The 72089-nt window shown below is 35.4% G+C and overlaps 2 protein-coding genes across 11 annotated transcripts; one reads left to right on the top strand and one right to left on the bottom strand.

Annotated features, from left to right (window-relative positions):
• The first annotated feature begins 8541 nt into the window (after positions 1 to 8541).
• Positions 8542 to 9566, top strand: LOC141591220 (uncharacterized). The gene is made up of 2 exons (XM_074411585.1): positions 8542 to 9193; positions 9307 to 9566. The coding sequence occupies exons 1-2, from the start codon at positions 8563 to 8565 to the stop codon at positions 9339 to 9341; spliced, it is 666 nt and encodes a 221-aa protein (XP_074267686.1). The 5' UTR covers positions 8542 to 8562; the 3' UTR covers positions 9342 to 9566.
• Positions 9567 to 37899: 28333 nt separating this feature from the next.
• Positions 37900 to 49440, bottom strand: LOC141592479 (putative mediator of RNA polymerase II transcription subunit 19b). 10 transcript variants are annotated; one of them, XM_074413177.1, is made up of 6 exons: positions 49234 to 49439; positions 43778 to 43982; positions 42868 to 42930; positions 41089 to 41378; positions 39859 to 40095; positions 37900 to 38235 (listed from the first exon to the last, which is right to left on the bottom strand). In XM_074413177.1, exons 3-6 carry the CDS (start codon positions 42896 to 42898, stop codon positions 38173 to 38175), a joined length of 621 nt encoding a protein of 206 aa, XP_074269278.1. In that variant the 5' UTR covers positions 42899 to 42930; positions 43778 to 43982; positions 49234 to 49439; the 3' UTR covers positions 37900 to 38172. The 10 variants fall into 10 exon arrangements, with proteins under 10 accessions (XP_074269278.1, XP_074269282.1, XP_074269280.1 ...); XM_074413181.1 differs by having other exon boundaries at positions 41089 to 41405; XM_074413179.1 differs by lacking the exon at positions 43778 to 43982 and adding an exon at positions 49089 to 49127.
• Positions 49441 to 72089: the final 22649 nt, after the last annotated feature.

Genomic DNA, 72089 nt, shown 5'->3' on the forward strand with positions numbered 1-72089 from the left:
TGCACGGATCTTCTCCAGGTACCCCCTGAAGAGATTTCTCTCGACCAGCTGTATGTAAGATGGGTGGATTCCAAAGGTTCCCGAGTCAATAGTGGGTAGTAGGAAACCTTTTGGAAGGGAATCCACCGTCGGCTATGAATGACTGGCTATATTCAGCATCCTAGCAGATAGAATTTTACAGAGAAGCAGGTACGACAATGTTCTCTTCTAGAACAGATATCCTGTAAAACTAATCAAGAACTCGCAAAAATATGAGATCAATCTCAAGGAATAAATTCCTTTAGACGAGATACAAACTTAAATAAAGCAACAAAATCACGCCATCTCCTCGGCAACGGCGCCTAAATTTGATAGGGTCGTTTTTGTACCAAAAATAAACCTAGATACACTAACAGAAGCTAGCAGTAAGTAGGGCCGATCTCTACAGGGAGATGGGAAAATGTCAGCCTTAACTAAGTCTGTCACGGTAACCAATTTTTGGGGGTTTAAATTTGTTTGTTCTAAACTAATGAGATTAAGGAAGAGGGGAAAGATAAGAGAATAAGGATTAAGCAAATAAGGAGAAAATAGCTAAGACAGTCGGTTCACCATGATCATTCAGTTAAGCAATCTAGGTCTCAGGTCAATGCAAGTATGGTCTATGGGGCAGTGAATATCTCCTTCTGGTCTCAATTCGCCCTAAAGCACAAATAGCTTAGCTTTCGCCCTTACTACGGTGCCCTAATGTTCGCTACGAGTCTCACCCTTTCCAACCTTTCGGTCCAGGTCAAGGTTTACTGCGATTAAATGACTAATTGCGCCGACTCAATTAGACAGAAACAATTAAATGTAGCGATTAACAACATAAACTGCACAAGCATTAAACCTAATATATCGATTTACAATTCCTTCATAATCATGCATTCCCTAAGTCTTAGCAAAGGAAATTAGCTACGCATTATCATCGAATTAACAACAATCATACATAGATAATAGAAATTAAACATCATAACAATGTAATAAGAGAGATTGAACAAGAGCAATTGTAAAATAAAGGAAGAGAAGGAATAAGGAGCAATAAAAGGTACTATTAAGAAATAAAAGAGAGTAATGTACCGATTACAAGTTTTCAGATCCGAGTAGTAGTCTAGAGTAAGGGTGGAAGAGAGAAGAGAGGAGAGGAGAGTAACGTAGTCTGCTGAGTGATTAAGTAGTCGAAAATCCTACTACTTAACCTAATAACCAAGCCTAATTACAAAGCCCATACGGAATAAGGCAAAAACACAATTACAGGATGAAAACCTCTCGATCGAGTAGAATTAAACCACTCGATCGAGGAACTAAGCAGCAACTCCTCTCGATCGAGTGGAAAACCCGTTCGATCGAGGACTTCTTATATTGGCCTTCTCGATCGAGTATGAAAACAACTCGATCGAGTGAAACTTCAAGAGATAAAGCATTCGATCGACTGAAAAGTGGTCGATCGAGCTATATTAGCACGTAAGGCACTTTGACACCTTCCGAAATCAGCTCACACGTCTTCAAAGTGATAGATTCCAAGCTCCGATTCCTTGTTCTCCATAAATGTATTCAAATGGGACGAGTTTAGGCTCGATTTATCTTCTTTTCAGTCTGTACCTGCAATTCACACAAGACAAACCAAAGTAGACTATTCGGGGGTATTTGTAGCTAGATGCTACATAAATAGTACAGAAATGGGTGTAAAAATGAGGTAAAAACCTTATATAAAATACACGCATCAGTATTCGTCTTTGTCACCGTCGGTCCGCGTCACTGGGTAAGTCATTGTTTTGTTGTCCTTTTTAGTAGAATGTTTGGGGTAGTCTTATAATAGGATGTGGTTACCATTGTAGGATGTGTCTCGGAGTCTTGCTTGGCTGTTTGTGGATGCATTTTCATGGTTGACGATAAGGTAGGGTTTCCCTACTCAGTTTCTGTTAAATTGATTTGAGATTTCTTGTTGTGCATACGTGTTGTTTGCTGATCATCATTGGAGTGTTGGTGTGGTGATGGTGTTGGCGTTGTGATGATTGTGGTGGAGTCACTTGCGGGAGTGGCTTCACACCCTAGTTCGCCCTCTGTGGAACCCGTCGCGGGAGGGGATGTGCACATTAAGTGACAGGGATATCGCCCATTGATGAGCGGGACTTTGGTGAGGATTAACTGCGGTCCCCGACTGGCGGCGTGGATTGCCTGTTGTGATGGGTAATCTGGTAGGGCTACACATTTCGGTGTGTAGTCGGTTACTGTGTGAAATCGGGAGACCGGAGGAGGAGGATGATCAGCTTGTTGGTTATTGTATTTGTCTTACTTTAATTGTTTAGTAACTGGCCCCGTGTTGTGTTTTCAAAACTGTGGTGATCCATTCGTGGATGGTAAGCAGTTGGTTTAGCAGGTATAGTTGGTTTGCTTACTGAAGGGCTTGGAGGAGATCGAGTCACCACGCTACCGGAACATATGTCCTGACGCATGAGCTCTTTAGTAGTCGTAGTTATCATATTGTATCACGTTTTGTAGTTTGGTTGTAAAGACTTAAAGTAATATAATATAAGTGTTCTTTCATTGTCTATTTTATCTACTACCTCGGGTGACCGAGATGGTAACACCTTCATATACTAGGTTGATCCTTGGTAAGGCATCCCGGTGTGCGGGGGTGTAATAGCCTCACTCCTCCCACCTCACACATGCTATGTTTCACCCACTCATTGATAGAAGCCGTGCAAAAATTATGAATTGGGCTAACCATATACTCAACTACGCTAAGAAATCCCAGCTCATAAACTCCGTCATCTTCGGACTCAACAATTTTGGGGGGGATTGTATCATTTTACCCAAAGGATTGTCAAGTAAATTAACAAAATACGTAGGGAATTTCTTTGGGGCATCGAGGAAGGTAAAAAGAAGATGGTTTTTAGGAAATGGGCAAACTTTTCCTTTTCGCGAGAGGAAGGGGGGATCAATATAAAGGAAATATTAATTTGAAATAAAGCCCAATTGATGAAGTGGACATGGAATATCCATCACAAGCCGCATAGTATTTGGGTTTGCTGGGTTGAAACCTATGTTCTCAAGGGGAGAAATTTCTGGTCTGTTCAGTACTCTACCTCCCAATCATGGTACTGGCACAATGTCTTAAAATGCAAGGACGTCTTCATTTCTTTGGTTCCTAACCACCTAGAGCGAGAACATCAAATCGATAACTTCAATGCGAATGCTCTCTACAGCCTCTTCAGGCCACGTACAGGAAGATTGCTTCTTTGGATTCGTGCGGTATCAGAAGGCTAAGCCTTGCCAAAACACTGATTCATTGCTCTTTTGGCTGCACAAAACCAACTCCCAACGATCGACAACTACCAACTCAAAGATTTTATGTATGTAAATAGATGTGACTTGTGTGAGAGAAGCGCTGAATCAGCTGAACATTTATTCTTTTCCTATCCATAGTCTGCTCTGGTAAAAAAATTCTCTTCCTTTCCTTTCTTTTCCTTTCCCTTCAAAAATAAAAGAGCTAGCTCTCAGCCCGCTATCCCGTGCAAATTAAGAGATGTTCAAAAAATTGAGCATTACCCACATCGGAGGCAGGCTTTGAGGAAACGTATGACTAGAAGTGGTTTGATAGCTGCCATTTACCACACATGCATGGCAAGAACGCAACCTTAGGATTTTTGGTGGCAAAAGTATAACTCCTATTGATGTAGCCAAGCAAATTCAGTATATCCTCTTAGTTCGTAAAGCTCACCTTGATTACTTGTAATTTTTTGGTCCACTGTAGAAAGGGTTTTGTTTTTGTTTTCTAGGGGATTCTCTTTTTTCCGAGGTAGGATGTTTTAGGAGCTCTAGGATCTGTAACTATATTTTTTTGCCCATTTAATGAGAAGATCCAAATTCCCTTCAAAATAAATAAATAAATTATGGGAGTTGCTAAATCCCGCGCATAATTTTACTAAATCCCGCGCTTTTTTCCGTCTTATTCCGAATGTATTCTTCTCATTTCTCCCACCCATCAAGAGAGAGGCACATATAAAACCCCAAAAGACCCAAAAAAAAAACCAAAAGTGTTCTGGTGGACCACCAGGCGCCACCCCAAAAATTGACTAGCGACGAAGAGAGGAAGGGGGCGTTGGCGACAATGGTCGGCCGCCGTTCGTAGATGGTGAGGAAGGGAGAACAGAAGAGGATTCGGTGCTTGGGTGGCTGGGGAGAAGGGGATGTTGGCCGACGACGCAAGGTGGCCGGAGGAAAGGGATTGGCGGTCAGAGTCTGGTTGTCATGGATGTCGGATGGTGTTATTGCTGTTTGCCATTGATTTATGAACAAGTTTGGTTGAAAAAGCAAGTTATTCGCATTCCTTCTGTACATAAAACATGACATCCCTCTCCTCATCATCAATCTTACACATAAACAGCAATTGATGAACAGAGCAACATGTGCTCATTGATAAATTGGTCATTTCAATTTTTAGTAAATCTGGTCAATTGATGAAGAAATTAACCTTTTCATTGATAATCTGGTCGACAATTAATCTCTCCAATAACAAAAATCAAAATCCTAATTATGAAAACCCCTTTTTTCATATTCATTATTCAATTAATTTAAAAAACGTGTATTAACAAAATTATTGATAAAACTATAAAATTATTTATGATATGTGTGAATTACGATCCATAGTTGTTGAATGATTAATGAATTGGTTACGTTTTGAAAGGAAGAGAAGAGAAAAAAAATATTTGTTTTTATGATGAAGGGTAAATTTGGAATAGGGGCAAAGTGCGCGGGATATAGCAAAACTATGCACGGGATTTAGTAAATACGTAAATTATCATCATAATTCCCATTCAACATGACAAACAAACTAGCAAAGCAACATTATTGCAATTATATCTAACAAATTTAGAAGAATATAATAGATAATTTCTTTCAATTTATGTCTATATATACTAGGAAACAAATCATCATCATGATTCTAATCTAATTTTTGTAAATCAAAAATCTCTATTACATAAATCATTAATTTCATTCTATATATTAAAATCATTCCAAACCACCATAAAAAAAATATAAACTTCTCATAACTCACACAACCATTATTAAAGAAAACACAATGTTGAAGTTTTTGTTAGTCATATTAGTTACATTGTGTGTTACAAATCAACAATTTGTAACCGGATTCACGGTGTTCCCAGCACGTTACTATATCAGAATGGAAAATGGGTTAACCAAAGACCCCCTTGAAATTGAATGTAAACGTATTGTGAATACCGATATAAAAGTGTTGGGGTTGGTGTCCTTAACAGTTAGTGCAAGGACTTATAAATCTCTAAAAGGATCAAAGGGCATACTTTTGGTATTATTATCAGTTGATCCACGTTTATCAATAACGGTTGGCTTGCTAGATAAGTTTGACGTTATTGTCATACAGATGGCGGTGATCAACTGGTCCCTAAAAGTCACACCTATAGGATACGTTTGAGAGATGTGACGGTATGAAAATACAGTCATGTAGATGCCAATTTTGACTAACCAGTTAGTCTAAGTGATTTGACTAGTAATTAGTCAAAATGTGATGTTGAGATATTTTATTTAATACGGATTAAATAATAATGGCTAAGGCGAATTAAGCAGTTAATTCATAAATTGAATATAAGCGTTTTATATTTAATTAAATGTATATTGAATATAATTATACAATATTGTCTTTGTCGGACACGTATTAATAATTCAACTAACTAGTATTATTAGTTGATGCCTTAATTTCCGATAACCGATGACAGTTTATAATGAAACCGCGTCATATACACTTAGCGCATTATGGACCGAACCACGAGTTAAAGTTAAGAGGAAGTGGAAGCCCACTTCCCCTTGACCCACTCGGTTTTGCCGAATGAGAGGGCACAAAAGGGGAGTTTCTCCTCCCTTCTAACCTAATCATTTTCATTTGTATGAAAACTAGGGTTTTGGGAATTGTGCCTCTCGAAACTCGGATCTCTCATCCAACACAAACTCACAAAACAATCCCCTCAATATTGCAAGGCAATTAGGGGATTCTCTCTAGCACAAGGGCATTTCTCGGACCATCTTGGGTGCATCATTTAGGAGGAGGTCTACTTTGATCTCTCATTGCCTTTTGCACTAGGACCGAAGGTTATTTCTATATCTTAATCGTTTCATCATGTTTTTCGTTTTATGACTATAATCACATGTAAATTTTGCGTTATAATCCTATAATTAAAGGGTATTATACGGATATTACCCCACAAGTGGTATCAGAGCCAGGCCACGTAAATTTTTCTATGTGATTTTCATCAAATGAAATGGATCGATATTTTTTTTGATGCATAAAACCTCTCGGCATTTTTTTTTTCCTCACGGTTTTCAATTTTTTTTGCACGGCTGCATTTTTATTGAATTCCGTGCCATGTTTTTGTTTTTGTTGTCGATTTGATCTTTGCATATTATTTTGTAATCGATATTCAATATAATGTGTTAAAGATCTATCAATTGCTATTTCATTTCTATACGGATTAGGTGATATCGCAATTGGTTTTTATCAAATCGATAATTTTTGTATAAAATTTTGATAAAATCGTGTGGCATGTTGGTCTCGACATTTCTACATGTCACGGCCTGTTTTGTGCATTGGGAACCGTGTCCAGTTTACACGGTTGTTTTGTGACGATTTTCTGTTTTGTTTTCGTTTTGTTCTTTGCGAATTGTTGTTTTAAACGATAATTACAACAATATGTGAAGAACATGTCAATTGTAATTTTGTTTTAATCCGGATTAGAATAAATTGCAATTGTGTTTTATCAAACCGTTTTGTTTTGATCTTTAGTTGCTCACGATTTTGAGCCGTATATATTTTTTTTGGATTTTTGATGCTCTCGGTTCTATACAGCATTTAAAAAAAAAAAAAAAATTTGGATACTGGTACTGTTCACGTACAGCAGTACAGAGAAAAAAAAAAAAAAAAAAATCTGTTTTTTTTTCGGCCTTTATAGCATAAAACGTTTTTTTTACGCTCTCGCTTGATGGTGAAACGGTTCACCAACGTAAATTAAAGTTACTTTAAAACGATTTATTGTAACGGATTATCTCGGATTAAAATTAACTTGACTAAAGCGGTTTTGTCATGTAATTTTAATTATCTTTGGTGGTTTGGATAAAAATTTAACATAATTACGGAATTATGTCACGAATAAATTTAATTTTTAGTTGATGCATTTTAATTTATCGTTCTTGTTTATATTTTGAATGTTTTGAATGCCTTTTAATTACGTATTTAATTATTTTGCAAACGGTTGTAACTTAGTGTGGCCTTAGTAGAACGTGTTACCGTAATGATGGAACACGGTCTTGGTTGTATTTTGAGATCTCGTATCTCCATTTTATTTCTTTTAATTACAGTTTTTATTTAGAATGTAAATAGGTTTATATTTGTAAATTTTAAATTGTAATTCTTGAGAAGACTAAAGATGGAGACCGGATGCTCACTCCCGCTACATGGATCAAGATGGAACATCAAGACAAGCTTCTCGGGTCCAACGGTGGATTCCAAAGTTGTTTTATGTTTTATTTTTCTAGGATAGGCCACACTAGGAATTTTTTATTTACGTATTGCATTCATTTATTTATTTTTCGTAACGATAATATGCATCATATTCCGCCTAAAAATCCAAACCACCTAATTATTGCATGAAAACTGACACATATAGAGGTTGCGAGTTAGTTTTCATTGACATTCTCATGTCACACGATTTTTAAGCCATCACCCAAATTTAATTCATTCACGCAGACGCTAGTTATTCGTTCACTTAATATGAATTATAATTTAGTTGATGGGATCTTCCTCGTATAAACAAAAATTGAGAACGGTCTTTATAGGTCAAACTCCAATGAGTCCCTTCTTCGTCGGTAGGCATAATATGACCCCTTCTACGTCGGGTAAGTTGGAACCGATTGACCTATTTTATCTCAACACTATAGTCACTCGTACGATCCTGTGACTATGGTGGACTATAGATAGGATTTACGGAAATCTATCGACCAAGAGTTCTTCCGGAAGAATTAGCTAAACAGTTGGCTTATCAATTTACAGAAATTGAGTCTTGGGATCACTTGTATCATTCTTGAGGGAGATCAATTATGCAAGTGCATTGAGTCTACACGTTAAAATGAATTTTAAATAGACTTAAATCACCTCGATGAGTTGCTTATTTCGTTTTTGTTTTTCTTTCTTTTTCAGTGTAGATCACGAATTTTTAAGCGCAAATAACAAATGGTGGTTCTCTCGATAACCCAATGCCAAGTGCCACATTGGACCGTGAGTCCTGGCCTCGGATCTTCATGAATCGGATGAATCAGTCCACTCGATCGAAGAATGATGGATCAAACCGGAGACGGGAGGCGGCATTACGGAATCTGCCGCTGGCGCCGACGGGAAGCTCAAATATCTATTAGAGCCCCCCCGGCAAACCCAGTCCCACGGCTAGAGCTGCTGAAATCACCAAGTTTAATGATTTCTGTATGGAAGCGGGTGCGATTAAAAACGTACTCATTTTTGCAATGGAATCCAATTTGCAGAAACGCTTCATAGCCCATGGTGCGAACAAGATTTTCACCACGCTCACTAAGGAATTCTCGAAAGCACCGAGAATCGTGACCTATGAGCATACCACTCGCTTCTTTGATGCGAGACTCCAGAAGGGCCAACCGGTTAGCCCACACATTCTCAGCATGATTGAGAATGTCGAGAAGCTGGAGACCTTTGATTGTAACATCAGCGAGAACATTGTTATCGACCGCATGCTTCATTCACTCCACGATGGTTTTTCGCAATTTAGAGCGAATTACTATATGAATGATTTGAAGAAAACCCCACATGAACTGCACTCCCTTCTCGTACAGACCGAGAAGGACATGAAGTTCAGTGGGAGCTTGAAACAGGATGTTCTCGTTGTGTCCAACAAAGGGAAAGGTAAGGGCAAAGCTCCGGCAAACCTAGCAGTAGGTAAACCGAAGTTCAAGAAGTCGGGTTCAGGTAAGAGTGGGCCTGGTGAGTCGAGCACCTCATCAGGCACGACAAAGAGCAAGAATGAAAACATGGAATGCCATCATTGCCACAAGACTGGGCATTGGAGGCGTACATGTCCTGTTTATCATGAGGACTTAAAGGCAGGTCGTGTTAAACCTGTTGGTATGTCTTCTCTCTCTTCTACTTTTATTCATATGATTGAGATTAACCACGCAAGTTACGGAACTTGGGTACTTGATACTGGTTGTGGTTCTCATCTGTGTAATCATGTGCAGGGGCTCCGAAACATCGAACCCCTCGTAAAGGGTGAGGTGGACCTGCGTGTTGGGAATGGAGCAAGAGTGGCTGCCATCTCAAAGGGGACATATGTGATCCAGCTTCCTAGCGGATTTGAGTTGTCATTATATGACTGCTATTATGTTCCTAGTCTTTCGAAAAACATTATTTCAGTTTCTGCACTTGACAAACTTGGTTTTTCATTTGTAATAGAAAATAATGCTTGCATTTTCTCTTTACACGATATGATTTATGGCAAGGCAGTCTCCATGAACGGAATTTATGTTTTAGATCAGACGACCGAAATATTACACGTAATGAATAAAAAGTTAAAGGTTGGTGACAAAGATCAAACGTATCTATGGCACTGCCGTATGGGACACATTAATGAGAAACGCGTAAAAACTGACTCATTAAAAATGGAGCTATCTCGGCCTTTGATTTTCAATCATTTGGCACGTGTGAATCATGTCTCATCGGTAAGATGACTCGTATTTCCTTCAAAGGTGTTGGAATGCGCGCTGCTGACCTATTAGGGCTCATACACACGGATGTATGTGGTCCTATGTCAATCACCGCACGAGAAGGCTATAGGTATTTCATCACTTTCACGGATGATTTAAGTAGATATGGCTATGTCTACTTAATGAAGCACAAAAGTGAATCCTTTGAGAAATTCAAAGAATACCAAAATAGGGCACAGAACCTACTTGGTAGAAAGATAAAAACACTACGTTCGGATCGTGGTGGCGAGTATCTTTCTCACGAGTTTGATCAACACCTTAAAGGCGTGGGATCGCCCTACGATTAACTCCACCTGGAACACCTCATTGAATGGTGTGTCCGAACGGAGAAATCGAACACTACTTGATATGGTTCGATCCATGATGAGTCACACCGTGTTGCCGACTCGTTGTGGGGTTATGCTCTTTTTGTCGCTGCTCTAATACTTAACCGAAGTCCGTCTAAAGCTGTTGACAAGACTCCATATGAACTATGGAAGGGAACGGTCCCTAACTTGTCCTTTATACGGGTTTGGGGCTGCGAGGCTTATGTCAAGTGGAGACACGAGGATAAGCTCGGCCCGCGATCGGTCAAGAAAAACTTTATAGGTTATCCTAAAGGAACACTTGGTCATTACTTCTATTCGCCAACCGAACAACGTGTTTTTGTTGCGGCTAGTGCGACATTCTTAGAGAAGGAATTTCTCGAGAATGCAAAGAGTGATAGAACCTTCGACCATGTCGGAGATTCCAGAACCAAATACCGAGCAACTATTGGAGGAACCTATTCCTTCAATCCCGGCTGCGGTTAACATTCCTGAGGAACCTAGGAGGTCGGGAAGAGTCTTTATTCCTCCGGACAGATACATTGGTCTGGTCGAGGAACATGACATAGATGACATTCTACTCTTAACGAGTAGTGAACCCGCAACCTATAAAGGTGCCATGACCGATTCGACTCAAAGCTATGGCTTGAGGCCATGCAATCCGAGATGGACTCCATGTATGAGAACAACGTGTGGGATCTTGTTGACTTACCCGCTAAGGTTCGTCCCCTTCAATGCAAATGGCTTTACAAGATAAAGCATTCAGTGGAAGGTCAACAAGATATCTACAAAGCACGACTAGTTGCTAAAGGTTTCACCCAAGTGCCAGGTTTGCACTACGATGAGATTTTTGCACCCGTAGTCATGTTGCGTTCCATTCGGATTATCTTAGCGATTGCCGCTTTTCATGACTATGAAATTTGGCAAATGGACGTGAAAACCGCCTTCTTAAACGGCTTTTTGGAGGAAGAGTTGTACATGGTACAACCCGAAGGTTTCATCGATCCAGAACATCCTAAGAAAGTGTGCAAGCTTAAGCGTTCCATTTATGGACTTAAGCAAGCATCAAGGAGTTGGAATCATCGCTTTGACCAAGTGATAAAAGAAAATGGATTTACTCGATCGGTCGAGGAACCATGTCTATATATCAAGTCGAGTGGGAGCAAGATTGTCTTCCTAATATTGTATGTTGACGACATACTCTTGATTGGGAATGACATACCTCTCTTAACTTCGGTGAAAGTATGGTTGAAAAACCATTTCCAGATGAAAGATCTGGGAGAGGCACAAAGAATTCTAGGCATCCGTATCTATCGAGATAGATCACGACGGTTGCTATCTCTCGTCAGAGTCTTACATAGACAAAGTCCTAGAGAGATTCAAAGATGACTAACTCCAAGAAGGGGTTCCTTCCTATGTCTCCAGGGGTGCATTTGAGCAAGTCTCAGGCACCAGAGACACCGGAAGAGAAAGAGCGCATGGCACGGATTCCTTATGCTTCGGCTATAGGATCAATCATGTATGCCATGATATGCACACGTCCAGACGTGGCATATGCATTGAGTATGACAAGTCGATTCCAACAGCATCCAGGTGAATCACATTGGCTGGCTGTCAAGAACATTCTTAAGTACCTACGGAGGACTAAAGATTGGGCATTGACTTATGGAGGCTCTCAAAAGCTATGCGCAACCGGTTACGCAGATGCTAGCTTCCAAACGGATCGTGATGACTCGAAATCTCAGTCTGGATTCGTTTTTACTCTTAATGGTCTGCATCACTGGAAGAGTTCGAAACAAACTGTTACAAAGAGATTCTACGACCGAGTCCGAGTACTATGCCGCATCGAAGCTACAAAGGAAGCGATATGGATGCGTCAATTCTTACATGGGCTATCTGTAGTGCCTAGTTCGAATGACCCGATCACCATCTATTGCGACAATAGTGGTGCCATCTTCCAAGCTAAGGAGCCTAAGTCTAGCAACAAGTCTAGACATGTACAACGGAAAGCTCATCTAATCCGAGATTACGTGGAGCAAAAGGAAGTAGTGATAGACAAGATTGCTACCGATGATAACATAGCAGATCCTCTCACTAAAGCATTACGACAAGATAAGCATGAAGGGCATGTTAATTCCATGGGAATTAAACGTGTTCCTAAGTTGTAGTACTCTTTTATGGATTAGATTCATTCCCTTTTGTACTCTATACGACATCATCGTTTTGATATTTTATATATATCTTTTGTTTTTCATGTGGATTTGTACGACAAATTTTGAACACCACAAAGTGAACTGAACAAACATTATATTTTTCAGTCCTTAATTGCCCACATGAGTCGATAACTCGGCAATTATTTTGTGACGTTGGTTGATGGTGGGTTCAACGAGCCATAAGTCAACATTGATTGGTGACCAATCACAGAGGCGATTTATACGGATATTTCGTAGGACACAATTGTGACATCGACGTGGAGTCCTAAATGTTTTATAACATTCTGTGCCCGGTCGTGGATAGGACTTCCATGGTGATCCTAAGAGTCGATTCTTTTGACTATCGACTGTCTCTTGAGACTAAGGCAGATTTTGGGTGACTTTGGTTTCTTTCTCACGGTCATCCGTAACAGGGGGCCAAGTAGATTGTTTCGGGTCATTTCATCTTTGTGCTTAGATCGGAAGGAGTTCGAGTTGAAGGAAATATTCAGCCTTTATCAGGTACTCGATGTTTCTCAGGGCCACTCGAGGAGCTGTAACAGAAATGCATGGCCATGCTCGGATACGGATTCGTTTTATCAGTTAAGTTACTCTCTAGTCGGGGAAACCACTCTTGATCCAGATCGATTGTAAAATACGACCTTTGTGGATCCAGATCTGCAAATTGTTTTACATTGAGTGGGAGAAATTTTAAATGAATATGAGAATCGGTTATCGCACATACACTTGTACGGACAAGTGGGAGTTTGTTGGAGCTTGTGTCCTCCAGTTAGTGCGGATAACGTCATTGCACATACACTTGTACGGACAAGTGGGAGCTTGTTGGGGTTGGTGTCCTTGATTAGTGCAAGGACTTATAAATCTCTAAAAGGATCAAAGGGCATACTTTTGGTATTATTATCAGTTGATCCACGTTTATCAATAACGGTTGGCTTGCTAGATAAGTTTGACGTTATTGTCATACAGATGGCGGTGATCAACTGGTCCCTAAAAGTCACACCTATAGGATACGTTTGAGAGATGTGACGGTATGAAAATACAGTCATGTAGATGCCAATTTTGACTAACCAGTTAGTCTAAGTGATTTGACTAGTAATTAGTCAAAATGTGATGTTGAGATATTTTATTTAATACGGATTAAATAATAATGGCTAAGGCGAATTAAGCAGTTAATTCATAAATTGAATATAAGCGTTTTATATTTAATTAAATGTATATTGAATATAATTATACAATATTGTCTTTGTCGGACACGTATTAATAATTCAACTAACTAGTATTATTAGTTGATGCCTTAATTTCCGATAACCGATGACAGTTTATAATGAAACCGCGTCATATACACTTAGCGCATTATGGACCGAACCACGAGTTAAAGTTAAGAGGAAGTGGAAGCCCACTTCCCCTTGACCCACTCGGTTTTGCCGAATGAGAGGGCACAAAAGGGGAGTTTCTCCTCCCTTCTAACCTAATCATTTTCATTTGTATGAAAACTAGGGTTTTGGGAATTGTGCCTCTCGAAACTCGGATCTCTCATCCAACACAAACTCACAAAACAATCCCCTCAATATTGCAAGGCAATTAGGGGATTCTCTCTAGCACAAGGGCATTTCTCGGACCATCTTGGGTGCATCATTTAGGAGGAGGTCTACTTTGATCTCTCATTGCCTTTTGCACTAGGACCGAATGTTATTTCTATATCTTAATCGTTTCATCATGTTTTTCGTTTTATGACTATAATCACATGTAAATTTTGCGTTATAATCCTATAATTAAAGGGTATTATACGGATATTACCCCACAAAAAGAAGATCTCGGGGTTCAACATATACTTCCGGGAGGATTCTATGCCTACAATTTTAAGACCGCATTAATAAGAACAACCTATCCATGTAACGTTACTTGGTTTAATCATGGTCGTCTAACAAATATGACAGCATTTGAAGATACCGCACCCTTTGAGGATCATGGTTGCGGGGGCCGTCATTGCACTTGGAAATTTGCAGAGGATGGAATTTACTTGTTTAACCTCCAGAAACAAAGATACATTCGTCATGAAAACTGGGATAAATGGAGTATTTAAATTTAATGTATATAAGTATATCACTTTCTCTATGTTGTGGACAATAATCTTTGCTTACATTTACATTATTATATTAATAAGGTTATAATATTTTTAACATTACATCGCTCATTGATTTACTCTACATCAGACTAGAAGAATAAAATTTTATATTTCTGTTCTCATAAAGTTCTTTCTCTTAGATATCTGTCTTTATAAGGTTGAAGGTACTTTATTAACTTAACATTATTTGTCGAATTCTTATATTATGGTGCTGTTTAACCCGACTTTTAGAAGTGTTTTTTCACTAAATAAGCACAAGTTAGACCAAACAAACAATTTTAAAGAAGTTAAAACAGCTTCTTTTGAGCCCAAAAGTCAATTTTGAGATCCAGAAGTAGCAGCACCAATTTGGCGGTGCTTCTAGCATTTACTTTTATTTTAGAGATTTTTAATGCATAAATGTTAAATTGTATGTTGTAAACATGTCAAAAAAAATTAATACTTATTAATTCATATTTTTTTCATTCTCTACAAATCGAGATTTATCTTGATATACTTTTCAACAAAAAATTTATTTTGCATTCGCTTATGTAAAAAATCTTGTTGAGAAGTCGTTTTTTGTAAAATGTTAGGCCAAACACCAACAGTTTTATCAGGAAGTAGCTTATTAAAAAACTCATTTCTAAAAGCAAAAACAGTTTCTTAAAGCGCTGCCAAACATGCACTAAGTTTGTTTTAATGATAAAATCAAGATCTTAATGTTGGAGTGTCCCCGACAATAATGCGATCACATTGTTGATCATATTGATATCACATGTTTAAATCTCATATTAAGAACACATGTGGGAAAATAATACTTCTTAGTCAACGGGTCCACACATATCGGTAATGATTGGCTGACTAGAGTTTGACATTACTGTCGTACGACGGTGGTGACCAGTTGATCCCCTAAGGTCATACCTATAGGGTAATGCTCTTAATTGATTATTTAATTAATCGTATGTGGATACGGGTTAATTAAATTCCTTACAATTGACAAGTGATTTTGTGAGTAAAATTACGTCTCTTATTGTAACTTGATTAAATAAGATTCGGTCTAAGTAATCGAATTGTTCTATTACTTAGATTAATTTATTGTTTGTGAAACAATTAAAAATAGAATGAATGATTCATTATAACCACATGTAGATGTGATTTATAATCATATGACCCATTTTGATACAAGTAATTATTAATTACTAGTTTTTTTTTATGTGACATATTTTATTAATATGATGATTTTTAATATGTTAAAAATGTATTATAATGTAACATGTCACATATGTCACAATTGACAAATGACAAAAATAAAATAGACTACCATGTTATATGGTTGACCGAAATTGGAGGGGTTTTAGGGTTGTTTTTGTTTGAATTATTTTATTCTACAAACACAATGATAACCCTAGGGTGTAGGTGAAAGATCATATATCCATATTAGACTCTCTAATAAAAATTAAATTATCTCATAATTTATCATTTTAGTGATCTATGTAACATGCATGCAAATATAAAAGCATAAAAATGAAAGTTAAGGAAAAACAATTTCCTTACATAGATTTTTATGGTAATATGGGCACAATCAAGATCTCCTACCTTGATTGTTCTTGAGCTTATAACAAAAGGATGATCCTCCTAACAAATCTTCAAAGAGAAGATCTCCTAACAATATGCACCCAAGAACTCAACCCAATTATTCTAACAAGTATTTACTAGTAACTTATTAGAATTATTCCCTTGATAATATGTAAATAATACTAACACTCTTAGTAATTATTTATTTTAGTTTACTAACAACTTAGTAAAGGATGAATAATAATTTTAGAGAGATGATAGATTTTGTTCACATGCAAAACACATAAGTGAAGTAGTATGTACAAAATGAACGACAATTTTGGAGTGTATATGGAGGAAAAGTGGCGGATGGAAGAGGGTGGAGTGAGGGAGTGACTTTGCTTTATTTTTGTCCAATCATTATGACATGCATAATGATGTTATGACAACTTATGGAAAAATCAAGTAAAGTGAAATGATTATGTCTATAATCATCCACTACACTCCATTTACACGGTCCAATGTCCCATTTACGGGTCCATTTTGGTTCTAATATTTGTCGCACAAATACATGTAAATTTTATTTAAACATCGTTTCATGTTTAAATGCTTCCAATTAATTTCGTCCAAATCACTCCGTAAATATACGTGTACCGCTACACATATTATTTACGTACTAATATTAATCACATTAATCAATTAGTACAATTTTAGTGAATTAACAATTAATTAACTAAAACCCGTCTCCCAAAATTTATTATTCAATTATCGCATAATTGAATAATAATTGCCATGTGTCGAGTTCGCAACTCGAAATCTCTCTAAAAATAATCGACTAACCTTTTAGTCCATAAATCAAGGGACTAAATAAATTGTATCTCATACAATTAATTAGTTATCAATTGGGGTTCGTTCCTATAAGTGTGACCGAAAAGGGTCAGTTGATCACCGCCGTTTCACGACAATAACGTCAAACTCTAGTCAGCCAACTGTTATCGATTTACGTTAATCAACTAACGAGGATCAAATAGTTAAATATCTGATGATATTCCTTTAATGAGATTTATTATGTAAACGCACTATTGTGGAGGACACTAACTCTAACAATCTCCCACTTGTCCGACACAAGGTGTGCGCTACCAATTCTCTTGTCCGTTTTTAATCTCTCACTCAATGCAAGGTGTCTTTCAAGTCGTACTTGCACATGAACATATCGCGAGTGGTTTTCTCGATCGGGAGTGTGACTATCTGACCGGAAAAATCTCCCACAGATTACTTCCGAGCGTGGCCACGCATTTATAGTCATTAACTCCTCAAGTGGCCTTGAGATATATTAACCCAACGTAGGTGGACAATTCTTGTCTGCCCTATATATCCTATTGCACAATACAGATCACCATGACCCAGTAAATGCCCTTTGGCCTCCTTTCACGGCACGACCTAGGACAAAAACTAAAGTCACTCGGAAACTGCACTTGCTCAGATAATAGTCTCCAGTCAAAAGAATCGACTCATAGGAACATCTTAGAGATCCCTGCCACGACCAGGCGTCTATAATAGAACTAAAGGACTCTCTAAATGGTCATTGTCCGGCAAAGTGTCACACACTCTGCCTATGTAATCGACTAGTCATCACGTATGACCTTATGGGGTTGAACAACCATCAATCGACTTACAATCTAGTCACTCCGAGACGACACCTCATTAAGTGACTAGGGACAAAATACAATGTTCATCTTGTTCACTTGAATAGTGTTCAACATTATTTCCACAACTTATTCAGATAAACAAGGTATTCAATGTTTTTAGTCAAACTGAATAATTGAGATCTTAAAGAAACTCTAACAATGAATGTGATCATCACTTATGTAAATATCAATACTCTATCCAATATTTACATAACGATCTTTAGCAATTAAGGTATACTCCTCAATTCACATTGAGATGACATAACCATCATATCTACGACTTTGGTTAGAGGATAAGTAACAGTTGCATCACTCTAATTTCCATTGCTATTTTCCTTTGTTCTATGCAATCTTTTCATCACATAGAGAATTTCTAAGTACACGTCTAAACAAGTTTTTAGACTCTGGTTCTAAAGCCAGTCAAACACTCCCACTGTTTTCACAGTCTCTTGGGATACGATATTCGGCTAACAGAACTACTCTAGTCCCATTAAATTCCGGTTATCAACTATCTCTCTTACAACATCAGATGTTGTAATGTACTTAGCTTTCATTCATGATTTGTACGTATAACACTTATACATACACATCCTTCATATGACATCTTTTATGTATGACTCCTCATACATGTTTGCTTTATACATGTATAACTTCTTATACACATATGTATAACTTTTTATACATATTATTCTTTATGCACATAACACTCTTACATGCTAACCATTCCATAACGAGGCCCATAACATCTTATCAGCATAAGAATGTTTCCGTGTAATCCTTTTACACAAAATTCATAAATTCCTCCAAACTACAAGAGTAAATCCTCAGTGCTTATCAAGTACTCAAGGATGCTCTTGATAATCATCTAGTGACACTCACTAGAAAATGATTGGTAATGACTTCTCATATTCTCAACATGATAAGTCCCGACGAGAGAAGCTTTTAGCATATTTAATAGATCTTGCAGCGGAAGCACAAGAGATCATATTAATTGTTCAACAACTTGAACGAGTCAAAAATCTTATTACATAAGTCTCTTGACTATAATGCTAATATCCATAGAGATCTATCTCATTAGACCCGGATATTTAATATGCGCCATGCTACTCCCAAGTATTCACCCGAGAATATTTCTAGTCACTAATATGTCAAACACATATTTTAGACTAAGAAATATCACCTTAGCTACATTTCTAGTCAATAATATGTCAAGCACATATTTTAGACTAAGAAACTCACTTTAGCTCCCACTAAACTCCATGTATCATCATGTTATTTCGACTCTCGAGTAATACCGTTTTGATAGACTACATGATTGAACCCAAAGTTCCAACTCTTTGACGTATATAGATCACAAAATGGATCTTTCAAGCATGCTAGGCTTCTTAGCATTGACAACATCAACAAAACTTCTCCCTTCATAAGATACATTCAAGGAGAAAGTTTCGTTATCCTTTTGCCTAAACTCATCCTCATGAGAGGCTATATTGCTAAGACCATACGAATTGATAAAGGCATTTGGGTTGTCACAAACTCTCTATGACAAGCCCAAATTTTAAACATCTTATGTAACCTTTACGACAAGATCAAGGTAACCAACCAAAGTATTCACCTTAAATCAAGTCTCGAAAACATCTCGTGTTTCCTTCCTTATCGCATCGTGTGCAAGGAGATCAATTCGAATTGCATGGTGACACGCCATCACATAGAGTTCATACTATAGAAAAGCCTTTTATGAGGGTTTACGATTCGTCACTTTTGAAAAGTAACGCAATATTATCGCAAAATTATCTCCTTATAACCACTGAGCCACAATAAAGAACGCCTTCTTGCATTATACTCAGTTTGTGGGTCTTGGACTTCCGTAAGTTCAAAATTTCTCCCACTCTGTCTTCCAGAAAATGAAAATCTTTCTGGAAAGACAGTATTATGAGCCACAAACTCTTTGTTCTCGTTTTGGAGAAGTAAAAACCAAGTGGTTCAATTTTGGATAACCCACACAAATACACAAATTGGTTCTGAACATAAACATTTATGATCCCAAATGTATAAAAAGACAAGTTAGGGACTCTCCCTATCCATATCTCATATGGAGTCATTTAGGCTATTATAGTCGGGTTTTAAACTTTTAGTGAGAAAATAGCTTACAAAAATTGCGAAAAACCTCAAACTATATCTCATAAAGTTTGGTTTATATAGTTGACTACACCATACTCTATGGTGTCCCAAGGAGAATGTATTATGTGAACTGGTTTACAATCTTCTTAGTGATTATCAAGGTCATTACTTGATATTACCCATTTGATCTTCAAAGTCATTACTTTGAAACTTCCGATCAACATCTTGATCTTGACGTGCTTTTGGTTTACTACTTCATTTTCAAAATATAACACGTTTCAAAAATCACTTTTATGTCTTATTAAATAGATACGAGGTTTTCATATCTACTTAACATTACGGTAAAAGTAACGAAGTATATTTATAACCAACTATCGGCCTTACACATCCGTATGTATATGGTCAATCATCTCACTATTGTGTTTCTTTTCAAAAGAAAACATAATTTATGCACACACACCATAAGATTCTCAATCAAATGGTTGTTCGATGTGCTTATCGTTTATTCGTTTAAACGAATTTACTTGAGGTTTGATCAATTTGGGTTCACCGAATTAGAGACATTAAAATCTACAAGATAGTATAATATTTAGTTTTCGTGAAGAATGTAAAATTCCTCTAACTTGAGTGGTCTAAACCAACCACCAAGTTATCATATGAGTAGGTACAACCTTTTGTTTTAAATCACATGAGTGATGTCTTCTATGCATAAACATAGATGGTTACATTCTTTTAAAACCAAATTTAGGTACATTTGTCCCTATCGAAATCATTGCTACTCTAGCACCATTTCGATACAAAAATGTCCTATGCTAGACGTCTTACGTTTTGTCAATTCATGTAAACTTCTTTACAAAAATGACCCGTACTTGGTATCTCATACCAAGATAGTGGAACTAGCCTATCCATTGAGTAGATGTCTCTTTCAACTTTTGTTCTATCGCATACATCTAGGATTGATTCTTCTTAACTCCCACTCACTTTCACATTCGTCTTTGCTTCAATCAAGCAAAAATGAATCTCATGAAGACCTCTATTCATGTCATTCGTGATATTTTATACACTTAGTAAGAGTGAATTACTATAAAGTGAGTGCAACATGTGGCAAAATCTCAACTTCTTGCGAAATTGGACTACCTAACCGTTCAATTGTTATCATATGCCTAAACTCTTTAGCGCATAAACAATCGATTTGGCCTTTCTCGAAGTGAGCCATTTGATGATATCATATTGGAGTATTATAAATGTTTTTGAAAACTCTTTTCGCAAACTTTTGAATTACACTTGAGTAATTAAAACTAATATGTCATCAACATGACGGAGGTGTCACTTCCGAAATAAAGACTCTCTTGATAAAATGTGACTTCCTTTTAAACTCGTAATATGAGTTTGCAACATGAAACCCCTTTTTAATATGTATGGTCGTTAATTAAGTTGTATAATAACCGCAAAAATCGTTGTAAGCTTATGTAGGTGAATTGGTAAATCATGTTACCAATCATTAATTCCTTCAAAGAAACCGCTTTCTATGAAAGAATGAAACAAGTATAACAATAAATAGAGAAAGGAGGATGAAGTGCGCGATGTCATACATTAATGAAAAAGAACGAAAAATAGGAAAAATTAACATTCAATGTTTTAATTTTACTTGTGAAACATCTTTAACAAGTTTTAACATTTATATAATGATCTCCCACTAAATTATGTAAATGATTCCAAGATCCAAATATTAAACAAAAATGAGCATCGCTTGGGCGAAACATCCCATAATTGTGTAAATTCGGTAAGTCACGTTGACTAATTCTACCTCTATAACTCTTGGTCGACGAATTTCCTTAAATCCATCTACTAGCCCCGGAACACAAGACCGTCTTATATCCCGTTGAATCCAACCATTTTTGGCGTGTGATAACCGCTTACCACCCTACTTACTCAAGGTAAAAAGAGAACACCCCGCTTGGGCGAGCGTGGCTCTAATGAACAAGAGATTCATAGGTGTTACTAATTGGTAAGGCTAATCTCAATTTTAGTTATGTGAGAGATCTTGTCAATTTAGTCATAAATTCCCTATAAGTGAACTAAGTCGGTGAATGTAAATGACGTGAATTGACAATCGCGAAGATAAAATGCATGTGAATCGCGATTTTGGCATGCGCGAAAATAAAACAAGCAAACAAGTAAGCATATGAATAAATCCTAGTATGGCCACCTAGTTAATAAAAACTAGTCTATTACATTTCGGAAACCAACTCCTTGGTCCCTTGCCTCTTCATTCCATAAGTGGCTCCTTGTGGGATTTGGAACACCTTCCAAAAATAGACTTCGTCTCGATGTAATCCGTCTTTTGGAAACGCCGGTAAAAATAACTATTACAATTGAATTACATAGCTATTTCTATTATACATTAATTAATAAAATAAATAAAACTATTAATTAATTACAAACCGACGATACGAGATCGTATTTAATTACAAACAAATTGATATTCCCATTCATTTCGGGTAATAACGATTAAAATTAAACTAGGCCATACTAGGTACAACAAGATAAATACTTTAAATAAATGACAATCATTCATTCAACTTAAATAAATATGCTTAAAATGCTGTAAATTGATGCCAAAATCGCCCTATCTATCAATCGTTGGTATCCATCTCGGTTTTTGTGGATTTAATCGATTTTTAACATGTAAAAATCAATAATCAACTCTTAAATCTCATTTAAGTCCAAACTAATTGTCCAAAATTTTTTGAACCTCAAAATTATTCCTCACTAATTTTATGATGAATAATTAGTATGATTTGGTGATATTTTGCTAATTTAATCGGTAAAAATCATAATTTTTAAGTAAAAATCCAAAATAATAGAAAAATTACCCAAAATTTGAAACAAAAATTTTGAGTATTCTGGAACACTCCCAAGAACACCAAAATGTCAGAAAAATTGCCCCAAAAATCCGGATAAAATTTATGAAGAAAAAGATCGATATTTATCGGTTTTTAACCACTAAAACCAATAAACATCAAAACAAGGTGAAAACACATTTTAAAATTCACTTTTAACATTTAATTATATTTTTAAATGTACATAAATTTATCATGGGCATAATCAATTGTTTCGAAATTATGATTAATTTATTTCACTTTTATCTCATAAAATCAATAAACATGCAAAAAAATTCGAACCAACCTTCGACCTTTTTCATACAATCAGTAGAAAACATACATGAAATACCATAAAAATTCCATGGCCCGAATCATCGTTTAACTATTTTTAGTCAATTTATAACTAAAATTTGGCATTTTGACTCGGTTTTCTACCAAAAATCATTAAAAATAGCAAAATAACTTCATAAATCACCAAACTTTACCACAAATCTTTTGAGATCAGTAGGTGTGCATGCCCCAAAAATTTCGTGTTAAAACCTCTTCTAACACAATTTTTGAGTTTTTATAAATTATCTCATAATTTATTAAATGCTTAAAATCAACATGCAAATTACAAGCCTAAGCTAAGATACCACTTGAAAGATCATATATCCATATTAGACTCTCTAATAAAAATTAAATTATCTCATAATTTATCATTTTAGTGATCTATGTAACATGCATGCAAATATAAAAGCATAAAAATGAAAGTTAAGGAAAAACAATTTCCTTACATAGATTTTTATGGTAATATGGGCACAATCAAGATCTCCTACCTTGATTGTTCTTGAGCTTATAATAAAAGGATGATCCTCCTAACAAATCTTCAAAGAGAAGATCTCCTAACAATATGCACCCAAGAACTCAACTCAATTATTCTAACAAGTATTTACTAGTAACTTATTAGAATTATTCCCTTGATAATATGTAAATAATACTAACACTCTTAGTAATTATTTATTTTAGTTTACTAACAACTTAGTAAAGGATGAATAATAATTTTAGAGAGATGATAGATTTTGTTCACATGCAAAACACATAAGTGAAGTAGTATGTACAAAATGAACGACAATTTTGGAGTGTATATGGAGGAAAAGTGGCGGATGGAAGAGGGTGGAGTGAGGGAGTGACTTTGCTTTATTTTTGTCCAATCATTATGACATGCATAATGATGTTATGACAACTTATGGAAAAATCAAGTAAAGTGAAATGATTATGTCTATAATCATCCACTACACTCCATTTACACGGTCCAATGTCCCATTTACGGGTCCATTTTGGTTCTTATATTTGTCGCACAAATACGTGTAAATTTTATTTAAACATCGTTTCATGTTTAAATGTTTCCAATTAATTTCGTCCAAATCACTCCGTAAATATACGTGTACCGCTACATATGTTATTTACGTACTAATATTAATCACATTAATCAATTAGTACAATTTTAGTGAATTAACAATTAATTAACTAAAACCCGTCTCCCAAAATTTATTATTCAATTATCGCATAATTGAATAATAATTGCCATGTGTCGAGTTCGCAACTCGAAATCTCTCTAAAAATAATCGACTAACCTTTTAGTCCATAAATCAAGGGACTAAATAAATTGTATCTCATACAATTAATTAGTTATCAATTGGGGTTCGTTCCTATAGGTGTGACCGAAAGGGGTCAGTTGATCACCGTCGTCTCACGACAATAACGTCAAACTCTAGTCAGCCAACCGTTATCGATTTACGTTAATCAACTAACGAGGATCAAATAATTAAATATCTGATGATATTCCTTTAATGAGATTTATTATGTAAACGTACTATTGTAGAGGACACTAACTCCAATAGTAGGCATGCAAGGCTAAACATCTTGAGAAGAACAACCTAAAACTAGGGTTGCATGCTTAGTCTCTTGTAAAGAGCAAAAATGAAAAGCATTGGGCATGCTACCCAAGGCCAATTTTCCGGCCACTCATAAGAGAAACAATTAGTCTCCCTTGTGACGGATGCTATCCGTCACAAGGTGAAGACGGAGCGAATATCAACCAGATTAGATAATATGGATAGTAGTGGTCCCTTTTTTGGTATTAATATAATAAAAAGATGATTTGACAATGGAGATTAAAAAAAGGAAAAATGGGGAACTCCCCATGTTGAGTCAGGCGGCTAATAAGTGTATCACATCCTTGCTTTTGCTTTTTTTATTGGAATTTCGAAAACTCCACCTCTCTCTAGCTTTTTTCATTATCTCTCAAGAAAACCAAAAATAATTAAAATCTCTACCATCTTCATCCTCACATCCTCACCATTTTCATTCATCTTTTTCATCTTCATCTTTACCATCCGCATCAAAATAATTAAAACCAAGACGGTATCATTTTAATATTTTTGGAGCTTCATCAAGCTAATGGGAAAAATAACAGTGGCTAGAAAGAAAACTCCGCAAAAAAATGTGGAAGGTATTGTGTTTAACATGTTGATTTTATGGTGGTATTTTGAGTTTCGTAATTTCTTGTAAAATATTGCTCAAATTTGTAATTAATGGTCACATTTGGTTAATTAATTGTTGTTGTATCCAATCTCTCCAAAGATATTGTGTTTCATTTATTTAACTTTTTTTTTACACCAAAACAATTGATTTAATGTAAAAATTAGGTTTTACGAATCTTGAATTTTTTTTTTGTGATCCGATTTGTTTTCGTATTGATCTTGTTGTTTGTATTAATTAATGTCAAAATTAAGTTTTTGTATTAATTGTTGTTGTGCTCTGATTTTACGAATTTTTTGATCTTACGAATCTTGATCTGATTTGATTTGTTTTTGTATTAGTTAATGTCAAAATTAGGTTTTGTCGAAGGCTTATGATGACGAAAATAGAGAAAAATGTGATTTTGTGTTTATCTCGCAATGTTTGCGTTAAAAATGTTACCACCTTAGTATCCAGATGTAACCATGTTTGAAATGTTGTCTATTAGATACAATCTTTGAATTAATGTTATGATGATAACGTCTATGAATAAACATGGTGACATATGAAAATGTTACCGCCTTAGGGTGAAATGTAACTGTTAAATTAGTTATTTGGTTTACCTCAAAGCCTCTTAAAATGAAAACATATGAATAAAAATGGTGAAATGAAAACGTTAATATAAATGACTAAACATGATGACATATGCGTGTGTTGAAAATGTGATCAACTTAGTTAATAAATGTACATATGTTTAAGTATGTTGCTCATTATATATATAAATGTTTATTAGGGTTTAAAACGAATCTTAACAAGATAACATAAATGAGTAAACATGGTGACATATGTGTTAGTGTTGAATATGTGATAATCTTAGTTGAAAAATGTACTTATGTTTGAGTATGTTGTAATTTATATTTATGTTTATTTGAGTTTAAAATGAATCTTAACATGTTAACATAAATGACTAAATATGGTGACATATGTGTTTGTGTTGAAAATGTGACTATCTTAGTAAAAAAATGTACCCTTGTTTGAGTATGTTGCTCATTATAGAAATGTTTATTAGGGTTTAAAACGAATATTAACAAGATAACATAAATGAGTAAACATGGTGACATATGTGTTACTATTGAATATGTGACCACTTTAGTGAAAAATGTTTTTATGTTTGAGTGTGTTGTTATTTATGTGTACGTTTATTTGGGTTTAAAATGAATCTTAACATATTAACATAAATGACTCAACATAGTGACATATGTGGTAGTGTTGAAAATGTGACCGCCTTAATTGATAAATGTATCTATGTTTCAGTGTCTTACTCATTATAAAAATGTTTGTTTCAGTTTAAAATGAATCTTAACATGACAAAATAAATGAGTAAACATAGTGACATGTGTGTTAGTGTTGAACATGTGACCACCTTAGTCAAAAAATATACCTTGTGACAACACATGTAACCATTACACTAAATATTTGTTTAGATTTAAATGAATGTTATAGTGATAACATCTAAGAATCAACATGGTAACATATGGTTTGTGTTAAAAATGTGACCATCTTAGTCTCGATATGTAACTCTGTTTTAAATATTGTCGTATTAGTTAGAATGTGTGAATGAATATAATAACGATAACATTTATGAATAAACATAGTGATATATGACTTGTGTTAAAAATGTTAGTAGCCGAGTCTCGAAATGTAGCCATGTTTTTAATTGTTGTCACATTAGTCTGAATGTGAATGTTATAACGACAACATCTATGAATAAACATGGTGACATATGATTTGTGTTAAAAATGTTACCACCTTAATATCGAAATGTAATTCTGTTTGGAATGTTGTCATGTTAGTTAGAATGTGTTAATGAATATTATAATGACAACATCTATGAATAAACATGGTGGCATATGAAAATGTTACCATCTTTGTCTCGAAATGTAACCCTGTTTGGAATGTTGTCATGTTAGTTATAATGTGTGAGTGAATATTATAATGACACTATCTATGAATAAACATGGTGGCATATGAAAATGTTACCATCTTTGTCTCGAAATGTAACCATGTATGGAATGTTATTGTATTAGTTAGAATGTGTGAATGGATGTTATGATGGTAACATCTATGAATAAACATGGCGACAAATGAAAATGGTACCAGCTAAGTTTCAAAATGTTCCATATTTTAAATGTTACAATATATTAGCCAGAATGTGTTGCCATATATTTTGTTTGAAGTACACTTCTAATGTAAAGTAATGGTAAGGTTTTATACTCATTTCGCAGAAATTTGTATGCAACCTTAGCACCTAAAAATGGACAAAACAAAGTCTGACGTTGGACAAACCTCGAAGCAGTTGGAGGTGCAAACAACAAAGAAATTGGAGATCCTCCAAAGGGTGTTGCCAAGAAAAAAAATGAAGGGGACAAAGGTCATTCATGGACTATTATCATTTTAATCGGTTCGAGTTTGTAATAAAACTTATATTTAGTACTTGGTGGTTTGTTTGGGGATATGTTATTTTGGAATAGAATTTTAGTCCCTCTTGATATAAGACATCTAAGATAATGTTTGTTTTGTGACTACCTTAATAATTATAAAATGTCATCATTATCTATCTAAATGTGCGCATTTTTTCTTAACAATTTTAACTATGTCATCGTAAACGTCTAAAATATCTTAATTTTTGTCGAATATATGACCATTGAAATTATAAAATACTTCAAAGAGTGTTATGTGACTATAAGACAATACAATGTTACCATCTAAAAGATTATAGTAGTATATTACCTTGATTATAAATACTAAAAAAATTTGTTCGTTTAATTTCTAATGTTATCATAAGAGAGTACATTGTTACCATTTGAAAATGTATATAAAATTGTAATTAATTGGTAATGATTTATTTTAAATGGTAACATAACATAATGTTAATATTAAGAGACTGATATGTGACTACATCACTAGTAAAATACTATATATACTTCGTTCTTTTAATTTCTAATGTTACATGGAGAGTATAATGTTACCATTTAAATTCTCGCTGGTCGTAAATCAAATTGGTTCGAAATGATAGCATACTTAGCTAAACTAGTGACATAATGGAGTGAAATTGTAATATATTTAGTTAAACTTAGTGATATACTAGAGTGAAATGGTAACAATTTGAGCACTTGTAATTACAAAACGTCTGTTGACAATGTTATAACAACCTTACAAAGAATAAAACATGTACTACCTAAAACGTTTTTCCCAAAATGTGGTCGGATTGTTATCATATACCCAAATGCCCTTTTGCGCCTTTTATATCGGACGGGGAGAACGTTGTATGCGGAACTGTTAGTTGCCCGCATCTCTATGGTTGGTTTCCTAGCCTTCTTCTTTCCCAAGTTCCTTTCTTTTTTTTACGTTGATTGCGCCCGTTGTTGTACAACGTATAGGGTCAATAATAGTAGGCGCCCGCAACTCTATGGTTGGTTGATCTTCGTCCATATTAAGGGACACATATGTGCCACTAACATAGCCGATGTCTCGTTGCTGGTAAATATGAACACATTATCAGCATATAAACTTCAGATGTTTACACATTAACATTTAATGTAACCAGTTAATAGGTAGAATTTTACCATCTTAGTTATACCATTAAAATCTAACTGTACAACAAAGATGTGACTGAATTTGAATAGAGACTTATAATGATCACATATATGCATTGCGATGGTGACATGAAAGTTTGTGTAAAATGTTATTATCTAAGTCAATAAATGTAACCATTTACAATAAGTTTTATTTGATTTAAATGAATCCTATAATGATAACATATATAAATGAACACACTGACATGTGAGTTTGTGTTAAAATGGTTACCATCTTAGTAAGCATGTGTTGTCACTCTACCGAATGTGTGACATAAATGTTACCACCCTTAGTAAAATGATATAATCTTAGGCTGAAATGTAACCATAATAACAATGTTTAATAACAAGTTAATATTGGTACCTTCTTCAAATATTTAGGTTGATGTTTTTACAATTTTAGATGAAAATATTGAATATTTGTTAGCTTTGTTGTTTTCATTGCTATTGATGAGATGCTAATTTGTTGGCGTTGTTGTTTTCGTTGTTGCTGATGTGATGTTAAGTTTCCGTTATGATGACGAGATTCTTTGGTTTTGTTGATGAGATTGTAAGATGGTCGGTCGTCTTGCTAAGATGATGCCTTTTTTGATTCAATATTAGATGAAGGTGTTAGTAGATTCAATATGAAGATTCAAACTAACAAATACGTCTATTAAATTGACAGTGTTACACTTAGGTTAATGGGAAATATCTCGCGTTTTGAAAACCTTATACAATCATACATGTTACCGTTTTAGAGTTCAGTGTTACCATTTTAACCAAAGTTTAAAAATGGTTTGTCGTTATTATAATATTCAGTTATATATGTCACCATTTTAGTGCAAACTGTTACCATCTTTATGGAGACAGTGTTACCATCTTAACCAAAGTTTAAATTTTGATGGATCTTTTGTCCCAAGTACTGATCTTTCAGGGAGCTTATTTGGAATAAAAGCTGGAAAATGGGAACACATTTTCAGCATGTATAAGAAACATTCGCAGCTCTTGGGTTTCAGTATCAAGAAATCTACATCTAAGTGATTGCATATAAGTGATTGTTGTGAATATGACCACTCTATGTCAGGAAGCCCCTTGATTTTTTCTTAACATGTTAACATAATAGGCTAAACTTGGTGACATATATGTGTTTGTTGAAAATGTTACCACTTTACAAAATATATGTTACCATTTTAGCGTTTTGAAAAATATAATTGTAGATGCATTTTTAAAAGTTTATACGATCAGTCATATATGTTACCATTTTAGCGTACAGTGTGACCACCTTTATGGTATAGTGTTACCATTTTAACCAAAATTTTAAATTTGGTTGCTCTTGTCATAGGTCTTGATCTTTCGGGGTGTTCGAGGCTAAGATGATATCATTTCTTAACAAAACACCCTGGTTTTGTTGTGACCATATGATTATACAATTGTCACCATATCAACTTAGTCTAAACATGGTGATATAAGTGATTGTTGAAAATGTGACCACCTTAGCTTAGGAATGTACCAATGTTATGTTTTAAATTATTCTTAACATGTTAACCTAATTGGTTAAACATGGTGACATATATGTGATTGTTCAAAATGTGACCACATTATCAAGATATGTACCAATAATATTATGTTTTTTGGTGTTACAAATTATCCTTAAGATGATAACATAATATAATGAACATGGTGACTTATATGTAATTGTTGAAAATGTGAGCATGTTTTTACAAATATGTGACCATATTTGACCATATTTGAAGAAGGTACCAATATTATTAACTTGTTATTAAACATTGTTATTATGGTTACATTTCAGCCTAAGATTATATCATTTTACTAAGGGTGGTAACATTTATGTCACACATTCGGTAGAGTGACAACACATGCTTACTAAGATGGTAACCATTTTAACACAAACTCACATGTCAGTGTGTTCATTTATATATGTTATCATTATAGGATTCATTTAAATCAAATAAAACTTATTGTAAATGGTTACATTTATTGACTTAGATAATAACATTTTACACAAACTTTCATGTCACCATCGCAATGCATATATGTGATCATTATAAGTCTCTATTCAAATTCAGTCACATCTTTGTTGTACAGTTAGATTTTAATGGTATAACTAAGATGGTAAAATTCTACCTATTAACTGGTTACATTAAATGTTAATGTGTAAACATCTGAAGTTTATATGCTGATAATGTGTTCATATTTACCAGCAACGAGACATCGGCTATGTTAGTGGCACATATGTGTCCCTTAATATGGACGAAGATCAACCAACCATAGAGTTGCGGGCGCCTACTATTATTGACCCTATACGTTGTACAACAACGGGCGCAATCAACGTAAAAAAAAGAAAGGAACTTGGGAAAGAAGAAGGCTAGGAAACCAACCATAGAGATGCGGGCAACTAACAGTTCCGCATACAACGTTCTCCCCTGTCTGATATAAAAGGCGCAAAAGGGCATTTGGGTATATGATAACAATCCGACCACATTTTGGGAAAAACGTTTTAGGTAGTACATGTTTTATAGTGCTGTAAGGTTGTTATAACATTGTCAGCGTACGTTTTGTAATTACAAGTGCTCAAATTGTTACCATTTCACTCTAGTATATCACTAAGTTTAACTAAGGGGGTGTTTGGTTGGAGCTTTTGGAATGGATTGGAATGGATTCAAGCCATTCCAATGTTTGGTTGGAGCATTTTGGAATGGAGTTAGATACCCGATGGATTCTAACTCCATTCCAACCCATTAGAATCTCATACCCATCTTTCTCCCCAAGGTTCCAACTCCATTCCATCCCACACATTATTATTCCCATTCCCGGATTGAACCAAACAACTTTAAACAGGTATGGGGTTCTAACTCCATACCTCCTTGGAGTTAAAATCCATTCCATTCCATACCTAATGTTTGAACCAAACGCCCCCTAAATATATTACAATTTCACTCCATTATGTCACTAGTTTAGCTAAGTATGCTATCATTTCGGAACCAATTTCAGACGACCAGCAGTAGAATTTAAATGGTAACATTATACTCTCCATGTAACATTAGAAATTAAAAGAACGAAGTATATATAGTATTTTACTAGTGATGTAGTCACATATCAGTCTCTTAATATTAACATTATGTTATGTTACCATTTAAAATAAATCTGTTACCAATTAATTACAATTTTATATACATTTTCAAATGGTAACAATGTACTCTCTTATGATAACATTAGAAATTAAACGAACAAATTTTTTTAGTATTTATAACTGAAGGTAATATACTACTATAATCTTTTAGATGGTAACATTGTATTGTCTTATAGTCACATAACACTCTTTGAAGTATTTTATAATTTCAATGGTCATATATTCGACAAAAATTAAGATATTTTAGACGTTTACGATGACATAGTTAAAATTGTTAAGAAAAAATGCGCACATTTAGATAGATAATGATGACATTTTATAATTATTAAGGTAGTCACAAAACAAACATTATCTTAGATGTCTTATATCAAGAGGGACTAAAATTCTATTCCAAAATAACATATCCCCAAACAAACCACCAAGTACTAAATATAAGTTTTATTACAAACTGACAGTTAAACAGATAATAGTCCATGAATGACCTTTGTCCCCTTCATTTTTTTTCTTGGCAACACCCTTTGGAGGATCTCCAATTTCTTTGTTGTTTGCACCTCCAACTGCTTCGAGGTTTGTCCAACGTCAGACTTTGTTTTGTCCATTTTTAGGTGCTAAGGTTGCATACAAATTTCTGCGAAATGAGTATAAAACCTTACCATTACTTTACATTAGAAGTGTACTTCAAACAAAATATATGGCAACACATTCTGGCTAATATATTGTAACATTTAAAATATGGAACATTTTGAAACTTAGCTGGTACCATTTTCATTTGTCGCCATGTTTATTCATAGATGTTACCATCATAACATCCATTCACACATTCTAACTAATACAATAACATTCCATACAGGGTTACATTTCGAGACAAAGATGGTAACATTTTCATATGCCACCATGTTTATTCATAGATAGTGTCATTATAATATTCACTCACACATTATAACTAACATGACAACATTCCAAACAGGGTTACATTTCGAGACAAAGATGGTAACATTTTCATATGCCACCATGTTTATTCATAGATGTTGTCATTATAATATTCATTAACACATTCTAACTAACATGACAACATTCCAAACAGAATTACATTTCGATATTAAGGTGGTAACATTTTTAACACAAATCATATGTCACCATGTTTATTCATAGATGTTGTCGTTATAACATTCACATTCAGACTAATGTGACAACAATTAAAAACATGGCTACATTTCGAGACTCGGCTACTAACATTTTTAACACAAGTCATATATCACTATGTTTATTCATAAATGTTATCGTTATTATATTCATTCACACATTCTAACTAATACGACAATATTTAAAACAGAGTTACATATCGAGACTAAGATGGTCACATTTTTAACACAAACCATATGTTACCATGTTGATTCTTAGATGTTATCACTATAACATTCATTTAAATCTAAACAAATATTTAGTGTAATGGTTACATGTGTTGTCACAAGGTATATTTTTTGACTAAGGTGGTCACATGTTCAACACTAACACACATGTCACTATGTTTACTCATTTATTTTGTCATGTTAAGATTCATTTTAAACTGAAACAAACATTTTTATAATGAGTAAGACACTGAAACATAGATACATTTATCAATTAAGGCGGTCACATTTTCAACACTACCACATATGTCACTATGTTGAGTCATTTATGTTAATATGTTAAGATTCATTTTAAACCCAAATAAACGTACACATAAATAACAACACACTCAAACATAAAAACATTTTTCACTAAAGTGGTCACATATTCAATAGTAACACATATGTCACCATGTTTACTCATTTATGTTATCTTGTTAATATTCGTTTTAAACCCTAATAAACATTTCTATAATGAGCAACATACTCAAACAAGGGTACATTTTTTTGCTAAGATAGTCACATTTTCAACACAAACACATATGTCACCATATTTAGTCATTTATGTTAACATGTTAAGATTCATTTTAAACTCAAATAAACATAAATATAAATTACAACATACTCAAACATAAGTACATTTTTCAACTAAGATTATCACATATTCAACACTAACACATATGTCACCATGTTTACTCATTTATGTTATCTTGTTAAGATTCGTTTTAAACCCTAATAAACATTTATATATATAATGAGCAACATACTTAAACATATGTACATTTATTAACTAAGTTGATCACATTTTCAACACACGCATATGTCATCATGTTTAGTCATTTATATTAACGTTTTCATTTCACCATTTTTATTCATATGTTTTCATTTTAAGAGGCTTTGAGGTAAACCAAATAACTAATTTAACAGTTACATTTCACCCTAAGGCGGTAACATTTTCATATGTCACCATGTTTATTCATAGACGTTATCATCATAACATTAATTCAGCATTGTATCTAATAGACAACATTTCAAACATGGTTACATCTGGATACTAAGGTGGTAACATTTTTAACGCAAACATTGCGAGATAAACACAAAATCACATTTTTCTCTATTTTCGTCATCATAAGCCTTCGACAAAACCTAATTTTGACATTAACTAATACAAAAACAAATCAAATCAGATCAAGATTCGTAAGATCAAAAAATTCGTAAAATCAGAGCACAACAACAATTAATACAAAAACTTAATTTTGACATTAATTAATACAAACAACAAGATCAATACGAAAACAAATCGGATCACAAAAAAAAAATTCAAGATTCGTAAAACCTAATTTTTACATTAAATCAATTGTTTTGGTGTAAAAAAAAAGTTAAATAAATGAAACACAATATCTTTGGAGAGATTGGATACAACAACAATTAATTAACCAAATGTGACCATTAATTACAAATTTGAGCAATATTTTACAAGAAATTACTTAAACTCAAAATACCACCATAAAATCAACATGTTAAACACAATACCTTCCACATTTTTTTGCGGAGTTTTCTTTCTAGCCACTGTTATTTTTCCCATTAGCTTGATGAAGCTCCAAAAATATTAAAATGATACCGTCTTGGTTTTAATTATTTTGATGCGGATGGTAAAGATGAAGATGAAAAAGATGAATGAAAATGGTGAGGATGTGAGGATGAAGATGGTAGAGATTTTAATTATTTTTGGTTTTCTTGAGAGATAATGAAAAAAGCTAGAGAGAGGTGGAGTTTTCGAAATTCCAATAAAAAAAGCAAAAGCAAGGATGTGATACACTTATTAGCGCTTTGACTCAACATGGGGAGTTCCCCATTTTTCCTTTTTTAATCTCTATTGTCAAATCATCTTTTTATTATATTAATACCAAAAAAGGGACCACTACTATCCATATTATCTAATCTGGTTGATATTCGCTCCGTCTTCACCTTGTGACGGATAGCATCCGTCACAAGGGAGACTAATTGTTTCTCTTATGAGTGGCCGGAAAATTGGCCTTGGGTAGCATGCCCAATGCTTTTCATTTTTGCTCTTTACAAGAGACTAAGCATGCAACCCTAGTTTTAGGTTGTTCTTCTCAAGATGTTTAGCCTTGCATGCCTACTATTGGAGTTAGTGTCCTCTACAATAGTACGTTTACATAATAAATCTCATTAAAGGAATATCATCAGATATTTAATTATTTGATCCTCGTTAGTTGATTAACGTAAATCGATAACGGTTGGCTGACTAGAGTTTGACGTTATTGTCGTGAGACGACGGTGATCAACTGACCCCTTTCGGTCACACCTATAGGAACGAACCCCAATTGATAACTAATTAATTGTATGAGATACAATTTATTTAGTCCCTTGATTTATGGACTAAAAGGTTAGTCGATTATTTTTAGAGAGATTTCGAGTTGCGAACTCGACACATGGCAATTATTATTCAATTATGCGATAATTGAATAATAAATTTTGGGAGACGGGTTTTAGTTAATTAATTGTTAATTCACTAAAATTGTACTAATTGATTAATGTGATTAATATTAGTACGTAAATAACATATGTAGCGGTACACGTATATTTACGGAGTGATTTGGACGAAATTAATTGGAAGCATTTAAACATGAAACGATGTTTAAATAAAATTTACACGTATTTGTGCGACAAATATAAGAACCAAAATGGACCCGTAAATGGGACATTGGACCGTGTAAATGGAGTGTAGTGGATGATTATAGACATAATCATTTCACTTTACTTGATTTTTCCATAAGTTGTCATAACATCATTATGCATGTCATAATGATTGGACAAAAATAAAGCAAAGTCACTCCCTCACTCCACCCTCTTCCATCCGCCACTTTTCCTCCATATACACTCCAAAATTGTCGTTCATTTTGTACATACTACTTCACTTATGTGTTTTGCATGTGAACAAAATCTATCATCTCTCTAAAATTATTATTCATCCTTTACTAAGTTGTTAGTAAACTAAAATAAATAATTACTAAGAGTGTTAGTATTATTTACATATTATCAAGGGAATAATTCTAATAAGTTACTAGTAAATACTTGTTAGAATAATTGAGTTGAGTTCTTGGGTGCATATTGTTAGGAGATCTTCTCTTTGAAGATTTGTTAGGAGGATCATCCTTTTATTATAAGCTCAAGAACAATCAAGGTAGGAGATCTTGATTGTGCCCATATTACCATAAAAATCTATGTAAGGAAATTGTTTTTCCTTAACTTTCATTTTTATGCTTTTATATTTGCATGCATGTTACATAGATCACTAAAATGATAAATTATGAGATAATTTAATTTTTATTAGAGAGTCTAATATGGATATATGATCTATGTAAGGAAATTCTCTTTCTTGTATTATTATTTCATTCTACAACACAAAAATTGTATGTGATATTTTTAGAGTGTGCTAAAATAACTCTATACTTTGAGAAAGAAAAAGAGAGCAAAAATCTCACAAAACTCTTCCTCTTGACCGAAATTTTCAAGAGCGAAATACAAATTATTTTGTGTCAAGCTTAAGGTAGTTTTTATTAATACTAGTCTCATATTAATTTAAACTATTAAGGGTATTATCTTGGTACAATCCTTGGGGAGAGATTCTACACTTGAATCTTGTTATTCATAAGGAAAGCTCAAGAACTAGTAAGAAGGTGAACTTGCTAGTGCCCATTTATCCAAAACACTCAATGTAAGAATTGATTTTCTCCTTATACTTGTAATTGTTTTGCATGCATAAGATCCATTTTAATTTTATGACTAAATTAATTATTCACATATTCAATATGTAAACTAATGAGATTAACGAATTCCAACACTTAATTATGAATATTTTTTTTTTTTTTTGAGGAAAGAGTTTCTAATTTTTTTTTTTTTTGTAACAGTTTAAATTAGAAAAAAAGTTAAATTTTTCGAGTTAAATGTGTATTAATTTTTTCAAATTGGATAACTTTGATTATTAATTTCCCAGTACTTGTTTATTATGAGAGCATATGGGTCAAAATTAACCATCATTCGACCACCAAAACCCAGATGAAAAACATAAGTTCAGGATTCAGGGAGTAATTAGTTGCATGAGCTTTGTGCATGTCAAATTGCCCAATACAGCTAAATTATCTTGTACATGTAATTAAGATCAAGGGAGTACAAATTTAGAATCGGTTTTCATGAGGTTTACGCATGCCGAATTGGCCAAGTAACGGCTTATATCTTCTACATATTTGGTAGCCTGTGCAAAGCCACGGGAATTCATAATACTGAATGCTGAAAATCATATCCAGCGGCTGATATGCCGGAACAAGTCGGATTACTGACTGATATTTAATAGCATGCTTTTCAGGCCTAATGCAAAGATTATCATGACAATATTTACCAGCATCGACTGATCAGCAGAAACGTACACTGGAGAAATAATGTAAGCCATCGAAGTCACCATCCCGATTTGCAACCTAATTACCGCACTTTTAATAGATGAACAACTCTAGACACCAAATTAAGTACTGACAATAATTGCAACATCTTTCACCAAGCAAAACTTGTCTGAAAAAAATGTAACCTACTTACTTTAACGGACAAAAATGGAATTTTAAGTATTCGGTTGGGACAAAAGAGTAATATTTTCTTCATAGTTAACGAGCTGGAGGACGAGACAACGTTTTTCTCTTTACATAACCTACTACTATTACATAACTGAAAGTAACGCCTCAAGAAAACCAAAAACATAATGGTGATCTAATGATACAGGGCGTTCTCAGCGGGTCTTATGTTACCTCATTTGTTCATGCCTTTGAGCTCGTGACGGATTGTCAACCCCATTGTGCTTCCTCTTCTTGAAGACAAAAACAAAAATGAAAATTAGTACGAGTACATGAATATCTTAGACCATAGCGGCCTAGACAGTAAGCACACCGTTGGTTCTGACACATGAAATTTAAAGGAGATATAAGCAGGTATCACAATTTATATCATTTTGCACCAAGTTTTCAGTACAAGGTCCTCCGTACATGATACTACTAATATGTCTCACATTATTATTTAATATGCCTCTTTAAAGGAGTATATATAAGCAGGTTTCACAATTTATCTTTTTGCACCATGTTTTCCGTAAATGAAACTTATGTCTCACAATAAAATGCATCGTGTTTCTCAGATTCGAGTATAGGTGTATACATGAGTACATGTATCCAAAGTAACGGATTAAAGAAGGTGACGACTCCACATAGAATTAAAAATACAGTAGATGCCTCTAACATGAATCAAACTTGGGACTAGAGGTGGCAATCGGGTCACTCAGATCGGTTACGGGTCGGGTCAAAGCGGGTCAGGTCATATCGGGTTCGGGTTGTGTCAGGTTAGCAAAGCAACTGGTTGAGTCGGTTACGGTTCATGTCGGGTCATCTTCGGGTCGGGTCATCAACGGGTGGCAAATTGGGTCGGGTTAGTATCGGGTCAGAATATAAGCATATATTTTCTCTTGTGTATTTAGTTTTAGATGGGTAATTTTATGTTTAAACGTGTAGGTGTATTAACTGTAATTTTAAGTGAATAATTAAGATTAATATCAATTTGGTCTTATTTACACCATTATTAAGTTAATTCATTATCGGGTTATCTATCGGGTTGAGTCAATATCGGGTCACGGGCCGGGTCGGGCCGGGTCGGGTTGGGAAAAATAAGGATATTATCGGGTCTGGTCGGGTCGGTTTCGAGTCACCCAATTTTCGGGTTGTATCGGGTCGGGTTTCGGACGGGTCGGGTCGGGTTTTGCCAGCTCCTAACCAAAAACAACACTTTGAGTGGACATTCCAGGCAACCACGTGTGTTCCCACTCCGATCCCACGGCTCCGAATTTCAGGCCTACGTTGATCCCATTTTGCAAAATAAAATAAAAATTGAATCGACCCGACTTTGCTTAAATGTTTATTGTTGCGTATTATTTAAACAAAAAAATTGAGATCTAGAGTAGTTTAAACTTCGACATATAATAGAGAGATGTTTGAGACTTTGAGATATGCCTAAATCTTCAACAACAAATCTCATTTAAGACCATCTTAATTTATGAAGCCGAAATAAATAAAGGTGAAAATGAAAGAAGGTTGTGAGCCGTCTTAATTTACAGTTTGAAGCAAGACCTATTGAATTTTCATGTACCATATCTTAAGCTAACCAAACAATCTCTTCATCTACTTTTGGCAAGTGAGCTTTCAATCTTGTATACTTATTAGGAGAAGTGTTTAGCTAGCAAGTGTCGGTGTACGGATTCCCTACCTATATCCTTAAGTGTCGTGTTAGGAGTGGGAATGGAATGAAAATGTTCCTGTTATATTGGTAAAGGCCTTTACGTAACTGGAAAAACCAGACCGATGTAATGTTATATTTCTATTCAAGAAACCGTAAAGGAAAATGTCGTAACTCCAAAATAACATTGTGAGATTGAGTTTTAGATCCAAACCTTTTCTTGACGTTTCATGTGATCCTGGCCGTTCATCAGTGGCTGATCTCTCTTCACGTCCTTAACTTCGTTGCCATCTCTGCCCTTGTTTTGATGGCTTTGGTCTTTTGTATCCTTAATTTTACGCTTGTGCCTACCGTTATTCTTTTTATGATGCCGATCCCTAGACATGTTTTCCAACTTTGTCATGGGAGTCGGAGTTCCTCTATCTGGCTGAGTAGGGAGCAAAATAGTTGACTGAAATTAATGCACAAGGTAAACAGAACACTCAACTCACCTTGCTCAGATAAGAGGAGTTCAGAAACTAAATGTGAAAAAAAAAATTGAATTTCACAACCACCGTTCGATAAGAAGGGTGTATTTCCAAAAAGTATGCTAAAGTTTTGATAAACAAGCATGTGAACAAAAAACAATGTTTTCCTCGACAGTATATTAAGTGGTTGTTCGGTCACCATGCAAATTCACAACATTTAGGAAGTAATATATCCTATGATTTTACATCCCCTATCCCCTATCTATTAAAGAATATGAATTCTCACATTTTTCCCTCCAAAAAGCATTTTTTTAAATAAGGAAGGTAATTACAATTATGTACATTCACTAAAAAGGGAAACTAATAATTACATTTTTATTTCATTAAATTATTATCTTATAATTAAAATTAATTTTTTCATCAAATTATATTATTTTCACCAAACATTAAACTATAATCTCTCATTTAAAATATAAATAAAATTTATATAAAACTATAAATTGCTAAATATTTTATTGGTACTATTATTTGAGAATGACTTGACACATACTACATACGAAGTATAAAACAAAATTGCAAATCACTATTATTATATTTGTGAAAAAAGAATTGAGAGAATTTAAAAATTGAAATCATTAGCTTTGTGGATAAAAAAAAAGTGTGTTTAAAATACATTTCAGCACATTACTCAATTCTCTTGATTAATTGTCAACAAAGTAAGATACAATAACGGGAAATATGGACAATTAATGAAATATCACTATTTTATACGTAATTTATTTATAAAAACCACGGGGTCTAAACTAGTTTTATAATGAATAGATAAATTTTATTTGGTTGAACACGCAAAATGGAACTCTTCATGAATGTGGAAATACCTAGAGGGACTCGGTAAGTAACTTCTGACATTATAGAGGAATCGAAATTCATGTGTTTTTGTGTAATTGCACAGTGAAGGTGTATTAAAGGTAACTTACAGAAGAGAGTCTAGCAGTGGCTGTTTCTTGCATATGAATTACATCTGCCAGGACATCTAAGCGAAACGGATGAACGCATTCCTTTTTATCTTCAGGACGTGCAAGATTCTCAGACAACTGGTCCAACTCCATTCCCGCTCCTTTTCTTATTTCCCTATCTCCTACCACATTTTGCAAGTATGGTGTCTCCGAAACTGACATGGGAAGCGACCTCTTGCAGAAGAACTCATGAAGAGACTGAAGTTTGTAGTGATTGACGAGATCAACTGAACCCCCGAGCTCCTTAGGTCCTGGCATACAGGTGACATGTACTTAGCCTGTGAAACGTAATTCATTGCTTTTCGCAAGCACCAGTACAGTTACTTTGGACTGTAAATACTAAGAAAATTCACCCAACTGTCCCCAAGATGACGTAACTTCCATATCAAGAATATCGAGAATGACGATGACAGTCATGACACAAGCGTGCAATGTTAAATGACGAGATCCTAAAAGCATGAAATCAATCAGAAACTTGGCCACAAACAAAATCCCAAGAAAGACAGAATTGATAAATCGCAGCTACATGAACCTCATAGTACATAAAGTATGAGCTCTCCAACGCGATGTGTCAGAGCTATCTACATATCAAGACTTCACCGAGCAATTACTCACACTCAACCAAGTATCATTAAGCTCTGCTATTAATTTATCACTGCTTTTAGACCTCATGAAGAAACTTTCATCATGAAACTCTGATACACAGTGAAGGCACTAGGTCTGTCGCATACTTGTAAAAGAGAGGTCAGGCAACGCCAAACATTCTGCAAATCTTTACGGAAAGTACTGCCAGCAACGACCCTCATCAAGATGTTAAAGACACCATTGCCCACAAGGGAAAACATGTAAACTGGAAATGTCAACCAGTTAAGAATTATTACAATGGGTAATACAACACATAAATCTCTTTGATAATAAATGCAGAAATGCCTTTTCTTGATGCATATCAAGAGTAATTTAAATGACGATGACACAACATAATTATTGTAGGATCCAGAAATGACCAGTATACCAAAAAGTTCGAAATCAACATTGAAAATGATGAGCTCAAGCAAGGATGAGCTCAGCCAGAAATCTAACCTCAAATAAAATCCCAAAAGGCAGAATTGATAAATCACAGCAGCATGAACCTCACAGTAAATAAAACACGAGCTTTGCAAATAAGGAATAGCAAATTGATGTGCCAGAGTTGTCTACTTTTCAAAACTTCACCGAGCAATTACTCACACTCAACCAAGTATCGTTAAGCTCTAATATCAATTTATCACTGCATTTAAACCTCGTGAATATACTTTCATCAAGAAGCTCTGATACACAGTGAAGCCATTAAAACTGTGGCGTATACTTATAAAGGAGGTGTAGGGGAAGCCCATAATTCAGTAAATATTTGCTAAAAACATTGCAATCAATGAACTGAACACGTCAAAGACATCATTGTTCACAAGGAAAACATATTGTTAAACTGGAGGTGTCAACCAGTTAACAACTATTACTATTGGCAACATATCAAGTAAATCTCGTAGATACGAAATGCATAAATGTCTATTCTTCATGCATATCAAACTTACAACAGAACACCTTGTAATCACCGAATTCATCCATTAATAATAGAAATACTTATGCAACAAGAACTTGGTCAAGGACAAGTCGAATAATCAAGCCAGTTCCTATAAGCAATAATAAAGTACCAAGACAACCAAGCAAAAAACATAGAGAATGTCGTTAATGTTATTGCCTTACCAAATCCAAACTTTGCCCCTTTGAAGCTCATTATTGTCACTACCAAACACAGCTTTTCATCATCTGTTACAAACATGAAATGCAGAAGTAATCAATATTTAATCGATAACTAGCATAATATTTAGCACCACTATAGCAAACACCAAAATAGACAAAAACGAGCTTCATATAGCAAAAGAAACATCAAAAGCATCAACAATAAAAAAACTAAACTCCCTTTGACAGCACCAACTGAAAAACAAGCCGATTTTCACGAGGATTTAGCTCCATTTTTGTATAACAATATATGAACTACCATTTTGCATCAGATTTTAACTCCATTTCAATAACATAACCCTAACCCCCCTTTCCCCAGGTGCTTTCGCGGAGCAAGCCGCCCTAAAGCAAATCATCTACAACAATCTTATACTCGAAACACCAGCATAAATGCAGCAAGTTTTCAACTTTACCAAAATCAATAATTTCCCCCTTAAATCAAATAATCAAATTAAAATTGATATTCTATTTAAGTTAGCAGATTATCATTGCATTAAACACTATAATCAGAGCCAACGAATAATATCAATAAAGCATATTGACATTCATACAACAACTATCAGTAATATGACAAATATAAACACAACACAACACAACACAACCCATTTATGCAACAAATATAAAAATCGAACCTTTTATAACAAAACATGAAGAAAACATACATGGACAGTAATTAGCTCATAAAAAAAACTACTCTCTAGTCTCTCCATCTCGATCATTTGTTTACCTCTTCTTTTATTCCTTGTGATGATATAAGGATGATTGGGACGAAGGGAATAGAAAATATACATGGATAATCAAATTAAATACATGGGTAAAAAGATGAAACAAATACTTTGATTTAATTGAAACATCATCAATTGCTCTTACTTACATACGGAGTAATTCTCAATGCTGCTTTTTTATGAGCTCTGATATTGAGTACCGCCGTACGGGCAAAGATCCACTAACATATACGGATTACGGCGTTGATTCTCAAGTAGAGTTACGGACTCACAAGGGTCTTGACTCTTGTGCTAACGAGGGATTGTGATTGTCCATTAGCACGCTTTTCGGGACTCAATTGTGTGTCGGTAATCCTAGTCAATAATGATATATTAGTGGCTTCAATGTATCCATTTAAGTGAAAGAGAGTTGAGGACAATTGTTATGATAAACATGGTGGTAATTAATTTAGAGCCAATATTAGATGATTAATCTATTTCCTTACTAAAATTATAAAGGAGATAGTGATATAATGTTGTGTTATATAATTTATAACTTAGCTTCGTATATGATTTACATATATCTGTGGATCTTTGTTGCACAGGTTCAAGTCAAGTACGTGTATATCCATATATTGACTATTCCAAATTGCGTCTAGGCAAAATTAAAACAAGAAGGGAGTCATGCTTAGGTCAATTTTGGAAAACTGACAATCTATCTAAACGTCAATGTAGAGCCCAATTATCCACCAAAAATAACGAAAACAAAGGTAGTCTAAAAAAAAGTCATAAAAGATAATTTGTACATCGTACTTTACTCTTAGTAAAAACAATATCTTTCTCCGTGAAACTTCTCTATAAAAAAAAACCTCTCTCTAAAAACCCTAGCCTCCATCAATTATATGGGGCGCTTCGCGCTCCCATCGATCATCAATCGATGGTAACTGGTAATCCCCAAAATTGCTTTATTTTTCAACCAATAGTATGTAGATCTATCTTCTATTCAATAATAGTCTCCATTTTGGTGAGATATGTTTTTCCGTCTCTTATTTCGGGGGTTTTCCATTTAGTCGTGGGTTTAGTCTCATCAGTAATATAGTCAAAAATAGTTCGTTGATGGTTCGTAGCGTGTTCTTTCAAAGGGTACAAGTGATTTGTGAACGATCTTTGGAACGAATCAGAGGTCAACTTTATCTCAATCGAACGAAGGATCACCTCAAAAGTTACATGAAGATAGCGATAATAGGACGAAATTTAATTGTCCGATCCTATTTTGAGATTCCTAGTTTATAAGAAAAATAGTTTTCTTTGGCTTCTATTAGATTGGTTTTCGATTATTCATATCATTTGCAAGTGTCGTATGACGTTCTATTAATGAAATGTTCTTTTTTTTTCAATTTTTTTCAAAAAAAGGCCACAATTCTAGCGAAATAAATAAAATAGAGATTAAAGTATAAGGAAGAAAAATTGAAGCTGCTATGTTAATCAGGAGTATTATAATAATTTTAAAACATGATCCGCATATTTCTCTATTTATGCCCATGTAATTTTGCACGGGTTTTAAATTAGTGTTTTAATGAATGGAGAGAGAAAATATCTATCTATCTATCTATATTAATAAAGGAAACTTTTTTCGAGCGATTATAGAGAGTCCATATTTTACGAATGACTAATATTATTAATTAAATAGATAAGTATTATTATGTGAATTGAATATGAGATAGAAATTGGTAAACACTAAAATTTGATAGACAATGGACAACTAAGAGGCTAATACTCCGTAAAACCCAAGATTGAGGAGCACTAGAAGTCGATAATAGCTTAAATACTTCCCCTATACTATTATATATATATATGCTCCCCCTATGCCTCCTATCATCCCCAAGTTTTACGTATGATGCATTCTGTGACATTAATTAATATATTTATCATTATAGTTATTTTGAGTTATGGCCTTTGTTTTACCATGCTTTTTTTTTTCTGAAGTTTTTCAATTTTATAATGTTTAAAGGATGAACGTATATATCTAATGAAGTTTGTGCTCTTTATACAGGATTATATTGTACGTTTAAGGCAATGTCAGCCAAATCTACTTCCTATATGACAAGGTTGGTACTTATAAATCTTATTTTGATGTACATGCATCTTTTGGTTGACTTAATTTTCTTAGGGGATTTTTTTTCATATTAGACTATGTTGTTGTTTTGTAGTTCTGTACATATGATTTTGGAAACAAAAAAGCACAACACAATTATGTGACCAATAATCTCTCCTTCATCCAAAATTAAATAAGCGCCTACAAAATTTTGTTCCCAAAATCCACATAAATAAAATGACCAACCATAATAACGAGAGTTGTATTTGTGTTCATAAATAATAGAGATTCTCATAATAAAGTATAACATAATGCCTCAAAACACAATAATAAAACTTGCTGCCATTAGATAAGATCTGCAACATTAGCAGGGAGTTCCTCAACTGTAACATTATAGAATCTCTGTATATCAGAGAGCATCTTCTCATCATCTTTGGTCACAAAATTAATGGCAACACCCTTCCGTCCAAAACGACCACTTCGACCAATCCTGTGAAGATAGTTCTCCGGCTGCGTTATTTTCCTAATATCTTACAAGTTGGTTGACTGATGTCAGGTAATTCTACCACGGAGAATTTGTGATTGTTATTAGCCATTAGAATTCCCGAGATCAACTGGCTTATGGATAATATGATTTTTTTAGTGTAGCAAATTGATATGGAGTTTTTGATTTGAAATTTGATGTATAGGCATTTACTAATGAAAATTGGATAATTTTAATTAGAAAATAGGACAATCAAAATGGGATGGAGGGACTACTAATAAAACTGAATTTTCATTATCCGTGAGTTTGGCTGCAAACCAATTACTAAAGTACTCAATTTTAACATATTAGAAATTGCACTCTAATTAATCACAGTCCAAATTTCATAAATTACGAAATTATATAGTATTATTTAAGTAAGTACGAGTAAAAGAAACAATATGAATAAAAATAAACAATAAAGATTTTACCATTAGTTAATACAATGATTTTATACTTCGTGAGTTCGTGTTATCATATGTTATTTCTATCATCAATAGTTTGCAAATACAAGAACATAAAGTAGGGCTATGTGTGTTTAAAAAAAATCAAAACAATAGGAGTATTACATATATTAGTCAATTATTAATGATTTAATACAAGTATTGAGTATACAACCCCTAACTTAAGCTCACTTAAGCAGTACTTGGGTTCACGTTTTAGCGCGGAAGCTTTTAGATAGGATACAATACAAAATATAGAAACTACTATAAAATATCTATTGCTAATTATTCTATTTTCAGTATATGAACGTAAATTTGAAGTTTAGAAAACGTACTATGCAAAAAAGTTAAAAACCAAATAACTAATACACAAATGCATTCTTTGATAGTTAGCTAGATTACACAAATGCATTCTTTGATACAAAAACCAGATGGAATTTCATATGACTATATGAGTTAGAGGAGTTAGTAATAAACGTCGTTCTTCCCTAAATATTACACTCTTTGAAATTTATTTAGTTAGAGTTTCTAGCTTTATCTAAATTACTCTGTAAAAGACTCTACCGAACGGCTCAATTTATACCTATTTTCTACAAGTTAAGCTATATGTTCAATTCAGCCTTATAAATTCAATTTAGAGAATGTAAGCTTTTAAAAGTTCAGTACAACAAAATTAAGTGTAAAAGAACCGAGCCTTAATTAGAGTATTATTACATTATAATCATAGATTATTACAAGTTGGCCCGGGCATTGCCCGGGCATTAAATCTAGTATTAGAATAAGAGTGTATTACCGAGGAAAGAGAGAGTAATGGAGAGGATCCAAATTGTAAAAGTAGGAAGCAATTTCATTGACTAGTGATAAAGAAACGGTATATTAAAATATCACAAATTCACATTTAAGACAGTTGGAATATACCGTATAAAATATTATGGTAATATTGTGTCCATTCATTCCATTTCATAAATGAAAAAGAATTACAGTTGCAAAAACTATCCATTAGATAGTCATAATACTAAAGAACATCCTACAACTCCAGCTATGAATTGAGACAATGAATTATACAGCCATAGTGTGACTCCTTTGCCCTCATTAACACACGTACAAAAACCAAGAATTGAATATTTTTCAGAAGGGTGGAAACGGTAGTCCGTCTCTGAGTGAAAGTTCTAGCATTGCGTTCAGGCCAGATGTGGTTAACAACAGCAGCAACTGAGATATTAAACCAGTCCTTCCTCCACTTTGCCATTCCGGTCCAGGAATTCTCAACCACTCTAGAACAGCTCTCCAGATATCAGAAGAGTAAGAGCAGGAAAAGTAAAGATGCTCATGACTTTCAAGCTGAATCTCACATAAGCAACATCTACTAGCTTGTTACTTTTTAGTAAAGGAGATAAAGCCTCGATCATGACTATGCTAAGAGCTTTTAGTACTTTCTCCAAAATCTCAGGTTTAAAAGTGAGTCATGGCAAATCTAATGCTTATTATAATGGGGTGAATCAGGGTGACAGAAATGAGATCTTGAATGTTTCAGGCTTTAAGGAGGGTGAGTTGCCCTTCAAGTATCTTGGAGTTCCTATTCAGACAACAAGACTCACTAAGCATGACTGTAAGGGGCTAATTGATAAAATCCTAGCAAGAATAAAAAGCATTGGAGCGCCGGAAATTATCGTACGCAGGAAGACTTATCCTAGTTCAATCTGTTCTGGCTACTTATCACAATTACTGGGCTATGATCTTTATAATCCCTAAAAGTGTTCTAAATAGAATTGACTCCCTTTGTAGGACATTCCTATGGGAGGGGAGAACAGAGTATAGAAGAGCTCCCCTTGTCTCCTGGGATAAGGTTTGCTCTCCCAAAGAGGAAGGGGGGTTAGGGCTTAAAGACATTACTCAATGGAATGCTGCTGCTGTGGGTAAACTAGTGTGGTGGGTATATACTAGGCCTGATAAATTATGGGTACAATGGATAAATCACATTTATCTCAAAGGGAGGAACTGGTCAGATTATGAGCCCAATACTGACTCAAGTTGGAGTTGGAGAAAATCTGCTATGTGAAAAAACAATGTCATGCAGGGGTATAATCAAGGTGATTGGATTGCTAACTATAGAATCCGGGATGGTTACAATTTCCTGAGAAATGCTAAGCCTAAAGAGTAAAGCCCCATGGTATGAACAAGTTTGGGCTTCGTGGTCAGTCCCTAAGCATAGACTAAGCCTGGCTAGTTTATGAGGGAGCAATAAACACTAGAGCAAAACTGAAGAATCTGGGAATAAATGAAACAGGCAAGTGTTATTTATGCGAGGATGGAGAGAAACTATACAGCATCTTTTCTTTCAGTGCGACTACAGTACCAATATGCTTAATTATCTGGAAAAATGGCTGGGAGTTAAAATTAGAAGAGAAAATACACTCAACTGGATCCTCAATTGCAGATGTACCAGATTAAGGAAGAGGCTGTGCTGAATGCAACAGAAAAATTTGTGCAGGATTGAACTGAAATTAGATATACCTTGGTTTGTCGGAGCCCAAATCAGAAAAATCATGACAGACAAGTGCTTACCTCTTATCCATTACCCGGTACAAAATTAGATATGGCCTGAGTCGTGAACGTGGATCCGGAAGTAGAGAGTTAGTATCAGGTTTATGTTGTTTTTCAGTCCATCTTTTAATGGAGTGGAAGAGGGAGTTTGATGAGAGTGGTGATTTTTGTTTTGTCGATTGGAAAAGGGTTTGGCTTTGCAGAATGTCGCAAGTCTCTCACTATATACGATCTTTTGTCTCTCTTTTATACTCTCTCCCTCCCATCCAAATTAAAGATTACTCCTCATTCCTTGGCCAATCGATCATTGTTCGCTTTCGTTTTACGCGACAAATAGGAAAGAGGAAGGGACCAATAACTAAATGACAAGTGGAACAAATTGAAGGAGAATGATCAAATTACTCATTAAGTTCATTCTTAAAATAGAAATGACCACAAATGACTGAGACACCCCAAAATAGAAAAGGACAACAAATGACTGGGACGGAGGGATTACATTTTTTTTTACTTTATTACGCTTATTGATGCGCGTTTTGCAAAATGAATATATTTAGTTATACATTATTAAAAATTATAAAAACTTGATATTCTTATAGCATTATCAAACAAGATCTCGCATGACTAGGTTTTCTCTTATACATTATTAATAATATCAAAGATTCTCTACAATTATGAATAATGCCAAAACGTTAAATGTAACTTTTGGTTTGGATGGGAGAGAGTATTTAATTAATAATCCCTCATATTCTATATTTTCTTCCCTATTTCCTTATTCGGTTATTTGGGTTTTCTTCTCTATTTCCTTTTTTGAAATGATTTGTGTGGTTCAAATTTAATGGCACGTGGGGTAGTGTGTTTTGAGTGGTCCTAACTATTTCTTATGCAAAAAAGTAAAGAGAATAAAATATAAAATAGGAGGGAGTATTATCTTACATTTCAATAAAAAAAAAAAAAAAACAAATTGGAACCCTCTCTTTTGCAGGTTATCATGAGTAGCTAGTTGTGATTTAGGGATGGCATTGGGTAGGGGATTCGATCCAGACCCTTCGGGTCGGACCCATATGAATCGGGTATAGGTCTAAATTTTTGGGACCCTATGGGCATGGGTCGAGTATGGGTCCTTCATAAAAAAAGTGAGTACGGGTCTGGGTCCAATTTACGAGACCCGGACCCGACCCTTAGACCATTCTATTAAAAAAAAAGAAAAAACTTTAAAAACTACCAAAACAAACAGAAGCAATAAACTAATTATTATAATTTACAAAGAATAACCTTCTCTTTTAGTCTTTTTACCATGTCTCGCCCTACTTCTAACTTTCTAAGTCACACAAAACCTCTACTTCTGAATTTCTAACCTTAGCGAAACAAACCTTAGATGGCGGCCAAGGCACCGACAATCAGCGAGGACGACGACGGAGCTCTTTTTAAGGGCTTGTACGTTGATTTGTTTTAGGATAATTGATGTACAAATTTGTTATAGGTTAATTTAATTTACTTTCTATTTGTGTGTTAAATTTTCGACTTGTATGCTAATTTCGAGTAATTGTTGAACTTGTTTCGATTTGTGTACTAATTTCGATTTGTGAGAAAGCCTTCTGTAGATACCCAGTATCTGCTGAGACTCCAACAAACACCCGATGATTATCGGACTATAACATGCTTTGGAATCGTGGTGTTTGATCGACAGTTTGTGTACAACTTTACGTCGGAAAACTTAAAACGATTTCGAAAATAAAACATTTCAAAAACTTTTCAAAAGTACATGGAGTGTTTAATGTACGACGACGGGGTCGCAATGACACTAACTAGAGTCAAAACCGACACCGGACTAAGAACCGACTCAAAAATTAAAATCCCGACTCCAACAACGAGTCAAACCGAGTCAACCACCAAAAACAAATCATTCAAAGCCTTGTATACTAAGATTTCCCGGATTCATGAATGGTCAAGTATCAAACATGTGACTACAAATCCTAGGATAGAACAAATCATGATTGCACTTGTGTGAAAGTGACAGGACAACTCGAAGACCCGCGACGTGGCTCGCGCCTCTTTGAGCGGCCAGTGTGGCCACGTCGCTCAAAACTCACACAACCACTCATTTTCCTATAAATATCCCTCAAATGCCCCCATTTGAGAACTTACGCGAGTGTCCGCCTCCTCTTTTCTCCCTTAAAATTCTCGACTCGACTTCTTAAGTCACAACCCGACGCGTATTTACGACCTACCGATCGTAAATACAAGCCTTACACATTGTTTGGTACCGTCATCGTGCATTAAATCACTTGACCGACCACTTCGACCACTACACCGTCACTAATCTTAATAAAAACACTCTTTTTACTTACCAAAACGGTTTTAAACCGAGTCTTTTTCCGATCAAACGAGTTGTTACACTCACGTCGGTTTCTCGCCATAACCAAACATGTAAGTATGAGGGTGTAAAAATCCTTCTTTTATCATGTCTTTACTTGTTTTATGACCTTAACATGCTAAAACATGCATGACACGATCCAAAACATAGGATAGACGAGCCAAAACTGAGTTTTGGCCTGAGACAAAAGCCCCTTGTTCTGCATAGAGGCTCGCGCCTCAATGGGGTGTCCAGGTCAGACTCAATCGTGTTTGTTCTCGTCTTTCCTCATTAATTCATTTTCATATTTGTAATCGGTTTTACCATTTCAAATATTTTCAAACCCTTTTTTATTTTATTTTATTTCTTTTTACAAGATTTTAACCATAAAACATTTTTCACCCTTGGTTCCTAATACCATGACGGTTTAATCCGTGTTTCGGTGATAATATTTGGTTAATTACATTTAAAAGATATTTTAAAGCCTTTTATTTCATTTCTTTACATTTTGAGAGGTATTTTAAAGCCTTTCATCATTTCTTTACATTTTGTATTAGTCACCAACACAAAGTCATCCTTGGTTCTACATACCATGCCGGATTTTAACCCGGGTACAATGAGAGTATCGACTAATTATATTCAAATGAACTTAAAACAACTAGTTCATGATCATTCTCAAAACTATCCATGTCAAGTCGAACCCGACGCCGAATATCATCAAAATAATGACGATTATTCAAGTCTCGTTCTTCAAATCAACACAAATACGGTCTAAAAAACGACCCTTTCAAACCAAAACGGGTTCAAATACCCATTTTCAACACGTTTTATAAACGTTTTTCAAATGGTCAGAACGCGTCTTAAACCGTTGACTGACCCGCGCCTAAACATGCCTTTTCTTTCTTGTTTTCAAAACCAGTGGAGACCCCCTTGCATCGCCAACAGGCTCGCGCCTCATGTGGCTGCCTGGTGCAGGGTCTGTTCCCCTTCCAGCACTAGTCTAGGACAATCCCGACTTCGGTTAACCTGGATATAGGACGGATCAGACGACTAATCGTATTTGCAAAACGCCTTACTAAGACAAATGATCACGTTATGCACCATGAACCTAATACGGTAAATGGATGTTTAATTTCCGTCTTGCATGCAAATCGACCATAAATCCAACGCGACATCTTATGCTTGATACTTGGATTAAATCAACCGACTTAGAAAGTTCTCACATGTTAGGTTTAAATTATTGGATGTGCATTCATGGATTTAAACCGTTTTATCAACTTTTGTATTCAACCAACCAAGATCGATCAGTAGAGGCCGCTACCGCGGGCGGGATTGGGTGTCTGATTAAAGGGCTTCCCAATACGTACCTTCACCTCTTACTCAAAAACTTTGGATAGTGGACGACCTTATCCAGGGCGTACGAGAGTCATTCTAGAGATAGAATGCTAAAGAGGGACGATTTCTTATCTTTAGTACCTATGCCAAACATTGCTTTGTGCTTCGTTTGACCGAGGTATAATGTGGATTCGAATGGGTTCCAAGCATCCCACAAATGCTTGGTGGCGACTCCGAACATCTTTAATCGTTTCGAGACCCTTACCGAGACGAAACCGACCGATCTAAAACGATCCGGCCGAAAGCATTTTTACGCCGCCGAGCGTGGCTTTCAAAAGACCGCTATACGTCCGACAGATCGGCTTGGCGTGTAGGTGGGCCCGTGTCCACAGATTGGCGACTCCGCTGGGGAAAACTAGGACACTTACATCTTTGTGATCCCTAGATGGTGAGACTCGAACGAGGTCTTGGTTGTAATGCATTAATTGATATTACGGTCACGGTCGGGTTCCTTGTCCGGGCCCACAACCTAACCTTTTTCGACCAATTGGCTCGTCTCGTCAGCGTGAGTTTTCTCATCCCCGCGTTTCGAATTCCGATTGAGTCAAGCATACCATTGACGCTACACATTTCTGTTTCGTCAAAGAGCTTTCAAAGACTTTCGAGCACGAGGCTAGGGCACCCTCCTTACACATTTTGTTTGGATTGGTATCCCTCTCGCAAATCGGGGTTTGATTGCTTGGTGTGTAACCCACCCTTCTAAGCCAAAATCCGTGTCAGCATTATGCATAATATAATGAAACTGGAGTGCTTATGTGCTACTTGATCATAAGTCCTTCCGTGTCATTTTCCAACTTTCAAAAACACCTTTTTGCGCCGTTATAATGGCCATTTCAAACCTCGGTCTTTCGCCGACCGTTGCACGCCTTTCTAGGCCATCGTAATGACGATTTTCAAACCCGGTTTTTATAACCATTTCAAACACGCCTTTCTAGGCCGTCGTAATGACGATTTTCAAACCCGGTTTTCATAACCATTTCAAACACGCCTTTCTAGGCCGTCGTAATGACGATTTTCAAACCCGGTTTTATAACCATTTCAACACGCCTTTTTAGGCCGTCGTAATGACGATTTTCAAACTCGGTTTTCTACAACCATTTCAAAATCACCTTTTTTACACCGTTATAATCGCCGCGTCTAGACACGGATTTTAACCCGTTTCGCGCCGACAATGGCTCTTTTAAAATCCGGGAAAAGCACACACCCTTTTCTCGAGACACTTTCGAGATCCCGAGGACCATACACCGTCCCCGAGACCTCTTCAAACATTTCAAACTCGATTTTCAAAACATACAATTTTGAATTTCAAAAACCGCTTGGGAAGCAGTACATTGTTTTCCGAGCCGACTCAAACTCAAAACCGTCTCTTGCAAACAAACTTAAGACAACCCTTTGAACTGACCGACTTGCGGAGATCTCTATCTTCGGAAGTCGTCCATAAAGCGACAAATGAATCTTTTTGAAAATTTCTATTTTCGAAAACTTCAGTCCACCATTCCAATTCCGCCTCGTGTCTATCGAGTCGAAGCAAACGTATTTATGGGTCTTTACTTATGAGTCGTCTCACCACGAGACTCGTCCAATGGCGTCACGCCGTTACGTTGGACTCGTGTCAAAAGTTCTGTCAACACCGTCACGTCATAAATCGAGTCAGCACCGAGGTACCACACACGGTCATCCTCGTCTTGTTGAGTCTGGTCTTTGTCCCGTCCTTTGTGTTTTCTGCGTTCAGTCTTTGAACCGTGTCGGATTGAGTTGTAATGTGAGCCGTTTTCTGCCTCAGAGCCATGGTCTCGTCTTCAACTTCGTCCAACAACAACAATGATAACAACAAAGATGTCACAACTGCTCAGCTAGCCAGCCTGCTCACCGCTCTTAAGGTCACCCTGGATCGTGTCGAGACCCGTATCGACACCCTGGAAAACAAGGAAACTGGAGAACAAAACACTCCGCCTTTGACTGAAACTGAGAAGAGGCTCAAGCTCTTGGAAGAACAACTCCTAGCCCGGGGTAACAATATCCATGTTGAGAACAACCGAAGGTTTGAACCTGTTCGGGATCAACTACCCGACAACATTACCCTGACTGATATGCCCAAGTTCAAAGGAGTGGAGGACCCACTCAATCACATCCGTGCTTTCAAAGACTACATGGTCATAAAAGGGGTCAAACAGGAGCTTTTCACCCGGATCTTTCCGTCCTCTTTGGAACCGATCCCTCGCCAATGGTACTACTCCCTTGATCATAAGAACCTTACTACTTGGGATGAGGTCGCGGTTGAATTTGCCAAGCAATATGCCGACAATGTTGAAATCCAAGCCAATACCCGTACTCTTGAGGTCCTAACCCAGAATGACAAGGAGGGATTCACTGAGTTCTTAACCCGTTGGAGGAGGGTAAGTACTCAGTTGGTCATCAAGCCAAGTGAGTCGACCTTGGTAGAGAAGTTCGTCAACAATATTTGCCCAGTGTATGCCAACCTACTGAGGTACCAGAACATTAAGACCTTCCAGGATCTGCAAATCCTCGGGACACGCATTGCAGATGACCTCCGGAAGGGTGTCTTGGCCAAGACCACTGGCAGAGGCTACCAGGGATCCACGTCAACCGGATCTCGCCCTTACGGCCAGACGAACAAGATCGATGAAGTCAACCTCGTTGAACCATCCGCTAAGAGAGCTGAGCGCCCCCAGAGAGTGTTCACTAATATAGGGTCAACTTATGCCAGCGCCCTGAAGAGGGTCATGGACCAGGAGAAGTTAAAACCAATCGGACCCACCCCGGATCCGACCGATGCTAAGAAATCCCGCTTCTGGAACCCTAATGCCTACTGTTAGTACCATCAAGGGAAAGGGCATGACAAAGAAACCTGCTTCAAACTCAAAACACATCATCCAAGACATGATTGAGAAAGGGGAATTGCATTTACCCCCTGATGAGTAGTATTTTGGTAGCTTTTACCCCGCGCTTTTACTCTTATTCTACTCGATTTTGTGTGCGTTAAATGTTTAAATAGCTCATTTATTAGTTTTAGTAGTTAATTAGTATTTAATAGTTTAATTCCGCGAATAAATATGTTTATATGTTGGAATTTAGTTTTAGCTCATTTTATATGTTAATTAGTAATTATTAGTTTTATTATGATAATCACAAATAATCGTTTTTATATGAGAATTAGTTACAACGATTAGTTGTGTTCATTTTATAGGGAACGGATTTGTAAATAAAGGAAGGCAAATCTTAATACAAGAAAGTCAAGACGGGTCAACGCAAATCATGTGGAGCAATATCAAAGGAAAGAAAAGTAAAGTCAAACTTTGACTTTAACCAAAAGAACAGACTCCCTGCACCGTGTCTTCATCACCTACCTCACACTCCTTCATTCATCATCTCCATCATTAACCACATACTCCACCTCCATTTTCACACCTCCAGACTCCCTGCATCTCCCTTCACCACCATTCACAATTTCAGCAACAATCGACAACAAGCTCCACCATCACCATCGCACCTGCTCCTCCCTCAAGCTCACGCAAACCCAAGCTTCATCATCAATCAATCCGACCACCTCCATTGAAGCACCCTTCACCAGCAACGAACCAAGCCGCCCATTCATCATCATTCATCGTCATTCACTTCACCATAACTGGAACACAATTAAACAACCTGCGACATCACCATCACCATTAAACCCGTGCTCCTTCATCACCATTTTCGTCCTTCATCACCGACTCCTCTCCTTCCCCTGCCATCCTCAATTCAACCATCCTTCAATACGACAACCACCACCATCAAATTCACCCATTTTCGCACTCGGAATAAGAACCCGAGTCCAACTCACCACCTACTTTGTCCTGCATTCATCACCATCACCTCCATAAATCAACCAACCCAATTCGACATCAACAACAACAAGCAGCAGCTCTAATTAATTCGTCACCAACTCGCATCAATTTTTCATTCATGACTCCCTATGCCGGTCAACCGGAAGCCGACTACCCCTACCGATAGCCACACACCATATTTTGCTCTTTTTTGTGAGGTCTCGCTACCGACATAGGCACCGGTAGCCGACTCACCGGCGCACACTCCCACAAACATTATCTCGCATCAATCTTGCTGCTCTCTACCGGCGGCCCTTCTGCCGGCTCACCGGCACGCAACACACAACACCAAATTGCTCCCCTTTCTTGATTGTTCTCGCTATCGGGTGACACGGCCGGCTTCCGGCAGAGGCCCTCTCGCTCGTTTTGTCCTTCAATTCAATTGTGTCGATGTTGGTTTTGTTTTGGGTCGATTGTTTTCGTATTATTAGGTTTATTTTTAGTATTATTATTATTATTATTATTATTATTATTATTATTATTATTATTATTATTATTATTATTATTATTATTATTATTATTATTATTATTATTATTATTATTATTATTATTATTATTATTATTATTATTATTATTATTATTATTATTATTATTATTATTATTATTATTATTATTATTATTATTATTATTATTATTATTATTATTATTATTACCATGCCGCATCTACCGCATATCTCCACATGCCCAGTAATAGCACAAACTTGTGCATGCTCACCCGTAGTCTCCGTAATCTCCGCACTTCCTAGACTTTTGCTAGGACTCTCCACCTCATTTTGCTACCAACTCGTTAACTTGCCCACTTCCTGGGATTTCTATATTCGGCAACATGGATGGCCATCTCCTCAATAAGACGCCACCCTTGATCATCTTCTACGTTCTTCGTAAACCTCCCCTTAGCGACATTATCAAGGATAACTCTCTGGTCCGGATATAACCCGTTGTAGAATTGGGTGCATAGGAACCAGCGCTTGAAACCGTGATGAGGCACAGAACGGACGAGCTTCTTGAACCTAGTCCAAGCCCCATTCAAGTCTTCAGCGGGTAATTGCTCAAATGCGAACCGAGCTCTCAACGCATTAGCGTATTTTGTGGTGGAAAATATTGCCTATAAAAGGCCAAGGCAAGGGAATTCCAGTCAGTTACACCGGCTGCTTCCCTGTCTAAATCCCTCAACCATTCCCGGGCATCATCAGCTAAAGCGAAGGGAAAGAGAACTCCCTTCACTCTATCTTGTGTCACCCCAGCAGCAAGAGGGATGGTAGAGCAATACTCTGTAAATAACTCTATGTGCCTGCACGGATCTTCTTCAGGTACCCCCCTGAAGAGATTTCTCTCGACTAGCTGTATGTAGGATGGGTGGATTCCAAAAGTTCCCGATTCAGTAGTGGGTAATAAGAAACCTTTTGGAAGGGAATCCACCGTTGGATCTAAATGGCTGGCTATGTTCGACATCCTGGCAGATAGGATTTACAAACTGGAGCAGGTATGACAATGTTCTCTTTCTAGAACAGATATCCTGCAAACTGATCAAAAACTTTGCAAAAAATGAGATCAGTCTCAAGGAATAAATTACTTGAGACGAGAGACAAACTAAAATAAAGCAACAAAATTACGCCACCTCCCCGGCAACGGCGCCAAAAATTTGACAGGGCAGTCATATACCTATCAAAAATAACCAACTGGCTCTAACTAATATAGCTAGGGAAGTCGGGTCGATCTCCACAGGGAGATGGGAAAATGTCAGCTTTGTCTAAGTTCGTCACGGTAACCAACTAGTTTTCTTGCCCGTGCGTTGCACGGATATTAAAATAATGTGTGGTAAATTTCACAATAAAATGGAATATAGACGTATACTACATCGTTCATGTCTAAGACTTTATGTACGCCGCATGGCCAACAAATAATTCTAGTTAACATAATATTGACTTAAGAATAAAAGAGTGTTTTTTTTAAGAAAATAACACAAATATGTAATTTAATATATATGATACTTGGACTGATAGATTTTAGAATTTGTCCATTAATACCTGTTTGTTTTTCAATTGGCCAAGGAAAACAATAATATCTACTCTGCATAATCAACTCAATGATGAAACAAATCTCCTTCTTTCGAATAACAACCATAATTTAATCATTGCTGAATCAAATTTTAATTATGTAAAAACTTTTAAGAGGTAGTTAGAATGTTATATCTCCCCGTCAAATTATAGAAGTACGTTTGAATATGAACCAAATTCCGACACAATACTACATGGTTAGAGCTGCTTATGACCCCCCCTGTCTATAGCAATAGTGTTGGCCCTCATCTTCTCATTTGAAACAAAATTTTTCACGCAGCACAGACCCAAATTTTTCTTCCCTATTCACACACATGATCTAAAACAATCTCATCCCTTGAAAGATCGATCCTTGTCTCCGAAACTTATCTCAAATTTATCCAACCAAGTGAAAAACTAAACCCCTACTTCTAGAAAAATCCACCATCCAATGGAAATTAACCCTTACTCTCGACAATGTTGTTTTTTTTAGGAAAATAAAGCCAATAAGAAGTTTATATATATAATACTTGGGACTTCGAGTTTTTAGATTTTGTTCATTAATACCTGTTTGTTTTTCAATTAGTCAAAGAAAACAATAAACAATAATATCTACTTTGCATAATCAACTCAATGATGCAAAAAATCTTATTCTTTAGCATAACAATCATAATTTAATCATTGTTGGGTCAAATGGTAGTTACGTAAAAACATTTACAGGTAGTTAAATGTTATATCTCCCGGTCAAACTATAGACGCACCTTTGACTGTAAACCAAATTCCAACGCAATACTACATGGTTGGGCTGCTTATGACACCCCCTATAACAATAGTCTTGCCCCCATCTTCTCATTTGAAACAAAATTCTTCACGCAGACCCCTATTTTTCTTCCCTGCTCACACACATGATCTAAAACAATCTCATCCCTTGAAAGATCGATCTTTATCTTCGAAACTTCTCTCAAATTTATCCAACCAAGTGAAAAACTAAACCCCTACTTCTAGAAAAATCCACAATCCAATGGAAACTAACCCTTGCTCTCGACAATGTTGTTAGAACTAAGATTTTACTTTAATTTGGATTGATGGGGTCAAGATTAAGTTTATTAGTATGATCTTTTGAGGTTTCTTGTTATTATTCATGTTACCTATATGTTTTAATGCAACGATATTTTGCTGATAAATAACTTTATTTATTATCACTATCCTCGTTAAACTCATCACCCTCCACAAATGCACCCTCCCTCCACCCCACTAATTTACCCGTAAAATAAAACATTAGTCACTGTGATTAGTTCTTACTACTTGAAACAACCTCCAATCCACTACCACTATCACTACCTTTTTGCCACGTTTTACATCTAAGAAGTCATACATCACATTCACCTCCATGAAACACCAATCTTTGCTCTAGATGATATGGATCCCCGTCTCCCTTATCGAAGACAATTTATTTCTCCTTCAACAAAGAGAAGTTTAAGAAGCAATCTTTCCTCTTATCTCTCTCTTCTCTCTCTCTCTCTCTCTCTCTCTCTCTCTCTCTCTCTCTCTCTCTCTCTCTCTCTCTCTCTATCTATCTATCTCTATCTCTATCTCTCTCTTTCCCTTCCTAGTCTTTTTCTCGTCCCCTCCCCTACCTCCATTCCAGATACTCAAACAAAGTGTTTGGGTACTATGTTTGTAGACTGAATAAGTTTGAATATTATATATACACACAAACTTTTCTATTTATTTCATTTTGCATAAATAAATCTTACTACCTCCATCTCATTTTTATTGTCCTTTTTTCTTCAAATTTTATTATCTCATAATTATTATCCCCTTTCTAGATCTAATAAGGAAAAACTTTAGTCAACCAACTCGTCGCAATCAACCTCATTCCCACTCAAAACAACCTTTATCCCACTACTTAATCCCTTCGGTTCATACATAAAACGGTCTAAAATGCAAAGCTTTCATCTCTCTCTACTTTTTTAACTTCATCATTTTTACATCCCGTAAATATTAATAAGTTGAACATGACAAAAAAAATGCAAAAACTTAGGTTTTGTTTGATAACGACAGATTGAACATTTTTTTTTTAGCATTTTGAGAGTTTTTACACTATTTAAATAACAAATGTGCTATTTTGAGTGTTGATCATCGACATATTGAAATAGTAGATTGTGGTGTAATTTCATGTTTTACATTATAACCTTTAATTAGTATATTAGAAGAAAATAAAAATTGAGTTTTTTTATCTCTGAGAAAATTAAAGATCAAGCTTTATCTTTATCATATTTATAATTAATATTCTTCAGTTAAAATATATAAATTTAAGCAAGTTCAAATAAGTTAGCTAAAAGTTATAAATCACAAATTGTACGAAGTAGTATAATCATTTTTTTTATTAATATGAAATAAATGTCCTAAACTTCATGAGAGTATTATTGCGGTAGAGAACTGTAGAAGAGTTGGCAAGTACGTGATCACCTTTTAGGTTTAAATTTTTTCATTTATTTTTATATTTTTGCTAAAGGTGGTTAAAGTATCGTATTATGCATGACAAATATTAATTCGTATCTTTCCCTAAATTATAGTGATGATGTGCTCAATTTTAAAAAAAAAAAAAATTATAGCATCAACAATAATTAGTTTGCTCTATATAATTGAATAGTACAGTTTTTTATGCATGTAAATTTGTCAGAAGAAAAGCTTGAGAGAGACGGTCTTCACTATGTTAGGGAAAGACTACTCTTACCCTTTTATGTGTTTTTCATGACTTTTTTTTTAATGTTGATCGTTGCTTGAATTGAATCTTAACCTTATACATATTTCTATAATAAGTGTATCTAATTTATCTTCAAGCCTCATTCAAATCTATTTTATTACTCGTGGTACCATTTTTACTTTAAATTGTAAAACAATCGCACAATAAAGTTTTTCAAAACATTTACTCATTTGTCATAATATGATATTTCGATTTGCGAATTAGCAACAACTTTCTTTATCTTTTAATAGTCCTTGAAAAATAGATATCAAACTTTGTACTTATCAATAATTTGTGAATATCTTATTTAAATTTTGATTAATATACTTTTATATAATGACAAATGAATGTAAATAATATAATAATAAATTATCAATAAAAGTTGAAGTGTATTATGAGTTAAATAACTTTAAAATTAGTAGGAGAAATACTGACATTTGAAAAATAAACTTCATATTATGTATAACTAAATATGACATTAGCAATAACAAAAGACGTAGGGGCATATTTCAGCGTTCATTTTACTCTTTACATGAGTAAATTCCATGTAGTACGTATTATGCATGCACATTTGTCACAACCCAGTTAGGCCTAGGGCCTTTTAGCCTCATAATACCTCATTTTTTAATCGGAAGTTGTTATAAATTTGGATATTACAAATATATCAAAGGTTTTTTTCCTTCTAATTTAATAAAAAGTGAACAAATACTAATGAATAATTTTTTAATATTAATAAATTATAGATAATTAATTTATTTCCTGTTTCTAATAATAAAATTGTAAAATAATTAATTAATTCTCGTTTCTAATAGGAAAATCATATTCCTAATTATAATAGAAAAATTTTAAATAATTATTATCTCCTAATTCTAATAGTATAATTAGGAAATAAAGCCTTAATAAATTGTTAATTTATTTCCTATTTCTAATAGGAAAATTGTAAAATAATTAATTAATTCTCATTTCTAATAGGAAAATTATATTCCTAATTATAATAGAAAAATTGTAAATAATTAATTATCTCCTAATTCTAATGCTGATAGTATAATTAGAAAAAAAAAAGTCTCCTTTAGTTATATATATTGATTTTGGGGTTTTAATTTGGTTGTTCTAAACTAAAGAGGTTGAGAAAGAGAAAAAAGGCAAGAGAAAAGAGATCAAGCAAATAAGGAAAAAGCAGCTAAGACAGTCGGTTCACCATGATCATTCAGTCAAGCAATCTAGGTCTCAGGTCAATGCAAGTGTGGTCTAAGGGGCAGTGAATATCTCCTTCCGGTCTCAATTCGCCTTAAAGCACAGATAGCTTAGCTTCCGCCCTCACTACGGTGCCCTAATGTTCGCTACGAGTCTCACCCTTTCCAACCTTCCGGTCCAGGTCAAGGTTTACTATGATTAAATGCCTAATTGCGTCGACTCAATTAGACAGATACAATTAATTGTAGCAATTAACAACAAAGACTACCCTAGCATTAACCTAATAAATCAATTACTTTTTCTTCATAATCATGGATTCCCTAGTCTTAGCAAAAGGGAATTAGCTACGTTTCATTATTGAATCAACAACAACAATACATAGATAATCGGAATTAAACATGATAGTAATGCTAATAGAGATTGAATAAAGTAATAATAAAAAGCAATAAGAGAAGAAAAGAATTAAAATAGCAATTACGATTAAGAAATTAAAAGGAATAATAATACCGATTCCAAGTTCGAATCCGAGTAGAAAAGAGTAGAAAAAGAGTAAAGAGGAGGGAAGCAGTGAGTAAGATGAAGTGAGGAAGAGTTACGCAGTCTACTCCCTAAAGTAGCACACGAAATCTCCCCCTAAACCTAATCCAAAAGCCTAATTACAAAAGCCCATACGAAAATAGGCGGAAAAACATAATTACAGGGTAAAACCACTCGATCGAGTGGAAGAAAACCACTCGATCGAGCAACATGGCAGCAGATCCCCTCGAGTAACTCCTTATAGTAGCCTTCTCGATCGAGTATTAGGACTACTCGATCGAGTGATATTCATGATATAAAGCATTCGATCGACTAGAAAAGTGGTCGATCGAGCTATATTAGCACATAAGGCACTTCGACACCTTCCGAAATCAGCTCACGCATCCTCAAAGTGATAGATTCCAAGCTCCGTTTCCTTATTCTCTATAAATGTATGCAAATGGGGCGAGTTTGGGCTCAATTTATCTTCTTTCCGGTCCGTACCTGCAATTTACACAAGACAAACCAAAGTAGACTATTCGGGGGTATTTGTAGCTAAATGCCACGCAAAATAGTACAGAAATGCGTGTAAAAATGAGGTAAAAACCTTATATAAAATACACGCATCATAAGTCACTTACTCGATCGAGTAAGTGCGTTTTTACGGGTTATTTGTCGGGTTTTGATAGCAACGCAAGAAGGTTATAAAAACATATTTCGTCATTTATTTTCACTCTTACCTCATTATAAGTTTCACAAAAGAGAAAACAAGGTTACGTAGCTCTCCTCTCTCACATTGCTATCAAATCCTAAGGGATAGAATCGTCGGATCGTTGAGTTCTTTACGGCGTTGAGACCGTCGCATTGTGGGTAAGATCCTATATAGTTTTTATATCGTTTTATTGATTTTAGTTGAAACCCTAATTGGGTAATTTGGGGGTTTTGGGGAGTATTGTTGATGTTAGATTGTGATTTTATGATTGTGCGTTTATAAGAGGTGATTTTGTTGAAGAACGATTATGCTTAGCTGATTGTGATGATCTTGGTGACTTCTATTTCAGGGAGGGTTTCCCTACTCAGTATTGATTACATAATGTTGTTGATGGTTGATAATTGTTGTTGGTTTGTATCGTATTGGAATTGATAATTGGTGATTGTGTTGTATATTGTGATTGGTTGTGATTGTTTGTCTGTGGTTCTCGAGGTGCGTCCTCGGCTGAGTGGAGTCACTTGCGGGAGTGACTTCACGCCCTTGATTCGCCTTCTGTGGAACCCGCCACAGAAGGGATATGCACATTAATGAATATGGATTTATCGCTCGAATGAGATGAGCGGGGCTTAGGTGGGAACGACTGCGGTGCCCCACTGGCGGTGTGGAATACTTGTTGTGATGAGTATTCTGGCAGGGCTACATAATTTAGTGTGTAGTCAAGTGTGTGGAGATGTGATGGAATTTGGGTTAATTGAATTGGTTGTGGTATTGTTTTATTGCAGCTTTTTGTTTTGTGTAATCAGTACTGACCTCGTTTAAACGTTTTAAAAACTGTGGTGATCCATTTAGGGGGTGGTGAGCAGTTGTCTAGCAGGTATACTATAGATGCACGCGGGATTAGCTGGGGATGGATTTGCTATGAGTCGGATAGTAGTTTTCCGCCGTGTTGTCTCTATACTTTTGTTACTTCAGCTGTAGTTTGGTTTTAGATCAGTTGTACTTTACTTTACAATTGGTTTTGTTATGTAATCACTTAACTTTATTTATTAAAGTACGTTCTTTTATGATCTATTTGATATACATTACCACTGGTAACTAAGATGGTAGCATTCTCGTATTTAAGTGGTCATGTTAAGGCACTTGGAGTATGGGGTGTTACACACATACTATGCTGAAACGATTTTTTATTAAAATATGAGGCGTGTTACACCAAGTATATACTCATGAACTTATTCTTACAACCAATACTCCTATGATTAGTACAACTATGAACATACAACTTGTTGAATAAAGGCTAGCCTCATCTTCGACCAACTTTTTCCCATGGCTTTTACTTTTCCAACTTCTTGTTCTGGCAGGAGCAAGATGAGGCTTTTAAGTGCATGAGTATCACGGATTCATAGCTTCCAAATCTAAGAACATGAAAAGAAAAATAGTGTTTTAGATTTATAATATCACTTAAGCAACTGCTTCAGCCTATAACAAGAAAAGACCTAATTAAGTTAAATCCTTATATCTACAATATCAATTGAGAAATGAGAAATAAAGCATAAAGTTTCAAAACTAAATTCTACATCTTGCTTCAGCCTATAACAAGAAAATACCTAATTAATTTAAAAATCCTAAGATCTACAAATAAATGGTCACAATAACAAAAAGCCTAACATACTATGAAATTTAATACAATCTTAGAAGCAATCTTCAGCAAAAAATCGTTAGATTTACAACCAAGAAGAGACCAAATTACACAAAAATAATAAAAAGATGAAAAGAAGAAGCAACAAAAATAGATTTACATAAAAATTGATCTTAATAGAAAGAATAACAAAAAAAAAGAAAAAGTAAAGAGTATAATAGTATCTCGACCTTGGAAGAACAAAAAAACCAAAATATGCAATCTTAAAATCCTCATGAGCAAGTTTCGAAAAGATGTGTACGATTAAGGAGAGATCGAGAGAGATAATATGGTGAAGGGTGGGATGGAGTCATGTAGCAATTTTCATTATAAAAGCTAAATATGGTGAAGGAAGGAGGAAGAAGAGGTATTACAAGTGAGAGTTAAGGGTGAGGACTGGGATTGGGGGAAGAGATGTAGAAAGGCTGTTATTATAAGGTAGTACAAGAAACCCTAATTCAACTCTTAACCTTCCTTATTGAACCGTTTTTTTAAGGAAAAAACTGGGTTGGTCGCTAAATTAGCTGCAAATCTGCGACTAATTTAGTGACCATTAGAACTTTAGTTGCAAATTTGAGACTAATATTTCAACGGTTGCTAATTAGAAACTAATTTTAGCGACTAATTGAATATTGGTTGCTAGTTTGCATCTAACATGTTCTTGGTCGCTAATTAGCAACTAATTTCATGTTAGTTGCATAAATTGGTTGCTAACTGGACTTTTTCTTGTAGTGCCAATCAACTACTCACTATCCCCGAATGGATCACCACAGTTTTGAAAATAATAACGGGGTCAGTTAACTATATAACCAGTATAAGAATTCACAAACACAATCAATACAACCAATCCAATCGTAGCATCAATCTCCAAACTCCATTAGTAACCAGTAACCGACTACACACCTAAGTGCATGTGTAGCCCTTCCAGATTACCCATCGCAATAGTTAACCCTCACCGCCAGTGAGGGACCACAACCTTTCCCACCTAAGCCCCGCTCATCGCAACGAGCGCACCTAGATCATTAAAGTGCACATCCCCCTTGTGACGTGAGCCACAAGGGGCGAACATGGGGTTGGAACCATCTCCCGAACATGGTCCCATCAGAACACTACCAATCACAATATCAACTCAACCAATATCAATCCAATGAAACATATTAATCAATCAATCACAACAATCTCAAATCAATTACGCAATCAAGTGAGTAGGGAAACCCTACCTTATTCGCAAATCTGCAATCAACAACAACAACGATGCTAGAATTGTTCTTCTACGAACTCATCACCTAGTAAAGCATAAACAACAATACTTTATCATAAACCATACTAATTAACCTTTACCCCCATCCTAATCAATTAGGGAAAACCCTATAAGACAACCACAAACTGATTAACAAAGCACTAGAAACTTACTAACGAAACCGATACGAAAAGACGGATATAGACTCACGATTGATCAACTAGACTTAGGAGTGATTAGGGTGATTAGAAAAGTGGTAAATGTAGTTTAGGTTTTTGTAAAATGATTTAATAACTGTTGATGCGAAATATATAATCTCTAATCACCTTAATCAAACCGTCGAAATTAGTCCCGTTAGACGGGGTACTCGGCCGAGTACGACCTACTCGGCCGAGTATCTCATAACTCATCCGAGTGTTCCCAAACCAGTAGCCTGTTTAAAAACACTCGACAGCCTACTCGACCGAGTATGGACTACTCGACCGAGTAAGCTAAGACCAGAAAACCGTAGTATCACACATTTGAAAAGCTTTTGATTATGTTAACTGGGGGTTTCTAAGTACTATTGATATAAAATGCGTAGCCTTTGAATGAACGAATTATGTATGTAGAATTTTGCAGCAGAATTAATTGTGTTTGTTGTTGTAAATCGTGAAAACAGAACAGAAACCGGGATAGAATAACTAAATCTTGTTCTAACCTCGCGAGGTTATAGCTCGATCTGCTATAACTCAACCTCGCAAGGAAGAGTCCTAATCTAATCTTGCAATATTAAACACAAGTTTTACTTTAACGTAAACCTTTTATTTTATTTCTGAATAATATGTAAAATAAGGTCACAAACCGGCCTTATTTATAGTCCTACTTGATGTCAGGAATCTGACTACAACTCTAATACCTTAGCTTGCTAATTAAGCTATCTAACTCTTTCCCAATCTAATGAGGAAACTTATTTAACTAATAATTAAAAATACAACCAGAATTTAGAAATCCCATAACAACTAGGATTAGGAAATAACAAGTTTTCCTAACTTGACTAGGATAAGCTAATTTTCCTAATCTTATTCGAAAATAATAACTAATATTCTAAGTCCTATATGGTTTAGGATACCGTTTATTCTAGTTGGCCTAGGAAACCGTGTGTTTCCAGCATCTCTCATTTGTTCCCTTATTGCACCTACATCAACTATCTTACATAAAATGGGGATACCTGAACAATTTTGCATATTGGTTATGGCTTGTGTTTCTTCTACCTGTTTCTCCTTAAACTTCAATGGTATTTCAGTGGGCAACTTCCCTGGGAGGAGAAGACTTAGACAAGGGGATCCTCTTTCCCCATTACTATTTGTTCTTTGTATGGAAGTGTTGTCTAAGCAGTTGAGGCAGTTGACAGGGTTTGATTACCACCCAAAATGCTCAAAACTGAAATTGTCCCTTCTCATCTTTGCTGATGACCTCCTAGTTTTTGCTAAGGGGGAGTTGGCTTTTGTATTGGCTATTAAGAAAGTACTTGATCAATTTGCTGCTTATTCTGGTTTAGCTCCTAACCCTTCTAAGACTAATGTTCATTTTGGAGGGGTAGCTCAGCATGTTATGGATCAGATTCTGATTGGTACTGGGTATGTTGAGAGGAACTTTCCCTTTAAATAACTAGGCATCCCACTTAACTATGCTAGACTCACAAAAGAGCATTATCAGTCATTGATAGATAAAATCAAGGGGAAAATTGAGCATTGGTCTAACAAGCAGCTCTCATATGGAGGGAAAACTCAATTACTAAATGTGGACGCGGGCCCACAGGGGCGCTTGGGAGGAGAGAACAAGCGTTTGCATTTGTGGAGTCGCCACCAATTTATTGTGGAAAATTGGAAACCGTTCGAATACCTCGTGTCATGTCAAGACACAAAGTAATGACATGAATACTAAGCACTCGTTACCCTTAGCATTCTATGTCTAGAATGACTCTCGTGGATGCCAATGAACACGGATGTTCACAGAGATCTGGAGTAAGGGGTGAGGGTACGTATTAGGAAGCTCTTTTGATCGAACACTTAATCCCGCCCGCCTCGATAGCGGCCTCTACTAATGATTAGGGAAGTTATCTATACTCGATATATTGTTGATTATATGCATGCAATGCAACATCCAACGTTTTAATCCTAGCATGTGAAGAATTAGACTAAGTCGGTGAACAATTACTTTTAGCATACAATTGGGTCGAAGTAGGAATTTAAGTTCAATTACATGTGAAGGCATACAAATGGTACAATGGAAGAAATACAATAATGCAATAATAAAAATTACAATAATTACATCGGATTCATTGATTTATGTCGAAAATACTTTTAAAACGGATAATTTGAGAAAGAATGAATAAACGAATTAACGAACATGAATTAGGCGATAATACGATTAATAGTGAATTAAATACGTAAACTAATTAAACTAGGTCAAAGCAGAATGGAAGTTCAGAGACAAAAGTCAACCTAGAACAGGCGCAGCAGAACTGCGCCCTCTGGAAGAGGCGCAGCAGTTGCTGCGTCTGTTCCAAGGGTGAGTTCTGGCTGTGAAGCTGGAACTGCAAATCGTTAATGTTAATTGGTGATTTTAATGATTGATTATGATATTTGACTCGGATGAAAGTGATTTAATACATTAATTACATGTGAATGAGTCATAAAAACGATAAAACATGGATGGAACGAATGTAAACGAATTAATTACATGAATGAAAGATTGATTAATGACATGGGTGAACTAAATAGGTTAAAATATAACGAATTAGTGAAGAACTAATGACGAATATGACAATAAACAGATGGAAATATATCAAAGATCGAATTCCAGAGATTCAATATGAAAGAATCGAATCTCTACAACCCGGATTGATTTTAATGACGAAAACCCGAAAATATTGGTTATAAGGGATTTAAGTCGGGATTTTATGACGAATTCAATACTAATGATGATAAATAATATGTTGAATTATTATGCTAAATTGTCAAGGAATTGAAGAACAAACGAAAACAAATAAAAACAACGAATTGACAGAGGACGAAGGAAGAAGAAAGGAAGCAGGAACTGCGGCAACCTCACGAAGAGGCGCAGCAGTTGCTGCGTCCTTTCTCGACGGTTGTCCTCTGATAATCCGTAAAAAGGGATTTAAAGCATGGTTTTATAAATCGGCTTTAAAAATACTTTCGACATAAATCTTACATTAATGATACAAAAAGTAAATAACAATAAATAAAGAAGGATTTACACCCTCAGACTTATATGTTTGACGAAACGAGATGAACTAAGTTTATGTTTAGCGATGCTCGACTCGAATGTAACGAAAGTGCCCTCGTAAGAGGAAAACGATTAAGATTAGTTAAGTTGATTAATTGTGGAGTTGGTCAAATTGGTCGGTCATGCAAAACGAGGCTGGTACTCAAAAGGATCCGAGCTTACGTGGTCGAATAATCAAGCACGTAGACGCCAAAAAGCAAGAGCGTGGTCTAGAATGCAAAGGGAGAAGAGAAGGGCGGACACTCGTGTGAGAAATATGAGGAGCGAAGGCTCCTATTTATAATAATCACGGAAGGAATAAGGGTTTTCGGAGAAACGTTGGAAGTGAATCTCGAAAAGATATGAAAAGATACGAAAAATACGCAGAAAAGGACCTGGGAAGAGGCGCAGCAGTCACTGCGTCCCTTGGAAGAGGCGCAGCACCTGCTGCGTCTGTTCCCAAGTGGTTTCCTCCTGCGGAAGAAAGATTTCCGTGTTTAATTTATGGAATAACGGATTAATCTTATTTTCCTTAATATTTTGTATGAATATTACGGAAAATTCTTTACCAAAGATTAAAAGATTATGAAATATGGAATAGAAATATCCGAAACATTCCAGAACATTCTGACTCGGGATTTAGCGGTGTGGACAGCGGGGGCCCACGGGGGCGCTTGGGAGGAAAGAGAAACAAGCGTTTGCATTTTTGTATGGAGTCGCCACCAATTTTTAAGGGAAATTGGAACCGTTCGAATACCTCATGTCATGTCAAGACATAAAGTGGAGACATGAACACTAAGCAATCGTTACCCTTAGCATTCTATGTCTAGCTATAATGACTCTCGTGGATGCCAATGAACACGGGTGTTCACAGAGATCTGGAGTAAGGGGTGAGGGTACGTATTAGGAAGCTCTTTTGATCGAACACCTAATCCCGCCCGCCTCGATAGCGGCCTCTACTAATGATTAGGGAAGTTATTCGTACTCGATATATCGTCGATTATATGCATGCAATGCAACATCCAAGTTTTAATCCTAACATGTGAGAATTAGACTAAGTCGGTGAACAATTAATTAGCATACAATTAATGTCGAAGTAGGATTTATGCTCAATTACATGTGAAAACATACAAATGATACAAGGCAATAAATATTACAATGGATAAAATTACAATAATGAAAATTACAATAATTACATTGGGATAGGCGATTTATGTCGAAAATACCTTTCAAAACGGATAATTTGAGAAAACGAATAAAAGAATAAATTAAAAGAATTAACGAACAAGTCAGAAGGTGATAATACGGATAATAATCAATTAATACGTAGTTAGTAAACTAGGTCAAGGCAAAAACGGAGTTCAGGGACAGAACTCGGCCAGGAACAGGCGCAGCAGAGCTGCGTCCTTTGGAAGAGGTGCAGCAGACGCTGCGTCTGTTCCTTGGCTCAGTTCTGGCTGTGAAGCCGTAATTGCAAGCCGTTAATGCTAATTGGTGATTTTAAAGATCGATTAAATTATTTACTCGGATGAAAGTGATTAATAGGTTATTTAACATATGAATGGGTGATGAAAGCAATAAAATATGAGTGAGACGGAATTAAGATGGATTATTTACAGGAGTGAACAATATTAACAAACTGCACAAATTGATTCAATTAGTTAAATATAATGGATTAATGACGAATATGCGATAAATACGACAAAAGACAGATGAAAACTATATCAAAGACGAATTCCAGAAACTCAATATTGATGAATTGAATCTCTACAACCCGGAATTGAATTTAATGACGAAAACCCGCAAATATTGGATTATTTGGGATTTAAGTCGGATTTACAATGATAAATTAC

Source organism: Silene latifolia, chromosome 7 (genome assembly GCF_048544455.1).
Source record: "Silene latifolia isolate original U9 population chromosome 7, ASM4854445v1, whole genome shotgun sequence".
NCBI lineage: Eukaryota > Viridiplantae > Streptophyta > Magnoliopsida > Caryophyllales > Caryophyllaceae > Silene > Silene latifolia.

Bases quoted from the DNA above. Each gene is read 5' to 3' on its own strand.
- LOC141592479 (XM_074413173.1), bottom strand. The intron at 41,379-42,867 runs GTAAGGCAATAA...CCTGTATGCCAG, and splicing joins AGGGGCAAAGTTTGGATTTG to GACCTAAGGAGCTCGGGGGT. The intron at 40,096-41,088 runs GTAAGTTACCTT...CATTAATTTCAG, and splicing joins CCACTGCTAGACTCTCTTCT to TCAACTATTTTGCTCCCTAC.
- LOC141591220 (XM_074411585.1), top strand. From the start codon at position 8,563: ATGGAATCCAATTTGCAGAAACGCTTCATAGCCCATGGTGCGAACAAG. The intron at 9,194-9,306 runs GTATGTCTTCTC...AATCATGTGCAG, and splicing joins AGGTCGTGTTAAACCTGTTG to GGGCTCCGAAACATCGAACC.